Source organism: Glandiceps talaboti, chromosome 12, assembly GCF_964340395.1.
Source record: "Glandiceps talaboti chromosome 12, keGlaTala1.1, whole genome shotgun sequence".
Lineage (NCBI taxonomy): Eukaryota > Metazoa > Hemichordata > Enteropneusta > Spengelidae > Glandiceps > Glandiceps talaboti.
Genome location: NC_135560.1, coordinates 4,404,035 through 4,476,123, shown reverse-complemented (window position 1 = coordinate 4,476,123; position 72,089 = coordinate 4,404,035). Strand labels below are relative to the sequence as shown.

The following is a 72,089-nucleotide window of genomic DNA, read 5'->3' as shown; positions in this document are numbered from 1 at the left end:
TATAAGGTAAGACTATCTCATTATAGTCTATATAAGGTAAGACTCTCATTATAGTCTATATAAGGTAAGACTATCTCATTATAGTCTATATAAGGTAAGACTATCTCATTATAGTCTATATAAGGTAAGACTATATCTTATTATAATCTATATAAGGTAAGACTATCTCATTATAGTCTATATAAGGTAAGACTATGTTATTATAGTCTATATAAGGTAAGACTATATCATTATAGTCTATATAAGGTAAGACTATCTCATTATAGTCTATATAAGGTAAGACTCTCATTATAGTCTATATAAGGTAAGACTATCTCATTATAGTCTATATAAGGTAAGACTCTCATTATAGTCTATATAAGGTAAGACTATCTCATTATAGTCTATATAAGGTAAGACTATCTCATTATAGTCTATATAAGGTAAGACTATCTCATTATAGTCTATATAAGGTAAGACTATCTCATTATAGTCTATATAAGGTAAGACTATCTCATTATAGTCTATATAAGGTAAGACTATCTCATTATAGTCTATATAAGGTAAGACTATCTCATTATAGTCTATATAAGGTAAGACTATCTCATTATAGTCTATATAAGGTAAGACTATCTCATTATAATCTATATAAGGTAAGACTATCTCATTATAGTCTATATAAGGTAAGACTATCTCATTATAGTCTATACTATAAGGTAAGACTATCTCATTATAGTCTATATAAGGTAAGACTATCTCATTATAGTCTATATAAGGTAAGACTATCTCATTATAGTCTATATAAGGTAAGACTATCTCATTATAGTCTATATAAGGTAAGACTATCTTATTATAATCTATATAAGGTAAGACTATATCATTATAATCTATATAAGGTAAGACTATCTCATTATAGTCTATATAAGGTAAGACTATCTTATTATAATCTATATAAGGTAAGACTATCTCATTATAGTCTATATAAGGTAAGACTATCTCATTATAGTCTATATAAGGTAAGACTCTCATTATAGTCTATATAAGGTAAGACTATCTCATTATAGTCTATATAAGGTAAGTCTATATCATTATAGTCTATATAAGGTAAGACTATCTCATTATAATCTATATAAGGTAAGACTATCTCATTATAGTCTATATAAGGTAAGACTATCTCATTATAGTCTATATAAGGTAAGACTATCTCATTATAGTCTATATAAGGTAAGACTATCTCATTATAGTCTATATAAGGTAAGACTATCTCATTATAGTCTATATAAGGTAAGACTATCTCATTATAATCTATATAAGGTAAGACTATCTCATTATAGTCTATATAAGGTAAGACTATCTCATTATAGTCTATATAAGGTAAGACTCTCATTATAGTCTATATAAGGTAAGACTATCTCATTATAGTCTATATAAGGTAAGACTATCTCATTATAGTCTATATAAGGTAAGACTATCTCATTATAGTCTATATAAGGTAAGACTATCTCATTATAGTCTATATAAGGTAAGACTATCTCATTATAGTCTATATAAGGTAAGACTATCTTATTATAATCTATATAAGGTAAGACTATATCATTATAGTCTATATAAGGTAAGACTATCTCATTATAGTCTATATAAGGTAAGACTATCTCACTATATTCTATATAAGGTAAGACTATCGCATTATAGTCTATATAAGGTAAGACTATCTCATTATAGTCTATATAAGGTAAGACTCTCATTATAGTCTATATAAGGTAAGACTATCTCATTATAATCTATGTACCATTGATACTTGCACTGCAATGCAATTCAAAAAACATTTAGTAATATTGTAAATGAGTAAATGAAAGTTCCTTGTATTAGAAGTCTTATTTATCCAAAATTTGTTGTTTCAGATAATAAGAGAACATACCACATGACACATGAGTACCAGTATGGGTACTTGTACGTAGTATTTGCATGCATGCATGCATGCTTGCAATCTTTTCTGCTGCACTTTCGTTTGCTTTACTTGAGATTGTAAAATACATCACTGTATGTGTCCTTAGAGTGCCCAACAGGGCTGATAATTCAGTCCAGCTTTACTTATGATGGAACGGACACAGAGAACTCTGCAAACACTTGCAAATAGCTTCAGTATGCTGTGACATGTCATTGGGTTATCTTATAGCATTCATAGTGACAAGGAAATGATAATAACAGAACCTTATGATGTTCAAGTGTGTTGCATCAGTGCTTACGGTGTTCACTCTATGGTTGTACTTTCACCAGCTATGTTGGTGAAAGTGCAGCAGAAAACACCCTTGGCATAAGATCAAATACCCCTGAGTACCCTGACTAGAACTCAAACATCATGGGCTTCTGTTATTATTACATATGTTTATCTGAAACAGCAAATTTCCATAAAAATGATACCATGCAACCACAGGTTTTCATGTCGAACAATTGACCATGTCCTAATTTGCATATATCATTTGCATACAGAGATGTAAGAATGTTTTCAGTATTTCACTGCAGTGCAAATACCACTAGTATGTGTACATGGCACTGCTGCACTAATAAATGGTACATGGATGTAATAATATATAAATATCAAATGTTGGGTGTATTATTTTAGTCATTCATTATTGGGTTAAATCTGATCATCTTTATTGCATCATTTGTCATTACTCTGTATACATGTGTTTCATTTGCTGAAGATTAACAGTGTCAACTCATACATGTATGCTTTGTTACTTTATTAAAACTTACAGGAAGGACTTGAGAAGTGTCCAGATGATGAAACTTTAAAATTAGCACTTGAAAAAGTTTTAGAAAAGAAGAATGAAAAAGATAAAAGTAAGTAATGACAGTATTAAATTTAATGTCAGTGTACAAATCAAATCCTAATATTCATTTGGCATATAATGAAAACTACTATAACCCCCAATATGGATGTTTGCACTTTCTGATCAGAATGTTATTCAACCATCTCATTTTGGCCATTATTACTATTAATTCCTCAGATTCAAATGCCCATATTTGGGCAGTAATACGATAATATGGCTCCAATCTTCTTTTGTTTTGCTTATACCCCACATCCTGTTGTCATGACAACAACCACTAACTGATGTTTACACTGTTACATTACAGAAGAGAATTGGTACACAAATTTAGGAATGCGTCTCGGTTTACTCGTAGGTGTATTAATAGTTATCGGTGATGAAATGTTATCAACAACAGCCTTCATGTCTGTAAGTTATCAACACTTCTTCTTTATACATGTATATCATATATTTGGCAATACTTACTGGGATTTGTACATGTTTAAAATAGCCAATTGCTATGTGGAAATTCTATATATAAAAAAATGCCATATATTCCACAGTGTTGTACATGTATGTGTCACCATGCATATAATCACAGATGTGAGTTTAATTTGTTAATTTGTTACAGTATTGTAAATTACAAGATAAGTCCTATATGAAACTTTAACCCTATGCCCTAACCAGGTATAGTTATAGAGAATTTCTAGAAACCAAAGACTTACAGGACAATGAGACTTTTTGTGGTGTCTCTTACTCTATAAGTGACTCCAGTATAGTGACTCCCAGTTGACAACACAAGTCCACTACAGAGTTGAGATAAAGTCAACAGAACCAAGAAAATCTCAATTTTATATTTTTCCCCAAGTTAAAAGTAAATAAAACATGTAATGATTAATTCAGTTCTTGTTACCCTACCAAGGGTTCTAATTACATACTTATGAGTTATGCTTTGCCTATTCTGGTCAACAGGCTTTATCTGTTTGCTGAATTTACTGCTTGGCAGATAAGCACAACTTTTCTCATGAGTAATTAGAACACTTGGTTGTGCAACAAAAAACATTTGTTACTATGTTGTACCAACCACATGGACATATTTAAGGATGGATGAAACAAGCTTATAATATTATAGTGTAAGACTCATTTTATATGAAACTGTCTTTACTTTCCACAGTGTTCTTTATCTTTACTGTAACTGTCACAAGTTCCCATTGCCATTGATTTCTGTTGATTAATTGCCCTCTGCATATATCTGTTAATGTTGTTATAGGGTTACAAATGGAAGTTGTTATGTATAGCAATATTTGTTATATCTGGTGCTGGATGTGCAGAGATGTGGAGTCAGTTCTGGAAAATGACAAGTGATGCCATGCTGATGCCGGATGAAAACTGGTTTAAAGGTTTGTAAATATTCTGCAGAGTTAGGAAGGGCTGTAGACTAAATTAGTCAGTCATTCTGCAGAGTTAGGAAGGGCCATAGACTAAATTAGTCAGTCGTTCTGCAGAGTTAGGAAGGGCCATAGACTAAATTAGTCAGTCATTCTGCAGAGTTAGGAAGGGCCATAGACTAAATTAGTCAGTCATGGAATGGGATGGGAGAGGACAGGACAAGGGGTGAAAAAAGATAGTTTGAATGATAATCTCGGTTACACCATTCAAATACATTCTAATAGATGATCAACATTACTCCTTTTCAACAACTTGCTCAAAATACAAATTGAGAAAGTTGATGACAAAGACATTTAAGACCTTTACAGAGAAAAAATGTAATATATTTACTTGCAGCTGTCAGTTGTTTGAAGTGAGTTTATTCAGAATTCAATTAAAAAGACTTTATTGTCTGCATATAAAGCACAGAAAATTGTCTTCAGACTTGTCAACAACAAAAATGAAAATACACTCCATATAATATGTATACATGAACAAATACAGACAGCCTAATAGTAGGATGGTAACATAAACAAACATTAAAATTATTACATAGCTGCATTCACAATAGCTACTGCTGATGGCAGGAATGATTTTTTCAAACACATTCTTCTTTGCAAATGGAACCCTATAATGACATCCAGAGGGAAGCTGCTGTGGAAGTGAGTGTGTAATGGATGTGTCTGGTTGTTTACTATTCTTAATGTTTCTCTTTTTACTGCCGCAACTGTTATAAGTGACAAAGAGAAGGTTGCTTGCTGATGCTGAAATAATTCTTTTTGTTTCATTTGTCAGCTGCATCTGGAGGTTTTACAGATGAGTATAAGTTTGAAGGTGAAAGGTCACAGGCTATGCAGACTGCACCTGATATAGAACAACATGCAGCGAGGATGAATCTAGACAAAGAATTAAAGAAAGGTGTGGTAATAGAAGAAATCAGTGAAGATGAAGAAGGAGAAGCAACAGAAGATGTCCAGATGGAAGACATCGGGGAAGACCTAATGGAAGACTTAGAAACTAAAAAGGATAAATAGTATACTGAAAGTATGTACAGTTGGTCTTTTATTAAATGGTCTAGTCATACATTGGCTTTTTATACATAGATTTTGTACAGTGTGTAATTTTACAGTAAGTCTCTTGAAGTGTGACAGTGTTTTTGCTAAGGATTGTTAAGAACAGTATCAGACAGGGGGATGTGGGTAATACTGGACAATTTCCTATATAGTGTTACTGTATACCATAACTTTGTTTGGTTACTATGGTAAAATGACTGCGGAATCTGCATAGATTTTACTTCCTGACCATAACGAAAATAGTAGTGGTGAGGATCTTCAGATAAAATAACTAGGGAAGCACAGTAGATTTTAACTTCTTACTGCTCTTATATATACCACAAATATCAGTATTGAAACCTGGTAAAGTGACTGGGGAACTTGGATAGATCTTACCTACTTACCAGCCATAACAAAAGCAATGGTGAGGAACTATGGTAAACTAACAGGGGGGGTCAAAGTAGATCTACTTTTGGTACTTACTGCCCTTATCAAAAATACTGGTAGAGAACCTGGGTAAAATCACTGAAGACCATAACCACTCAACCCTTAACAAAAACACTGCGTAATTCATAAGCTGTTCTACAACCACTTTATAAAACCATTTCAGGCATATGAATAAACAAGATTTATTATAGCACAGGGTCCATGAGACTGAAGTATGTAAATACCAGTAAATTGAAATAGGAGACATTAAAGGGTGTATGCCTGAACCAATGATCAATATAGTGTGTAGACTGTAAGATTTGTTGTGTAATTCAGTCCTCATCGACTCTGTCTTCACATAGGTGTAGACTAAAGATTTGTTGTGTCATTCAGCCCTCATCAATTCTGTCTTCACATAGGTGTAGACTGTAAGATTGGTTGTGTCATTCAGTACTCATCAACTCTGTCTTCACATAGGTGTAGACTAAAGATTTGTTGTGTCATTCAGCCCTCATCAATTCTGTCTTCACATAGGTGTAGACTAAAGATTTGTTGTGTCATTCAGCCCTCATCAATTCTGTCTTCACATAGGTGTAGACTGTAAGATTTGTTGTGTCATTCAGTACTCATCAACTCTGTCTTCACATAGGTGTAGACTGTAAGATTTGTTGTGTAATTCAGTCCTCATCAATTCTGTCTTCACATAGGTGTAGACTGTAAGATTTGTTGTGTCATTCAGTACTCATCAACTCTGTCTTCACATAGGTGTAGACTATAAGATTTGTTGTGTCATTCAGTACTCATCAACTCTGTCTTCACATAGGTGTAGACTGTAAGATTTGTTGTGTAATTCAGTCCTCATCAATTCTGTCTTCACATAGGTGTAGACTATAAGATTTGTTGTGTAATTCAGTACTCATCAACCCTGTCTTCACATAGGTGTAGGATGTAAGATTTGTTGTGTAATTCAGTCCTCATCAACTCTGTCTTCACATAGGTGTAGACTATAAGATTTATTGTGTCATTCAGTACTCATCAACCCTGTCTTCACATAGGTGTAGGATGTAAGATTTGTTGTGTCATTCAGTCCTCATCAACTCTGTCTTCACATAGGTGTAGGATGTAAGATTGGTTGTCATTCAGTACTCATCAATTCTGTCTTCACATAGGTGTAGACTGTAAGATTTGTTGTGTCATTCAGTCCTCATCAACTCTGTCTTCACATAGGTGTAGACTGTAAGATTGGTTGTCATTCAGTCCTCATCAACTCTGTCTTCACATAGGTGTAGACTGTAAGATTTGTTGTGTCATTCAGTCATCATCAACTCTGTCTTCACATAGGTGTAGACTATAAGATTTGTTGTGTCATTCAGTCCTCATCAACCCTGTCTTCACATAGGTGTAGACTATAAGATTTGTTGTGTAATTCAGTACTCATCAACTCTGTCTTCACATAGGTGTAGACTGTAAAATTTGTTGTGTCATTCAGTCATCATCAACTCTGTCTTCACATAGGTGTAGACTGTAAGATTTGTTGTGTCATTCAGTCCTCATCAACTCTGTCTTCACATAGGTGTAGACTGTAAGATTTGTTGTGTCATTCAGTCCTCATCAACTCTGTCTTCACATAGGTGTAGACTATAAGATTTGTTGTGTCATTCAGTCCTCATCAACTCTGTCTTCACATAGGTGTAGACTGTAAGATTTGTTGTCATTCAGTACTCATCAACTCTGTCTTCACATAGGTGTAGACTGTAAGATTGGTTGTCATTCAGTCCTCATCAACTCTGTCTTCACATAGGTGTAGACTGTAAGATTTGTTGTCATTCAGTACTCATCAACTCTGTCTTCACATAGGTGTAGACTGTAAGATTGGTTGTCATTCAGTCCTCATCAACTCTGTCTTCACATAGGTGTAGACTGTAAGATTTGTTGTGTCATTCAGTCATCATCAACTCTGTCTTCACATAGGTGTAGACTGTAAGATTGGTTGTCATTCAGTCCTCATCAACTCTGTCTTCACATAGGTGTAGACTGTAAGATTTGTTGTGTCATTCAGTCCTCATCAACTCTGTCTTCACATAGGTGTAGGATGTAAGTTTTGTTGTGTAATTCAGCCCTCATCAACTCTGTCTTCACATAGGTGTAGACTAAAGATTTGTTGTGTAATTCAGTCATCATCAACTCTGTCTTCACATAGGTGTAGACTAAAGATTTGTTGTGTCATTCAGTCCTCATCAACTCTGTCTTCACATAGGTGTAGACTATAAGATTTGTTGTGTAATTCAGTACTCATCAACCCTGTCTTCACATAGGTGTAGGATGTAAGATTTGTTGTGTAATTCAGTCCTCATCAACTCTGTCTTCACATAGGTGTAGACTGTAAGATTTGTTGTGTCATTCAGTCCTCATCAACTCTGTCTTCACATAGGTGTAGACTATAAGATTTGTTGTGTCATTCAGTCATCATCAACTCTGTCTTCACATAGGTGTAGACTGTAAAATTTGTTGTGTCATTCAGTCCTCATCAACTCTGTCTTCACATAGGTGTAGACTGTAAAATTTGTTGTGTCATTCAGTCATCATCAACTCTGTCTTCACATAGGTGTAGACTGTAAGATTTGTTGTGTCATTCAGTCCTCATCAACTCTGTCTTCACATAGGTGTAGACTATAAGATTGGTTGTCATTCAGTACTCATCAACTCTGTCTTCACATAGGTGTAGACTAAAGATTTGTTGTGTCATTCAGTCCTCATCAACTCTGTCTTCACATAGGTGTAGACTGTAAGATTTGTTGTGTCATTCAGTCCTCATCAACTCTGTCTTCACATAGGTGTAGACTGTAAGATTTGTTGTGTCATTCAGTCCTCATCAACTCTGTCTTCACATAGGTGTAGACTGTAAGATTGGTTGTCATTCAGTACTCATCAACTCTGTCTTCACATAGGTGTAGACTATAAGATTTGTTGTGTCATTCAGTCCTCATCAACTCTGTCTTCACATAGGTGTAGACTGTAAGATTTGTTGTGTCATTCAGTCCTCATCAACTCTGTCTTCACATAGGTGTAGACTGTAAGATTTGTTGTGTCATTCAGTCCTCATCAACTCTGTCTTCACATAGGTGTAGACTGTAAGATTTGTTGTGTAATTCAGTACTCATCAACTCTGTCTTCACATAGGTGTAGACTGTAAGATTGGTTGTCATTCAGTACTCATCAACTCTGTCTTCACATAGGTGTAGACTGTAAGATTTGTTGTGTAATTCAGTACTCATCAACTCTGTCTTCACATAGGTGTAGACTGTAAGATTGGTTGTCATTCAGTCCTCATCAACTCTGTCTTCACATAGGTGTAGACTGTAAAATTTGTTGTGTCATTCAGTCCTCATCAACTCTGTCTTCACATAGGTGTAGACTGTAAGATTGGTTGTCATTCAGTCCTCATCAACTCTGTCTTCACATAGGTGTAGACTATAAGATTTGTTGTGTCATTCAGTCCTCATCAACTCTGTCTTCACATAGGTGTAGACTGTAAGATTGGTTGTCATTCAGTCCTCATCAACTCTGTCTTCACATAGGTGTAGACTATAAAATTTGTTGTGTCATTCAGTCCTCATCAACTCTGTCTTCACATAGGTGTATGCTGTAAGATTTGTTGTGTAATTCAGCCCTCATCAACTCTGTCTTCACATAGGTGTAGACTATAAGATTTGTTGTGTAATTCAGCCCTCATCAACTCTGTCTTCACATAGGTGTAGACTGTAAGATTTGTTGTGTCATTCAGTCCTCATCAACTCTGTCTTCACATAGGTGTAGACTGTAAGATTTGTTGTGTCATTCAGTCCTCATCAACTCTGTCTTCACATAGGTGTAGACTATAAGATTTGTTGTGTCATTCAGTCCTCATCAACTCTGTCTTCACATAGGTGTAGACTGTAAGATTTGTTGTGTCATTCAGTCATCATCAACTCTGTCTTCACATAGGTGTAGAGTATAAGATTGGTTGTCATTCAGTCCTCATCAACTCTGTCTTCACATAGGTGTAGACTGTAAGATTTGTTGTGTCATTCAGCCCTCATCAACTCTGTCTTCACATAGGTGTAGACTGTAAGATTGGTTGTCATTCAGTACTCATCAACTCTGTCTTCACATAGGTGTAGACTGTAAGATTTGTTGTGTCATTCAGTCCTCATCAACTCTGTCTTCACATAGGTGTAGACTGTAAGATTTGTTGTGTCATTCAGTCCTCATCAACTCTGTCTTCACATAGGTGTAGACTATAAGATTTGTTGTGTCATTCAGTCCTCATCAACTCTGTCTTCACATAGGTGTAGACTGTAAGATTGGTTGTCATTCAGTACTCATCAACTCTGTCTTCACATAGGTGTAGACTGTAAGATTTGTTGTGTCATTCAGTCCTCATCAACTCTGTCTTCACATAGGTGTAGACTGTAAGATTTGTTGTGTCATTCAGTACTCATCAACTCTGTCTTCACATAGGTGTAGACTGTAAGATTTGTTGTGTCATTCAGTCCTCATCAACTCTGTCTTCACATAGGTGTAGACTATAAGATTTGTTGTGTCATTCAGTACTCATCAACTCTGTCTTCACATAGGTGTAGACTATAAGATTTGTTGTGTCATTCAGTACTCATCAACTCTGTCTTCACATAGGTGTAGAGTATAAGATTGGTTGTGTCATTCAGTCCTCATCAACTCTGTCTTCACATAGGTGTAGACTGTAAGATTTGTTGTGTAATTCAGTACTCATCAACTCTGTCTTCACATAGGTGTAGACTATAAGATTTGTTGTGTCATTCAGTCCTCATCAACTCTGTCTTCACATAGGTGTAGACTGTAAGATTTGTTGTGTCATTCAGCCCTCATCAACTCTGTCTTCACATAGGTGTAGACTGTAAGATTTGTTGTGTCATTCAGTCCTCATCAACTCTGTCTTCACATAGGTGTAGACTGTAAGATTTGTTGTGTCATTCAGTCCTCATCAACTCTGTCTTCACATAGGTGTAGACTAAAGATTTGTTGTGTCATTCAGTCCTCATCAACTCTGTCTTCACATAGGTGTAGACTGTAAGATTGGTTGTCATTCAGTCCTCATCAACTCTGTCTTCACATAGGTGTAGACTGTAAAATTTGTTGTGTCATTCAGTCCTCATCAACTCTGTCTTCACATAGGTGTAGACTGTAAGATTTGTTGTGTCATTCAGTCCTCATCAACTCTGTCTTCACATAGGTGTAGACTATAAGATTTGTTGTGTCATTCAGCCCTCATCAACTCTGTCTTCACATAGGTGTAGACTATAAGATTTGTTGTGTAATTCAGCCCTCATCAACTCTGTCTTCACATAGGTGTAGACTGTAAGATTTGTTGTGTCATTCAGTCCTCATCAACTCTGTCTTCACATAGGTGTAGACTGTAAGATTTGTTGTGTCATTCAGTCCTCATCAACTCTGTCTTCACATAGGTGTAGACTATAAGATTTGTTGTGTCATTCAGTCCTCATCAACTCTGTCTTCACATAGGTGTAGACTGTAAGATTTGTTGTGTCATTCAGTCATCATCAACTCTGTCTTCACATAGGTGTAGAGTATAAGATTGGTTGTCATTCAGTCCTCATCAACTCTGTCTTCACATAGGTGTAGACTGTAAGATTTGTTGTGTCATTCAGTCATCATCAACTCTGTCTTCACATAGGTGTAGACTGTAAGATTGGTTGTCATTCAGTCCTCATCAACTCTGTCTTCACATAGGTGTAGACTGTAAGATTTGTTGTGTCATTCAGTCCTCATCAACTCTGTCTTCACATAGGTGTAGACTGTAAGATTTGTTGTGTCATTCAGTACTCATCAACTCTGTCTTCACATAGGTGTAGACTGTAAGATTTGTTGTGTCATTCAGTCCTCATCAACTCTGTCTTCACATAGGTGTAGACTATAAGATTTGTTGTGTCATTCAGTACTCATCAACTCTGTCTTCACATAGGTGTAGACTATAAGATTTGTTGTGTCATTCAGTACTCATCAACTCTGTCTTCACATAGGTGTAGAGTATAAGATTGGTTGTGTCATTCAGTCCTCATCAACTCTGTCTTCACATAGGTGTAGACTGTAAGATTTGTTGTGTAATTCAGTACTCATCAACTCTGTCTTCACATAGGTGTAGACTATAAGATTTGTTGTGTCATTCAGTCCTCATCAACTCTGTCTTCACATAGGTGTAGACTGTAAGATTTGTTGTGTCATTCAGCCCTCATCAACTCTGTCTTCACATAGGTGTAGACTGTAAGATTTGTTGTGTCATTCAGTCCTCATCAACTCTGTCTTCACATAGGTGTAGACTGTAAGATTTGTTGTGTCATTCAGTCCTCATCAACTCTGTCTTCACATAGGTGTAGACTAAAGATTTGTTGTGTCATTCAGTCCTCATCAACTCTGTCTTCACATAGGTGTAGACTGTAAGATTGGTTGTCATTCAGTCCTCATCAACTCTGTCTTCACATAGGTGTAGACTGTAAGATTGGTTGTCATTCAGTCCTCATCAACTCTGTCTTCACATAGGTGTAGACTGTAAAATTTGTTGTGTCATTCAGTCCTCATCAACTCTGTCTTCACATAGGTGTATGCTGTAAGATTTGTTGTGTAATTCAGCCCTCATCAACTCTGTCTTCACATAGGTGTAGACTGTAAGATTTGTTGTGTCATTCAGTCATCATCAACTCTGTCTTCACATAGGTGTAGACTGTAAGATTGGTTGTCATTCAGTCTTCATCAACTCTGTCTTCACATAGGTGTAGACTGTAAAATTTGTTGTGTCATTCAGTCCTCATCAACTCTGTCTTCACATAGGTGTAGACTGTAAGATTTGTTGTGTAATTCAGTACTCATCAACTCTGTCTTCACATAGGTGTAGACTGTAAGATTTGTTGTGTCATTCAGTCCTCATCAACTCTGTCTTCACATAGGTGTAGACTATAAGATTTGTTGTGTCATTCAGTACTCATCAACTCTGTCTTCACATAGGTGTAGACTATAAGATTTGTTGTGTCATTCAGTACTCATCAACTCTGTCTTCACATAGGTGTAGAGTATAAGATTGGTTGTGTCATTCAGTCCTCATCAACTCTGTCTTCACATAGGTGTAGACTGTAAGATTTGTTGTGTAATTCAGTACTCATCAACTCTGTCTTCACATAGGTGTAGACTATAAGATTTGTTGTGTCATTCAGTCCTCATCAACTCTGTCTTCACATAGGTGTAGACTGTAAGATTTGTTGTGTCATTCAGCCCTCATCAACTCTGTCTTCACATAGGTGTAGACTGTAAGATTTGTTGTGTCATTCAGTCCTCATCAACTCTGTCTTCACATAGGTGTAGACTGTAAGATTTGTTGTGTCATTCAGTCCTCATCAACTCTGTCTTCACATAGGTGTAGACTAAAGATTTGTTGTGTCATTCAGTCCTCATCAACTCTGTCTTCACATAGGTGTAGACTGTAAGATTGGTTGTCATTCAGTCCTCATCAACTCTGTCTTCACATAGGTGTAGACTGTAAAATTTGTTGTGTCATTCAGTCCTCATCAACTCTGTCTTCACATAGGTGTATGCTGTAAGATTTGTTGTGTAATTCAGCCCTCATCAACTCTGTCTTCACATAGGTGTAGACTGTAAGATTTGTTGTGTCATTCAGTCATCATCAACTCTGTCTTCACATAGGTGTAGACTGTAAGATTGGTTGTCATTCAGTCTTCATCAACTCTGTCTTCACATAGGTGTAGACTGTAAAATTTGTTGTGTCATTCAGTCCTCATCAACTCTGTCTTCACATAGGTGTAGACTATAAGATTTGTTGTGTAATTCAGCCCTCATCAACTCTGTCTTCACATAGGTGTAGACTGTAAGATTTGTTGTGTCATTCAGTCCTCATCAACTCTGTCTTCACATAGGTGTAGACTGTAAGATTTGTTGTGTCATTCAGTCCTCATCAACTCTGTCTTCACATAGGTGTAGACTATAAGATTTGTTGTGTCATTCAGTCCTCATCAACTCTGTCTTCACATAGGTGTAGACTGTAAGATTTGTTGTGTCATTCAGTCATCATCAACTCTGTCTTCACATAGGTGTAGAGTATAAGATTGGTTGTCATTCAGTCCTCATCAACTCTGTCTTCACATAGGTGTAGACTGTAAGATTTGTTGTGTCATTCAGTCATCATCAACTCTGTCTTCACATAGGTGTAGACTGTAAGATTGGTTGTCATTCAGTCCTCATCAACTCTGTCTTCACATAGGTGTAGACTGTAAGATTTGTTGTGTCATTCAGTCCTCATCAACTCTGTCTTCACATAGGTGTAGACTGTAAGATTTGTTGTGTCATTCAGTACTCATCAACTCTGTCTTCACATAGGTGTAGACTGTAAGATTTGTTGTGTCATTCAGTCCTCATCAACTCTGTCTTCACATAGGTGTAGACTATAAGATTTGTTGTGTCATTCAGTACTCATCAACTCTGTCTTCACATAGGTGTAGACTATAAGATTTGTTGTGTCATTCAGTACTCATCAACTCTGTCTTCACATAGGTGTAGAGTATAAGATTGGTTGTGTCATTCAGTCCTCATCAACTCTGTCTTCACATAGGTGTAGACTGTAAGATTTGTTGTGTAATTCAGTACTCATCAACTCTGTCTTCACATAGGTGTAGACTATAAGATTTGTTGTGTCATTCAGTCCTCATCAACTCTGTCTTCACATAGGTGTAGACTGTAAGATTTGTTGTGTCATTCAGCCCTCATCAACTCTGTCTTCACATAGGTGTAGACTGTAAGATTTGTTGTGTCATTCAGTCCTCATCAACTCTGTCTTCACATAGGTGTAGACTGTAAGATTTGTTGTGTCATTCAGTCCTCATCAACTCTGTCTTCACATAGGTGTAGACTAAAGATTTGTTGTGTCATTCAGTCCTCATCAACTCTGTCTTCACATAGGTGTAGACTGTAAGATTGGTTGTCATTCAGTCCTCATCAACTCTGTCTTCACATAGGTGTAGACTGTAAGATTGGTTGTCATTCAGTCCTCATCAACTCTGTCTTCACATAGGTGTAGACTGTAAAATTTGTTGTGTCATTCAGTCCTCATCAACTCTGTCTTCACATAGGTGTATGCTGTAAGATTTGTTGTGTAATTCAGCCCTCATCAACTCTGTCTTCACATAGGTGTAGACTGTAAGATTTGTTGTGTCATTCAGTCATCATCAACTCTGTCTTCACATAGGTGTAGACTGTAAGATTGGTTGTCATTCAGTCTTCATCAACTCTGTCTTCACATAGGTGTAGACTGTAAAATTTGTTGTGTCATTCAGTCCTCATCAACTCTGTCTTCACATAGGTGTAGACTGTAAGATTTGTTGTGTAATTCAGTACTCATCAACTCTGTCTTCACATAGGTGTAGACTGTAAGATTGGTTGTCATTCAGTCTTCATCAACTCTGTCTTCACATAGGTGTAGACTGTAAAATTTGTTGTGTCATTCAGTCCTCATCAACTCTGTCTTCACATAGGTGTAGACTGTAAGATTTGTTGTGTAATTCAGTACTCATCAACTCTGTCTTCACATAGGTGTAGACTGTAAGATTTGTTGTGTCATTCAGTCCTCATCAACTCTGTCTTCACATAGGTGTAGACTATAAGATTTGTTGTGTCATTCAGTCATCATCAACTCTGTCTTCACATACTGAATTTGGTATTGTTGCCATAGCTACAGTATAGTAGTTTAACTGATGGAGGTTTGCTATGGATATATCAACTTGTATTTAATATAGATGCCATGGAAACAAGATTCAGGATCTGACATTGTTGCCATAGTTCATTCAGGGTCTTCTATAGTTGCTATGACAACACAATCTGAAATGTTTTATCTTACCATATAATGAAAGATATCAAATGTATTTTTATTACAAATACTATTATAATATTGTTGTTGTTGTTTTTTTGTCAAATCAAACAGCAAAAATGATCATTGATGTCATGATATTTTACAATTTCTTGTATTGTCCTCTTGCATCATAGTAATATTTTCTGTGGATTAATATATGCAAAATTGGATTTCTACAACTTGTTGTATTGAAATGTACAACTGAGTGTATTGAAATGTACAACTGAGTGTATTGAAATGTACATACCGGGTGTATTGAAATGTACATACTGGGTGTATTGAAATGTACAACAGGGTGTATTGAAATGTACATATTGGGTATATTGAAATGTACATACTGGGTGTATTGAAATGTACAACTGGGTGTATTGAAATGTACAACTGAGTGTATTGAAATGTACATACTGGGTGTATTGAAATGTACATACTGGGTGTATTGAAATGTACATACTGGGTGTATTGAAATGTACAACAGGGTGTATTGAAATGTACATATTGGGTATATTGAAATGTACATACTGGGTGTATTGAAATGTACATACTGGGTGTATTGAAATGTACATACTGGGTGTATTGAAATGTACAATTTACTATATGTACACATAAAACTTATTAGGTATCACACATGGAAATATACAAATTGTATATTGCATATTCCAACATACATCTACATATTAAATTGTACATTAAATATGTAAACTGTACATTTAAAAAAGAAGAAAAATTTTCAGTGAAAAAATCTTCCTCAGTTGGTGAAGCTAGATGCACACTGAAATGACAATAGCGCCCTCAAGTGTCAGCCAATGATTGGCATGTTTGGTCTCCATCACCAGTAGACTCCATGTTAAATAACGTCAGTTTTATTTTTACCAAGTTTTGTATAATGATTTCTATGTTGAGACTTTTATGATTTAATGAGACAAATTTTTGACCAATAATTTTTTGAAATTGATAAAAAAAACAACTGGCATTTTGGCTGGTTTTATTTTTCAAAGTTTTTTTGATATTCATTTCTATGTGTTGAACGATTTTTATGGGTTAACTCATACAAATTTTATAGCCAATTTTTTGAATGTTTGAAACAATATTGCCATATTTTCTGAAAATTTTATATCAAAGTAAATAATGTGTATTGAGTAATAATTTGCAGAGATACCACTTTTATAGAAAAGGTTGTGTTTTATGATATTTGCCAAAGGTAATTTTATTTCATACACTTTAAGTTAATATGGGCTATTAATTGTGATATGTCTCTCATTTATGTTAATCTGTGATATCGACACCAATGCTGTCTTCCAGTTGATCATGTGATCAAAGTGAAAATATTTGTTGACTGCACCTCAACTCTGTGATAGCCTCATGATGATATTAAGCTACCTATTAAAATGTTGCTCACTGTGTTTCCCTTATGCAAGGTACAAGTATTTCAATTCTCCATTTTCAGTCAGAAGTTATTTTTTCCGATCCAATTGAAAGTCCTTTGTGTTTATCTGGACATTGTAGTATGACAGGCAAGATGCACAGGGATGGGGCTACAAAAGACCTGCAATGCAGCACCCTCCTGTGGTAGACTTAGCTATGGTGTAATCAGACCGTTATGGTACAAAAACACACAGATTATCTGATTTTCAACTTTGGTGGCTCAAGTGGTGCTAATAAATTCATTTACTATTAAATCAATTTATGTACATCCTTTCATTTTTGAAAGATCTTTTTAAGAATTCAATAAAGTGCAATTATTATATAATCAATAAAAATGTCCCCTGCAATTTTTGTTGAGTGTAAGGGGTATGCTAGTGTTTCAAACAAGGTCATTTTCATAAAAGAAAGTGAGCCTTACAGTTATTTACCCTACATATATTGTCATTTCCTTGTGAGCCAGAGTTCCCTACAATACTAGATGTCAGTTCCATTGTCTGACAGTTACCTACAATGCTAGATGTCAGTTCCATTGTCTGACAGTTACCTACAATGCTAGATGTCAGTTCCATTGTGAGCTAGAGCTACCTACAAAACTAGATGTTGGTTCCACTGTCTGGCAGAGTTCCCTACTGTCTTGGCTTGGGCCCACTGTCAGGCATAGTTCCATACTGTCTAGGCTAGGGCCCACTGTCAGGCATAGTTCCCTACTGTCTAGGCTAGGGCCCACTGTCAGGCATAGTTCCCTACTGTCTAGGCCAGGGCCCACTGTCAGGCATAGTTCCCTACTGTCTTGGCTAGGGCCCACTGTCAGGCATAGCTCCCTACTGTCTAGGCTAGGGCCCACTGTCAGGCATAGTTCCCTACTGTCTAGGCTAGGGACCACTGTCAGGCATAGTTCCCTACTGTCTTGGCTAGGGCCCACTGTCAGGCATAGTTCCCTACTGTCTTGGCTAGGGCCCACTGTCAGGCATAGTTCACTACTGTCTAGGCTAGGGCCCACTGTCAGGCATAGTTCCATACTGTCTAGGCTAGGGCCCACTGTCAGGCATAGTTCCCTACTGTCAAGGCTAGGGCCCACTGTCAGGCATAGTTCCCTACTGTCTAGGCTAGGGCCCACTGTCAGGCATAGTTCCCTACTGTCTAGGCTAGGGCCCACTGTCAGGCATAGTTCCCTACTGTCTTGGCTAGGGCCCACTGTCAGGCATAGTTCCCTACTGTCTAGGCTAGGGCCCACTCACCTGTTTAGATAAAGTCATCAATTTGACTTGTATCAGTGCTATGTTACATTAAGGTTGCCACAATGCGGTGAGATCAAAGATGAAAGTGCCCAGGACTCTAATAGACTGGTTCCAAAATGCACATCATCCCCATGCAACACCATGTACATACAAGGGATTCTCATGCACTACTCTGAGAGATGCATGGTTGTCACCTGACCATACCCTGAGTTTAAACTTTACCAGTAAAATCCTTCTCAGTCTGTCATTAATGGTGTTAAGTTTTTGTTGTACAAAATCACTCACAATTAAAGGTCAAATACCTTTCCATTATTTCATTATGAAATCGTTATTTCAAATGTAACAAAGACACAACAACCTAAACCAACATAAGTGATGTCATCTCATGCAATCCATCTTAGAATCAGAAAATCGACTTTGTGTTCAGGTATACAAATGTATATATGTTGTTATTTTACTCCTTACAAAGTTATATCACTCTAGATTGAAGAGTGTTAGTGTAAACCTTCCAACCATGGAGTCTTGTTTTTAAGCAATTTGTCAGGGTGACCCTCGAACCAATTTAGCTTAATTGTCTAGGCTTGTAACCATGGTAATTAAGCTTTGAAAGTCTTGTCTTTCAGCTATGTACTATGTCAACCACTTTTAGTAGAATTATATCTTGTGTTTATTACGGTTGGATACATTTGTACAAAGAATCTACTCCAGAGGCTTAGTTGTTTATTATAGAAGAACACTTTATTTACATAATTATACACTTTCATACAGCATAACAAAATTATATTTCTGTTAACAACCGTTAAACTAGGTAGGCTTGGTCATGATAACTAGTTCATTGGTACATTTTGAATTGTTCATTACCACCTAGAACATTGGACACAATTCAGCTCACTAACAATGAGAAAGTTTGGTATACAACCTATTCCTTATGATGCATAAATATAATCTTGGATGGGGTGAAGTGGGGGTGTGAAGATTGTCATGATGGTTGTGTAACGGCATTTATTTGGTCATTAAAGGTGAATGAGTTGACATATTTGGCATTGTCATGGCAACAGTTCCCAAGGATAACATCTATATATCCTTTGTTGTAGTGACAAATATGTGTGTTTTTGGAATATCAAACATTGTACTCTAGTAGCAAAATACTGAAAACATACCATGATGCTCTTTTTTTAATTGTACAAAAATGTTGATCATGTGCAACCACATATAGCAGACAGCCACCGTTGGCAGGTAGTTATTTAGCAGGTAGCTGGTAACAACTAGGCAGTGTTACATACAGTCTCTTGTCTACAGTCACCATCTCTATTTTTCTATGATCGTTTATTATGTCCTGATTTTGACGAGTGGAATTTGATGACTTCCCCTGATCCCTCCACTTCAATCTGTTCATATAACCATCGTCTATTACATCGGCACTCTGACCCACATTTGGTTGATTCACACTGTGGGCAGGGATAATGACAACCTGGACACAAATCATCTAAGCAGTCACACAGATCTCTACCATCTTCAATTAACCTTCCACTGTCATCATATATGGTACTCTTCTTTGGTTTTTGCCTGTCAAAGAAACAAAATAATAACATCATAGGAATTGATCACTGACATACTTGGTGTAGGCTATGGAGGTAAGGAGATAGTTAAAACTGCAGTTGCTGCACTGGAACAAAGGACATAGTTAAAATTGCAGTAGCTGCAACTGGAACAAAGGACATAGTTAAAACTGCAGTAGCTGCAACTGGAACAAAGGACATAGTTAAAACTGTAGTAGCTGCAACTGGAACAAAGGACATAGTTAAAATTGTAGTTGCTGCAACTGTAACAAAAGACATAGTTAAAACTGTAGTAGCTGTAACTGGAACAAAGGACATAGTTAAAACTGCAGTAGCTGCAACTGGAACAAAGGACATAGTTAAAAGTGTGCAGTAGCTGTAACTGTAACAAAAGACATGGTTATAAAACTGCAGTTGCTGCAACTGGAACAAAGGACATAGTTAAAACTGTAGTAGCTGTAACTGGAACAAAGGACATAGTTAAAACTGCAGTAGCTGCAAGTGGAACAAAGGACATAGTTAAAACTGCAGTTGCTGCAACTGGAACAAAGGACAGTTAAAACTGCAGTAGCTGCAACTGTAACAAAGGACATAGTTAAAACTGCAGTAGCTGTAACTGGAACAAAGGACATCGTTAAAACTGCAGTAGCTGTGACTGTAACAAAGGACATAGTTAAAACTGCAGTTGCTGCAACTGGAACAAAGGACATCGTTAAAACTGCAGTAGCTGTGACTGTAACAAAGGACATAGTTAAAACTGCAGTTGCTGCAACTGGAACAAAGGACATCGTTAAAACTGCAGTAGCTGTGACTGTAACAAAGGACATAGTTAAAACTGCAGTAGCTGCAACTGTAACAAAAGACATGGTTATAAAACTGCAGTTGCTGCAACTGTAACAAAGGACATAGTTAAAACTGCAGTAGCTGTAACTGAACAAAGGACATAGTTAAAACTGCAGTTGCTGCAACTGTAACAAAGGACATAGTTAAAACTGCAGTAGCTGCAACTGTAACAAAGGACATAGTTAAAACTGCAGTTGCTGCAACTGGAGCACCTTTTGAAACTGCTTTGATAGATAAACTGTAATATTGTACACCAGTATATTGAATCTCTTGAAGGTAAGTGTGTGTGTGTGTGTGTGTGTGTGTGTGTGTGTGTGTGTGCGTGTGTGTGTGTGTGTGTGTGTGTGTGTAACTGTCCACAGAACATGGTACAATAAATCCAAACCACATTTATTTTTGGGTTCGGACTCAAAAATCAGCACTTTAAATGCCAAGAACACAGCTAATGTGAAATGTGAATGGGTGAAAGGTCATAACTGAATTATTCTTGCATATCATCAATTCATTCATTGTTATCTCCTAGAGAATCACACTGAAGTTTACATATTGCCACTACACACAATTTTGGTCTTCATGACCACAAGATTAGCTTCTCTACCTGAAATCAACATGGTGTCTAATTCTTGGTACCTGCAGGCTGCAATAGCATTTCATCTCATGCTGGAGGGTCAAAATATCAATAGAACAAGAAGACTGACTTATTCTCATGCATGTCTATAGTAATGCATGTGTAGCACATGGAAGATGACTATGTGTTTGACCAAGAAATTGAGTGTTTGTTATTTTCACAACATGCCTAAGGGAAACAATTCTATTTCAGGTACCAAGAATTATCGATAAAGTATTTGCTTCTGACGATTCTTAAAATTGGAATTGATAAACAAAACGTAGATACATACCTCGATGCATTTTCAGGATGCATAACACGTCTTAGTTTCCTCATTTCTCTCTCACTGGTTTCAGGATTGAAACATGCAAAGGAATATGACAATGGTCCGGGATTTTTAAACTGTAAACTTCTAAGCAGCCTTTGTGTTGCCTGTAAAATGTCATCACAGTAGAAAACGTAGGTAGGATTAATATGCAAATACAACGTATATAGGGGATGATCACACAATGTTGCACTAGATCAATAAATGAACTTCATTTGTTTAGGGCAAAACCCCCTTCCCCTCCCACTAAATAAATGTTATGTTCATTCATTTAGGGCAAAACCCCCTCCCTCATAACAAATGTTATGTTCAAAAGAGCGACATCAACACATTTACATGTATATAAATATATGGTGTAAACCAGTGTGAAAATTGTAGCAGTCACACCACTATAATCAATATAATGTAAAAACATGATGGTAAAATCATTAAATTACTACCAGAAACCCAGTATTGTATATCACATTAGAAGTAAATTTAAATCAACTTATGATTCTATGAACATCTAAGTAGGAAATACAGAATCTCTTATCATTGAAGGTGTGAACAGTTTTGAAATTTGGTTAAAAGTGCAAAAATGAAGTTCAGCAATCCATTGACACTCGACCCTCTCCCACTAAATGAACGAAATTCACTGAATTATCTGATCAAATGATGATTGATTGATTGATTGATTGATTGATTGATTGATTGATTGATTGATTGATTGATTGATTGATTGACTGATTGACTGATATATTGAGAAGTGAGTGACTCAGTTCTCTTCAACCTTTAGACTTGTGGCTTCTGCCAAATGATCTTTTGAAATCAATGAGATAATAAATTTTCAATAACAAAGTTCATGTATTATTATTGTTATGTAAATATCCCAAACTTGATCAATATTTTCTGGGTACATTTCATATAAAAAAAACAACAACAACAACTGAATGGTAACAGTAGAATAACATTACCAAATGGAATTCGTATCTGACTAATTCGACTGATTTTTGCTAAAGTGGGCCTACAGGGTGGGTGATACAAAACGAACACACTACTACACTTTGTATCTCTATCATTAGGTACTATCATTACAGCTCATGTTGTCAACAAAGTAGTCAAACTTTCTCCGCGAACGATTCACACAGACGTGACTGGTACAGTACAGTGGTAGTCAGCTGGTTGTTTCTGAATTTAGAAGGACAGGTAACGATAGGTTGATGGCCACTGAATACCTCCGTTCATTTATACCAGCAGGAAGCCATGGTTTGGAATAACAACAAAGACTTGTAAAACTGACAATGATATATTTATCATATATACCTGGATATTAATATTATCCCACCTTCAACTGTGGTGATCCGGAGATCGGTAATGTTACAAATACACACCGATGACACTCTTGGGTCGATGAAAATATGTTAAAATACCGGGCATGCGATACCCCCAAAAAATCGTCGGACATGGATCGTATCAGAGAGAGAGAGGTCAATTTACTTGCGCAGAGAACAACACTCCCTATTGGCAGAGCTGATTGGTTATTCAGAATGTCAATGGCTGTGTTAGTGTTACACCCATGCAACTCTGATCACGTTGACTAATGATGTAACGTTTTCAATATAAAACAAGTCATGGAAGGTGACGACGGCATTGTTTATATAACACATGTGGATCTCCCATCTCAAAGTGAATAGAGTAAATGACTTTCTTACCTGTCTCGCCTCAGCAGGACTTTGATGTGGGTTTATTGCCAGTTTATCTCCATTTTCGTCAACTAACTGTATGTTCAATGGTAATTCTCCAAGTTTGCTACAATCAGTTGCAGTATTAATATCTGTACTTTCACTCCCTGCTAAGAGCTGCAACTGTTTTAGATTTGCTATTGTACTGTTGAATGCTTTCTGTTGGTCTTGCTTTCCTGGTAATGCATTATTTCTCGACTCCATGGATGACCTTCCTTTTTCAGCCATTTTGATAATTTACACAGCGTGCTCAGTTGAGGGCGCTCTCTCTAGTTACTTATGTGTATGACACGTCTTCTCTCTGTTCTCGATCGTGCTGTACCATATACATGCCATACCACCCATCGTTTGCGCACAGACGTCAGACTAGACAATTAAGGGACCGGTCAGTTTCTCCAGCCTGGGGGGGGGGGGCGGTGGATTCTTAAATCGGGCCGACAAAAAGTCACTGACCCCCCTATCTGTAAAACCCAAAACAGGCTGACCCCCCCCCCCTATCACTTAATTCTAAAACATGATGACCCCCCCCCCCCCATATATGATATTCGCATGAGTGACAGGTATTTTTTGATCGTGACCCAGTGTGGACTGCTTGACTGTCTTGCATCTACTTTATAAGATCCCGGGTTAGCACTATCATAATTATAATTATTGACTACACAGGGTAAATATATTTGAAAAGGAGTTTAATAGCATCTTGACAGTGAAATGTAGGGGGAAAGCTTGAGAAGGGAATATGTACAGCTGTCATGGGGGGGTCCTAGGGGGTCTCCCCCTAGAAGCCCAGGAGGTTTTTAACTCTGAAAAGTCAAGTTTGAGACTATTTAGACATTTTTAGAAAATCATTTCCAAGCTTTACAAGACAGCACCAACATGTAAAAAGCAACTACATAAGGTTGAAATATTTTTGAAATATAGTTTGATAGGATCTTGACAGTAAGAGGTAGGGGAGAGATCTTGAGACTGGGATGTGTACACCTCATGGGGGGGGGTCCTAGGGGGTCTCCCCCTAGAAGCCCTGGAGGTTTTTTCCCTGAAAAGTCAATTTTGAGACTATTCAGACCCTTTCAGACAATAATTTCCAAGCCTTACAAGACAACACCAACATGTAAAAAACAACTACATAGGGTTGAAATACTTTTGAAATATACTTTGATAGCATCTTGACAGTAAGAGGGGAAGAGCTTGAGACTGGGATATGTCCACCTCATGCGGGGGGTCTGAGGGGGTCTCCCTCTAGAAGCCCTGAAGCATTTTTACTCTTATAGCCAATATTTACGCTATTTAGACCCTTCAAGCAATAACTTAATCCATGCTTTACAAGACAGCAAGTGTCAGAAACTATTCTTTATAACTTACACTAAGGGTTGAAATATGTTCTTAAAAAGTTAAATGGCATCATTATATACATGTTGGTCAGCACATTTAATGGTAGTATCATTGGTAGGGGAGATTTGGAGATTAAGGCAATTTTAGACTATCTTGGCAAACATTTCACATCTTGAAAAGACAATATCATCTCAAATTAGAATAGGGTGAAAATATTTAAGAAAAGTTTAATACCATTATGACAGTAAAAAGGTTGTTGGTGCATCTGATTGTTGGTTGAATGCATGCGTGACCTCTGGGGGTGAGGAAGTCCTTGGGGTTTTCCCCCTGGCAGATATGGAGTTTTTTGCTTGAGCTACTAAGCCAATGTTTAGGTTATTCATAACCTTTGAGGTAATATTTCCAAGCTTCGAAAAACTAACCTAAATGTACATTTTAAATGAGTTTCCTATATCACATAAAATAGACATGTAACATTAGTATAGGGCATTAATATATGTATAATAAAGTCACCGGTATACTTTAGGTGGTCATACCTAGTGTATAATAGAAACTGGAATCTGATGAGATGTGGTGATTTGTAGTGTCAATAACATGACGAGTAGAACAATTTAGATTAACTTCATTTATAAACTATCTATGAAAATTGCCATTACGAAACCTTCGAGTCACAAGTTCACTTTTGCCCCAAACTGCAATATAAGTGAAGCATTGATTGTGAAACAGCCAAGCATTTACATGACATGTTCTGTAACTAGTGTGGTAGCTAGGTAATACATGTACATGTATATATATATATATATATATATATATATATATATATATATATATATATATATATATATATATATATATATATATATATATATATATATATATATATATATATTATATGCGAGTGCCTAGTACAGGTATGTGTGTTTTCCATTGTTTTCCATTTGGTCTCAGTGTTACTGGTTTCTTCTCATCAGGAAGAACAGTTTTATATTGTCTTTTTTAAGTCGCATCCAATATTTCTTGCGAGACTTCACAATTCTCGCGATTTTTTTTCTCACGAATAAATGTATAAAAATTTTTAGGGTCGGCGTCAAAAACTAGGTGGGGTCGGGTAACAGGAACCATATCCAACTCGTGATTATCGGCCCTTCCTTTTAATTCCACTCTAACTCCTCACCAGGTGTCAGCCAATGCAGCAGCCCAACAAATACTATCAACTAGTGATTTAATGTACCGAACTTCTGTTTAAAAGTAACGTTTTCATAACGTATTTCAATACTGTGGGTTCTTTACTACTGTTGGGCAACTTGTAATTGAATGGTGTAAACAGTGCTAACTTTAGGATCACCTGTGACAGCCTGTCACTACGTACCTGTGCCGTGTAGAAACTTTTGTGATATGATATAGAAGTGTGAATATTCCTCTAGGCATATATATCTGACTCGTTAGGAGTTCCTCATCAAAGTCCTCTAGTCGGAAAGCAACCATGGAGGCCATTTTGCCGAAATGTTTCCCTTCAAACTACGTAAACAATGCAGACGATATACAACGTTTCGTCTTTTTTGGCGCGTGTTTGACGAAACCAGCTTGCAATGGCAGCTTCCAAATCATAATACATATCTCAGTATTATTTCTAATTTGTATACTTTAATGAATTCTTTTGTTGCCATTGTAGTTGTCACTACGTCAATGTACGGAATTTTCGAACAGCTGCTGGTCGGGTTAAAACATGTTATGAATTGTAAATGAAAGTATTTATCATAATATATATCCCACTAATAAATCTAGAGAGTAGCGTGTAAAATATAAGGGTCAATGAACATATGTCACTACATAACATACATTTCGTAGGTTCACTTTTACTGATCCATTTTTGGGAAATATGCTATAGCTATGCAGCATTCCTCACTTCAAAATATTACAAATATATTCTCTTAGAAATGGATTTTTTGTTCTATGCATCTTTCAGTACGTACGTATATCGCCATGAAAATTATTCAAATTACTGTATCCATCGCTGTGTCGCAGTTAGTGGAATGTTGGTTGTAATACAAAGCTAAGGTTTCCAAGAGGTTGTTTGCTTTGTGTTGTTCACACAGACCATTAATCAGTATTTACATATAGATGAGTTGTTCGGTGTCTTAGTTGTTCTATCCCAAAGATCATTCTGTTTGTTTGTTTGTTTGTTTGTTTGTTTGTTTGTTTGTTTACTTGTTTATTTGTTTGTTTACTTGTTTATTTGTTTGTTTGTTTGTATGTATGTATGTATGTATGTATGTATGTATGTATGTATGTATGTATGTATGTATGTATGTATGTTTGTTTTTACTTGTTTGTTTATATTTGTAAACAAAACTAACTGAGCCTGTTGGCTATTTCCATATGTGACCATTTCGGGAGGGGGGGGCAGTGTTTGTTTGTTCGTTGGTTTGTTGTCGTTTACTCATGTATGTATCTACTCATTTGTCGCTTTATTTTGTTTGTCTGTTTACTTGTTTATTTACTTGTTTATTTGTTTGTTTACTTGTTTATTTGTTTGTGTTTTGTGTATTTGTTTGTTTACTTGTTTGTTTATATTTGTAAACAAAACTAACTGAGCCTGAGCTCCCTGTGGTCTCAGGAGAGATTTGTCGTTTTAAAAGTTGCAGTATTGCAACCACGCTACTTTATTAGTTCCGAATAACATGTTAGATAATGAGTCAGACATATATAAATGTATCAATATGACTGTGTAAATAAAGGTCAATGTTGACACTCCGACATACCCGAGTGACTAACCCCGTGACATTTCATAGGAGTATTTATAGGTCAACATTTGAATGCGATAAAGTATTATCATAAGACAGGAGAAAGAACAGTGTCACGTAAACGTGGCTCGTCGTCGCCGTGGTTATCCATCATGGGCCATAAGGCTGAGATCAGAATTAACAGCAAGGGAAGCCTGGGGAGAAATTGGGGGTCCTGAAAAAAAATTGAGGAGTCAAAGTGGGGCGCCGAAATATTTTGCTCATGATTTGAACCAAATTAAACCCCAGGAGTGGTCCTTCACCGAGTAAATTAAAAAGAATCTCGCGGCTTCGCCGCAATAACTTCTAAACCCTATATTCATTGATGAGTTGGGTGACAGCCATGTGAATGTATTAGTGTATGCATTTCTCTCCCTCTCTCCCTCCCTCCCTCCCTCTCCCTCCCTCATCCCCCCTCCCTCCCTCCCTCCCTCCCTCCCTCTCTCTCTCTCTCTCTCTCTCTCTCTCTCTCTCTCTCTCTCTCTCTCTCTCTCTCTCTCTCTCTCTCTCTCTCTCTCTCTCTCTCTCTCTCTCTCTCTCTCTCTCTCTCTCTCTCTCTCTCTCTCTCTCTCTCTCTCTCTCTCTCTCTCTCTCTCTCTCTCTGTTAGCTAAGTACCTCCAAGACTAAGTATACGTTACAGTCCAATGTGGGACCTTTTTCGCAAAACCCATGCACATATATCTGGAAATATATATTTCATTGTTGGAGTTGATTTCCACTGTTAGTGTAATGTAGTGTGCAATACTGTACATCTCTGAAGTAGAGCGGGGGATACTGTATAATTACACATTAAAATATGTGTGGCCGGGAGGGGGGGGGGGCTACGAAAATTCTTGGGTACATTTCGGGGAGGGGGGGGGGAAATGAACAATTTTGAGAGCGCGAAGGGGGCTTCGAAAATTCTTTTGACCAAAATAATTTCTCCCTAGGCCCCCTGCCGTAACATGCCATCAAAAACAAGAATAACAACACCACACTTCTAAACCACTAATAGTTACAAGCAAATATTAATAAAGGCTTTATAAAGGCACACATAACCAAATGTTAATGAATCTTTCTGAAACCCTACGACCCATATATAGATGATATGGTATCCAGCTTCATTTCAAACCCACGAGTATACTCTCAGACAACTGTTGGTACGTCCTAAAGATTCCATTCTACCTGGTGAAGTATGTGGTCATATTTATCATATAATGTATGAGGGTTCTGACAACTTGGCCTGTACAGATGACTACATTGGTGAAAAGGAAAGAACGTTGAAATCCAGATTTCAGGAGCACTGACGTCCCAGTTGTGCATCATCTGAAGTTTCAAACACATCCATAAAGACTGTCCTGAACATAGAATTGACAAGGAGAATGTTTCCATCCTGACTAGTTTTTTGGGAAATAAAAGAAGCCATGTATATATCAGAACATTACAGCCACCGCTAAACAGATACGAGGGCCGGTGCACGTACTTTACCACCTGTCTGGGACAATATTCTAAAGTCACACATGCGTCAACAACGCGTGACTTCACATCACTGAAGAAGGTCAGGGTAGTTGATTCTGACTTTACACGATCGCTACTTTTTTCATTATCTTTTTACTGGAAATATTTACAAGTTATTACCATATATTACCCGTGTACTTTAAACTGATGTGAACACGGACGAGGATGATAATAAGTACGGTATTCTCCATTTATAAAAAGTGACCCTCCCCTTTGTCCCATTTTGTAAAACATGACCCCCCCCCCCCCATGAATGCATATACTGAACGTTAATCAACATTCCCATTATATGTATACATACAAAATAAATGATTTTGACTGTATATTAGAAAGCAATATTTGTACATATAAAGTGACAAACAGTAAAAGACTAGCTATTGACCTTTCTCTTATAATCATACACAATCTAGTTAGTATCTAAAATGTGCTTTCAATGTTGTGTATACTCTGTCTGATCACTTGTAAAAGTTTCCTGATATCATTGTCATCATCATCACGTTCACCTTCAGTATTGCCATTATCAGTGTCACTCTAATCTGACTCACTGTTACTACTTGAGTCAGTACATGTATCACTGTCCGTGTTCTCTATGACATTCAAAACTAAATCACCGCCACCGCCACCACCACCACCACCACCACCATCACCACCACCACCACCACCACCACCACCACCATCATCATCATCATCATCATCATCATCATCATCATCATCATCATCATCATCACTGCTATCATCACCAACATATTTTAACAACAACATTCACGGACAGTGTGAGTGATAAGGTGAGATGTACACTCAACAAAATGCATCGTTTTATTAAACAGTTTTCTTACAATATATATTTTTTTATTTTTGTAGTTAGGCATGTAAAGTATTCGTAGAAATGAATGTTGAGTGCTCATCTCACTTTTACATCTCAAAACAAATTGACAATAATTGAATCTTCATTTGGTCACAAAACTTCGGATTGTAAAATGTGACCCTCCCCAAACATTGTAATGACCCTCCCCAAAGAACAGGTTTGTAAAATGTGACCCCCCCCCCGATTCCTCTGGCCCTCCCCTTTGTAAATACTGAATATCCCTTATCGTCTAGGGGATTTGAGGCTTTATAGTTGCAGTATTGCAGCCACACTAGTCAACCCTACGTTATTAGTTTCGTACACCATGTTGGATCAATGATATAAATGTATTAATATATGTGAAGAAGGTCAGTGATGACACTCCGACATATCTGAGTCATTCGGTCACTTTAGTCAACATAATGTCATGTCAACATACCCTTACTAACCCCATGATTTTTACAGGTAAACATTTGAATGAAACAAGTATTATTTTACATTAGAGGGGTGGTTGATTATCGGTTTACATGGCCTTTCTTTTTTAGTTGACATTTCAGGAAATGTGTCAAAACTATGATCATTTTGCCATGTACCATCAACTTAGGTTTTTGAAATTCAGGATGGTGATAACTCATATACTAATTTACGCTATCCTCACCCCCCCCGTCCCCCCCCCCCTTGTGAGGTTTGGTTAGTCGCATTTTTGACAGAATTATCCATGACGGATGAATAATGGTTGCACGTGTGGGGTGACATCACTCATGAACACACTTCTCTCCGCAAACCGCCAGAACTGATGTTGAATTAAAACGGAACACCGTGTATATATAGCATGGGAAAGATGACAATACAAATATTACATATAATCGTTTCTGTGAACCTGAAAACTCAAAACATACCTATATCTGGTGTGATTAGTAAATTTGATGTTGATGTAATTTAGTAATGACTTAACACAGACCGGGGTCGTGATAGTTTTGAGATCAGGCTTTCGCGATTTGATACACGGGGACGCCTTATATTAGAAGGTCTTTAAAATTCACTACCCCGATTATAACGCGAAAAGTAAAACATAATATTTGTTTAGTTGGGGATGCACTGATATATTGATTATCTAACGGTATTGAAGAGGCGATAATAAGGTTAATATGTGTTTAAATCACCACGTGTTACTGTGACCTTTTTACCATCAAAGTCTTGAACCAACAGTCTGAGAACAACTCGAACTTTTCACGAAGGAAACTAACCAATTACAGCTCCGTATTTGAAGAAGAGTAAACAATTCAGTAGGTTGATACACAAATGATTCTCTGAATAGACGCCACAATATATATCGCAGCGAGCAAGATTATTAAATTCATTCTTTGTCTGCTCACCATATCTTTAATTCCTCCATATTTTTTTTTGTCAAAGCTCATCATCTACAAAGATTACCGATGGGTAAGTTCTTTTCAAAGGAAAGTACAGAAGAAGGTGCGAACGACGTAGAAGATGAAAACGTTGACGGAGCAGAAAGTCATGACCATGAAGCATATCCCATGACTGGCATAGAATTAGAAGGAAATGCCCCTAAGGGTATTTCAGATAGTCCAGGAGCAGCCGAAAAGGGACGACAACAACAGAATGATGTCAAATCAAATTCTAGGCTATCACTACACGAGGTAAGTACATTGAAGGCTTACGTATCGTCCTGTTACCGTTTGAACGAAATTCGGTTAAATTGTAAAGTGATGAAAGTATTCTTGTGTCACAAATCCGATTTAGTATTTTTCATCATCATCGGCAAAGCAATATGAAGATGGTGTATTTTTCTCTCCATTTACTATTTCTTCAAGAAATGTTTTCTCTATTCAGTGGAATATTATTATCCAGGTGCATCGTGGAACACATACCGTACCCGAGCATACTAATACGTCCACTCATCTACAGTACATGTGGGTAAAATGCTCTAAATACGTATACCGTACTAGACGAGGGGTGTCAGCACCCCTCTATCCATAGAAAACGGCATATATAGACTACTCAGCAAAATATACAATAAACGCAAGTGTACATGCACATTTTAATACCTGCCTCACCTCCCCACTCATTTTCACAACCGCTCCAAACATATGTATATGCAAGCGAAGTGCAACTGTACCCGAAGACAAGACTACTCCCCCGTCTTAGGCAACACACTAGTATGTCACAGTGTATTGATATTGTAAGTTATACCTCAGGCTACTGTAGGCATTCAGGATAAGTGAACAAAATTGACATACTTGTTCAGAGCAATGCAAAACACTTGATACTAGCCTTTTTCGTTGAGTTTTATTGTAAAAGGGACATATTTTACCATATGATTATAAAAATAATCGGTTGGTAAGGAATGTCTTGCACATTTATATTATTTATCCCGTCAAAAATTGTCTCTCCACATCTATAAATTCTATTGATCATCGCATACTTGTAACGATGCTATCCCAAACTCTCAAACTATATTAATATTTAACAAGGTTAATGCTCACAGTTGTTTATGAAACCAAACAAATTGATTCAGAAGTGCGATGGCGGGAAAACTGTGAAAACACACACCTAAGTAGCTTCGCTGGGCAATATTCAATAGAACCTCGTCATGGTATGATAACCAGGTGTGGACGGCGGAATCCCTGACGACGATGTAATATAGATCAGTGTAATTTATCTAAAAGTCGCTGGTGAGGAATGGCGTTGAATGCTTTGCTGAAATCCATGAAACTCGGTCCATTTGGCTGCAATTTTGGAGGCATAGATCAAGGTCATTGACTACACTGCAAAGGTTAATTGTGATCTGTCTGCATGCTCTGAAACCATGTCGTTTATCTGTTAGAATTTTGTGAGTTTCAAGATGACTCATGACTTGAGTGAATATAATATGTTCTACGATTTTACATGGGTATCGGTGTCATTGAAACGGGACGATACTTGAAACCTGACTGTGGTCACCTTTGTTGTGTCAACATAGTTTGACTTCTGTATAAAATATCTCAGCCTGCCTGGGTTCCCAAAACCCGCTGGTGCTTTAGCGCCTTTCCTAGCTCTGTTGACCCAAAATCATAACTTTATCATATGAAGGGTTCCCGTAAACCCATCTTTGAAGGAATTTCCTTCTTAGTTCATCATAACGAGGACAGAGCGCATGCTAAGAATGATACTTGTTTTCTATAACGGAATCATTGTCTAAGCTACAGAAGTTACAATAACATAAGTTTTCTGGAATGGTTTGACGTCCTCCTCTCTAAATATTCAGATTATGAGAGGAACAATGAAATCTAGCCATTGCAATTCTAAATTTACATGGATAGACACAACTTAAATATTTCTCAGCTTGCAAAGTCGACATGAAAGATGAGTAAGTTCGTAGTTTTGGGGAGGACTTTATTTCATCAGGCCAAGTTTGCATTGCAAAAACCAGTGGTTGAGCCAACATTTGAACCACACGTGTCCAAAACCAAAACGAAATAACAAATTGTTCACATGGTAGGCCCAATTGACTGTTTTTATCGCCCTATTTTCTTCCAACCTTTTTAAGCTGACCTATCCTTTCAAGTTAGTCCCTAATAACTTGTCAACTTCCGTTTGCTTCAGTTACGCCAACCCTTGTCAATTGATGGCTTTCTTTCATACATTCTATCTGATATATTGACTCATCTGCACTTTGAAATTGATCGTCTTGTCCATTTCAATATTGGAATTTTTTGTGCCACTGACGGCAGTTTTTGCAATGAAATGTATTCAATTTTAAAGGCGGTCCAGCTGTATTAGCATCTGTGAGGATATCGAGTATTCGGATTTCAAGTATTCTTAACCAATACGTAATTCATCTCTTGTAATAAAATACATATAGTGTATAACGACCAAATTCGCCAATGGAAGCTTGATCACTAACATTAATTACCACCACCACTAAGAAGAAATTTACGAAACTGGAATTGGACGCTTTCTATCTGTGAAAAATAGTCGCCAAACCCCAGATCTCACTGCCATACAGAAGAATTGGAGCAACTATGGCATCAAAAAGCTTATCTACATTTGGCAGTCCCCAAGCTTACGAATCAGCACTTGGAGTTGAAACATAGTTTTTTTGCCTTGTACAGGATTGGTTTCAAGTTGTTTAGTGAGAATTCCAGCACAATCTAGAGGAGAGTATTAAACCACGGACAAGTATAAGATTAGCAACAGGTCCTTTCCCATTGTCCGAACGGTAGTCTCGAGTAAACATTACTCTATTGTCATGGAAATAACTTTCAAAAGTGTGAATCTGCATATTATCGCATAACCGTGAAACCATCATAACCATATACGTATGGGTCGTTCTCACTAGAGCCTTTTCGACGGTGTCGACAACGTTGTTTATGTAATAAATGGATAAGTATACAATAGACACCGGTGGAAAGATAAACAAGGCGGAGCCACGTTGTTTATCTTTCCACCCGTGTCTATTGTACTTATGCCCGACAAGTTCACTGGATAGCAGGATTAGTCCATCTCACCCTTGCTAGACTAGATTAAGATAAAGTACACACTGTCTCACCCCTTGCCAGGCTAGGTGATGATAATACTGAGATAAAACTGTACACATTCGGATGGACACACACATGTAGCATGCACTGTTCACAGCGAAACAAATAAGCCATACAACATTCTCCCCTTATACCTCCATGCTCATATGAAGACCTGTGGAAAATTCTTCTTTTTTGTTTTTAAATGTTTACCGTTTCTTTTGAACGGTAATTCATATTCATATTCATATTCAAATTCAAGCAGAACTAGTCTAGTCTATGGCCGTGATACTATAAAAATAATGAAATATGTTTATGCGTAACTGTACAAAGAAGAAAACAAAACAAAAACTCACATGGTGTATATATAAGTAAACTAATTACATGAAGTTAATGAAAATCGCAGTCATAGTCAAAAACATATACAAGTTCTGTAGAAGTTACTGAAAGGAATTAATTTTTAGCAAGAAGGTGTTCTTTTAAAGTGTTTTTGAAGGTGCGTCTGTGGGTAATATTTTTTATATAGCTAGGGAGAGAATTCCAATGAGAAGTGGCTGCATATTTAAAATTATGTTTGCTTCGTGTTAAGTTTATTTTGGGTATGTAAAAGTTGTCATTTGTAGCGAACCGGGTAGGGTACACATGAGGAACAACACCGAAATAGTGGTGTATGTCATGGGCAAACTGATTGTTGTGCATGTCAATGATAAGAAGGCAGGTTTGAAGTTTACATAATTTATGGACATCTAAAATACCAAGGTCTTTAAATAAGGGGCTAGTGTGGGCACGGATGTCAGAGAAGGTCATCAGACGCGTGATTTTCTTTTGTAGGAGTAGAATTGGTTCCAAGAAGGTTGAGAAGGTGTTGCCCCATATTTCGATGCAGTAGTTCAAGTGGGGAAGGATTAATGAGTTATACAATATTAACAGAATTGATTTTGGTACATATATAGTGTCGAAGTCGTGAAATAAGGCCAACCTTTGGGGCAATTGAATTAACAACTTTCTGAATATGTGATTTCCAGTTCATTTGAGAGTCAAGAGAAACTCCAAGATATGTTGTAGATGAAACGTTATCTATTTGGTTACCATCAATATCTAGAACTCCGTCGATGTTAATTTCTTTACGGACGTTTTTTAAGATCATATAATGTGTTTTTTCAATATTGATGGTAAGTTTGTTCGCCCCGCACGATTCACAAACCTCTTGGAAATCAGAATTTGCTTGTGAAAGATTTACATACCTATCTTTGATAAACTGAAATAAATTGGTGTCATCTGCAAAAAGTCTAAACTGAAACGAGTTGGAAGAATTTGCAATATCATTTATGTAAATTAGGAATAAGATCGGGCCAAGAATCGATCCTTGCGGGACACCACATTCAATTGTTTTGTATTGAGATGATACGTTATTGATTGTAACGGATTGTTGACGATTTGATAAATAATGTTTAAACCATTGTAGAGTAATGCCTCTGATGCCATAATGTTCTAATTTACAGATTAAAATATCGTGATCAATGGTGTCAAATGCCTTTCTAAAGTCAATAAAGATTCCAAAAGTAAGAAGCCCATTATCTAAATACTCGATTATGTCAGAGACCAGGTCTATAAGAGCCAATTTTGTGCTATAGTTTTTCCGAAATCCAAATTGTGAAGGTAAAAGAATGTTTTTAGTTTCAAGGTAATTTATAAGCTGTTTATTTACAATTGATTCGAGAATTTTGCTAAAGATTGGGAGGATTGAAATTGGTCTGTAGTTGCTGACTTCTTCGGTGGCACCTTTTTTACAGATTGGAGTAATTTTAGCTTTCTTTAATGCATCTGGAAATATCCCTTGGCTCAATGAACAGTTGACAATATGGGTAAAAGGATGAGAAATGATGTGTGCAGCTTCCTTGACTATTTTAGAGTGAATAGAGTCGTGACCCACAGCTTTACGTGGATCCATGGATGTATTAGTGCATGGATGTCCATGATTAGTGAGACTAATACATCCATGGTGGATCTAAGAGATTGATTTCGTTTAAGTTTTACTTGAACTACAAAGGTCAACCCAATTCACACCTTCTAAATCCCCCCTTGTCTTACACTATCCATTAGGGCGGCCCTTTTTATTTTTCTGTTTCTCATCTCCCGACCGACCCTAATTTGCAGCTCCGACATCAGAAAAAAAAAAAGTTTTTTTATTTCCGACCGACCCCTGAGCACAGCAAAATTGTAAGGTTCCTCATGGCGTCTTAGACCAGTTCTGCCGAGGCCACGACCTTGCGACATTGGCCCCCTAAAATTACAAATGACGCAATAATTTTCCCACCTTGCGTCGCTTTGGCACATTCATTTTACGGCAGACATCAAAATTATCTAAGTCCACGGCCGGACCAGGCCAGGCTCTGACTCGACGTCAATCCCAGAAGTATACTGACTGCGTAAGGGAAAGTTTTGTTGACATCATATAAGGCCAAAAAAAAAAATATGTCTGGTTCTGGTCAGCGCGCGCGTGCCCTGAATACCCCCGCGTCGATCCTTTTTTTTCCGATAATTTTTGCTTTCCCGTTCCTTATTTACAATTCCCCGTCGATCAACACTGTATGCAAGGCTAGCGGAAAAAAATTTAACTCGTGTGATGGCGCACTTCTATTTGGTAACGGGTACCCTTTTCTTCTAGTACTGTTGCATACCCATAATCCCCCGTACGATATGTGTACGTAATATGTACGATGAGCGTGGTTGATGGGAATCACGGGAAATAGTGTGTTCACTGTGCTAGGTGGTAAACCGCTCACATGTTTCGAAAATGTCAGAAGTTTGAGTACGTCGTGAGCAATCGAAATGTTGATATCAATTCAGCTGACTTTCGAGGTGTTCTTAGTTCTGGTGATCGTTTCGTTCTGCCTTCTGAATACAAAGATTTTCCTGTAGCGTAAGCAGTTAGCTCTGGATGTATGCGCTACGATGTTCGACACGTCTTTCCATCTGCGATGAGTTGGAAAGACGTGTCAAACATCGTACCGTATACAGACTGCGTATCAGACTGATGATGGACGGTGCTCGAAAGAAAACACTGCCTCCTCTACGTCCGTTGGACAGACCTATTTCTCGTTATTTAACGTTGCAAGTTGCACAATGACATTATACAGTGGTTGCAAGGCAAGACTCATTATCTTGGATGGGATTATAACTGCAAATCGGGATTATAACTGCAAATCACTGGGCGATAAGATAAATTTGTAAATGTGACTAGTGATGCCCTGATGGATGATTGATCCGCATCGTATAAAACTTGCCATACAACAGTGCCAACTTCCAGAGTTGTATGACATCTTCCGAGAGCATGTAAAGTGTCAAAAATGTGTATTTACTAATTTGCCAAAAAAAAAAAACGCGCGTCGTCGCACCACTTTAGAAAGTTTACCCTGACCAGAACCAGATTTTTATTTTTTTTTGGCCTAAGATACAGTGACAACGCGCAGTTCTATTGTTAACATAAAAATGCCACAAAAAGATCAACTTTGATAAACTTAATCTACAAATTGAAACATTAGAGGGAGCCGGGAGTAGAGGAGACGTCGAAATGGACGTCTCTCGTCACATGTTTTGTCTACCGTCACTGTCGTGACCTCTGACCTACTCACTGACGTGTGCGAAACACTGAACTTGCTACCGGAACGCGGAACATCTATCTGCCACAGCTCAGAAGCCTGAGTAAACCAAATTTATGGGAGAGGTTGTGATTTTCATTTGTTGATGGGTTAAATTAAATGAGTACATGTGTATTTTGATTCCGAAAAAGCTGTGTTAGGGGATCTTGTTGCATGATGTTGACAGTGACACATGTGAATGTTGGGCACTGAATCAATGCGTAATCACTGGCATGGCTGGCCACTATAGACGGCCGATGCATGTGCGCCCGGTCAGACATGAAGAACGAACTTGTTGTGCAAATCAGAAAAAAATAATGTGGTATTTACAGAGCATCCCAATTTTGACATTGTTGATAGTTTTAGTTAAAGATTCAAGTTCTGAGTTTCAAGGACACCTCATGTCAGCTTTCCGTATCAAGTTAAGTTTACGGTATGTAACTATGCTGTCATTTGATATAGCAGGACCAAATCATGATACACAGCCAGTAACGGTTAATTAATAAAAAATAAATTATTTTAAAGTTTGTTTAACTATTATTTGTAAGTTTTTCGTTCACATTTGGTACTTTTTAAAGGGATTTTTTTTTCTTCAAAATGTCATGAATTTGAAGAGGGAATGATAAACACAGCAGTGTACTAACAATTTTAAAAATGAAACAAGTGGTTACAAGTTTAGGATTTCTCAAAGTTTTTATTCAATCATATGTTCACTGTGACTTATTTTGAAGTTGTTCTTTGTCCTTGTCTGAAAAAAGGGAATTATGAATTTGAGCACTGCTATTCATTGATATTCAGATTAAAAATTGTGACTACCTGGCTGTCCAATCTTTCTAAACAATATATAATATACTCTGTAGAAATGACTTAAAATTACATAATCTTAATTGCCTTCTTTTTATAAGGTGTAATGTGTAGTACACAATTTTCAAAAATAGCTTACTGGGAACTGTTATTATGAATGGCATTTTTTTATGTAGTTAGGTAATGGTCTATACGTAATGGAATATCTCAGACCACAGTATCTCTATAGTGGTCTGAGATAATTTATATGAATATTTCATAGACAATAATAATTGACCCCACTCCCTGTCAAATGTCACGACTTTTTGCAACCAAGGGGCCTTTGTCCCCACTTGTTGGAAACCTTGGCAGAACACTGCCGTCTACCCCCCCCCCCACCCACCAACCCCCTTTGTTACATCAGAGCAGCATGTGTCTTTCATCATGGCTGAAGCCGTTGAGGTTTGATGAGGGACAGGGCTCAAAATTAATACTATCGCGCAGTACATTTAGCTGCAATGTAATAATAGCTCAGAATATTTCCATCATTTTCAAACTTATGCTTAAAATTGGTAAAAGTCATACTGCATTCCTAATTTCTTGACCAGTTTTTAGCTTTAAATCAGTTGTATCATTGGGGAAATGATCGACTCCATAGCGTTTCATGACCCATGACATGCATGATTCCGATGTTTACATTATTACTTTTAATTACTTTTAAACAGTAAATCCCAAAGGGGTTCTGCGTTCTAGAAATGTTTACATGTTATCTGGTGGATTATTTTGACAAGTTCACACTGAAGAAAAATGTTTCATAGAAGTAATGATAAATGAAAATTCATCTCGCACACTGATGACAATCACGTAAGTGTTTCAAAAAGTTACACACTGAAGTTCAAATTGGATAACTTGAAAAAATTGTTAGCGATGTCAATGCCACTTTGATTAATAGGACGAATGTATTAGTACTCCTGATAAAATCATACAATAGTTCATGGCTACAGATATACACCCATCAGGATGATAAGTATTCAATCATCTTCTTACAAAGTTGTTCTACGGACTTGTCAACCTTGCTAAAATGAAGGAAAGAGACTTGTAACAAGGAATTCAATAAAGAGAAGAGAAAAGAAGTTGTAGAGATACTGACAGGACAGAAAGGACAGAGAGTAGAACTGAAAAAATACAGATTTTTTTTTCTTGCCCCCCTTTTTTTTTATTTCGCCCGCCCGCCCCACCTGACTTTTCCATTGGAGATGAGAAACAAAAAAAAAAAAAACCTCACCCTTACTGATAAGACTTCAGCAGCAACTCAGACAAGGAGTTGGTTATAACCCGCTACACTAGAGGACTGCTAATCCTGTACATGTCAAATACTGAGTCAACATTTTGACAGCTAAAGGGTATAAGTTGTTTATTACCATTTTAACTGGATATTGTATTGGCATATACGGAATAAATATCACCCGTACTTAAAACGGCGAACGTGTTGTTTCTACTCCCAGGTTCCCACTTGTTTCCACATTGTTGTAAATAAAAAACGACTATAATTCCCTTATCAACAAAATCGTTATGATTTCAATGGACAAAAAATACATGCATTGGATGCCTGACGAATGTCGTGCGAAATTTGAACATACCAACAGTTTATGCATGACATGGGTTTGTGTTGACTATTTCTAACTCACGTTTGCTTTACATACTCCCTTCCTAAATTGAATACATGTACAAAAGTCACAGCAATAGGCAATAGACATACATTCATCACCCATGTCAAAGTACGCACACAAGCTGTATAAACCCTCATGTAAACGTCGGAAATGTTACGAATACGGAATGAAGTATCTACCTTTCTGACAAAAATCCTAGAGCATGACTTACTACAGAGCCATAGAACACAACTTGACCTATCGTCAGATTGTGTTGTACAGTGCGTATAACTTTTCCATATTTCTGCATTTTTCACTCAAATGCTCATTTAATAAATTTGACTGTTCCTAACAAATAAGTTTTAACACACACATACACACGGAGACAGACAGACAGACAGACAGACAGACAGACAGACAGACAGACAGACAGACACAGACACACACACACACACACACACACACACACACACACACACACACACAGACACCCCCCTTTGACCTTTACTGATGACGTATTGTTGCTACAGAAAACAAACCGATGGTTCCCGAAGAGCAACTCACGTGTCACTCGGTAACTTTCGGCGTATGCTTGAAACAAAAGAGACCCTTATAGCTTACTGTTATCGACTTGTCTGTGTACTGAGGAACAACTTAGACGAATTGACCATTATAAACCCACTGTTCACAATACCTAATTAGAGATCGTCCTCTACCAAATACTATGATCTGTGTTTTGCACTCATAACCCAATGGGCGCAAAAACACTCAAGTCGATGGATTTGTCTTTGAATATGAATGGCTAAATCTCGCCAATAAAAATGCCCTCACAACCACTGTCATTGGTGTAATTTACAAGGTCATTGATATACATATTTAAATGTGTAAAGCCCATAAAATGACGTGCGTTTACGTCATTTGCCACAATGTTTGAATATGGTATAATTTATTAACAAAAAATTATCGAGCCTCACATTATTTGACTGTTGCTAATTTTCTTTGACAGGCTGCTAGAAATGGTGATACGAGTACTTTGAATAAAATATTGTCCAAAGACAATAGACAAAAGACAAAAGAAGATAAACTATGGGTAAAGAAGATAAACTATTTTGATAAGGACAAAATGAGTCCTCTACACCACGCTATAAGACATAACCATTTAGAAGCTGTAAGGATATTGGTTGATGATTATGGTGCAGGTATGTGAAATTCTGTGGTTATGATTTCTAAATGTCAGTAATGTCAAGTGTGTCTCTAAGTATGTAATGAATGTGAAACTTTGAATAGTCACGCTGATTTGATAAAGTAATTACTTGCAGAAGTCACAATCTGAGAGAGGGGTATATTCGTCAAGTATTCCAACTATATATGAAATAAAATGTTCTCGCGTAAATGGTTCATTCAATTGATTTCTTCAATCAATCAATCAATCAATCAATTGATCGATCGATCGATCGATCGATCGATCGATCGACCGACCGACCGACCGACCGACCGACCGACCGACCGACCGACCGACCGACCGACCGACCGACCGACCGACCGACCGACCGACCGACCGACCGACCGACCGGTCGGTCGGTCGGTCGGTCGGTCGGTCGGTCGGTCGGTCGGTCAGTCAGTCAGTCAGTCAGTCAGTCAGTCAGTCAGTCAGTCAGTCAGTCAGTCAGTCAGTCAGTCAGTCAGTCAGTCAGTCAGTCAGTCAGTCAGTCAGTCAGTCAGTCAGTCAGTCAGTCAGTCAGTCAGTCAGTCAGTCAGTCAGTCAGTCAGTCAGTCAGTCAGTCAGTCAGTCAGTCAGTCAAATCAGTCAGTCAGTCAAATCAATCAATCAGTCAATCAATCAATCAATCAATCAATCAATCAATCAATCAATCAATCAATCAATCAATCACTCACTCACTCACTCACTCACTCACTCACTCACTCAATCAATCAATCAACCAATCAATCAATCAATCAGTGGTCAACTTGGAATATGCAGGTTGCTGGTTCGTGTCTCAACGCTGCTGTGCTTCTGACTTACAATCCATGAGCAATCCTTGACCTAGTCTTGCTGCTAGACGTTCGGGCTTTCTTTCGATGCTAAAACTATAAGCGAACGAAGTTCGCATGTGAGGGCCTGCCCGAACACTCGGATGTTCCATCCTCGATAGCGTTGTTCGGCTGTGTGTCGTATTTTATCGGAAGAACATCCGAGGGCTAGCTGATAGACTATCCTTGACCCACGAATGCGCTTCTTTCAAGCTATAGAACAATAGACTCTGAGGTTGTATGTGCTTTCAGAGGTAATCTCGCTGCCAGACTCGTGACTATCGTCCCCAATCTTTTTATGTATGCCGAGCAGCTTAGCCGCGAGAAGACCCTCACTTCTCGTGGCTTCGCCGCTCAGGGCGCACTTCGTGCGTCTGACAAAGCTAAGGGACGATAGTCTCGAGTCTGCCAGCGAGACTATTTCATCAGAGGCTGCAATGGATTTTGACTTCCCGGGGAGTTGAAGACGAGGGATTAATAATTGTACATCACAGGAAACGCTTTATAAGTGTGTTCAGTTACTATTCTTCTGTTTTTCACAGACGTTAACCTTAAAACTGAAGATGATGTGACACCCCGACATATAGCAGCTAGATACATTGGGGAAAATAATAATCAACAAAATGCTGGAAATGTAAAAGTCATTTCATATCTTAGGACTAAGAAAGCAATGATTAACGCTAAGGATGTGTATGGTTCTACGCCATTACATTTCGCTGCGATGAGGAAAGATGGCGATGTTGAAGAATTAGTACGGGAGCTCAACGAGTGTAAACAGAAAGCTGATGTCGAGGTACCCTTTTCATCATAATTATTAGTGCAATATATAAAGAAAAAAGAATGGAGCAGTAATATGAGTTGAAATACAAAATATTAATATGCTGTGATACATTATAGAGCTAATCCAAAACATTACATGTACCTACATAACATAAAAAAAGTTGTCTTGATTGAAAACAAATGAATCTCTCATATTGATAAATATGTAAGGTCGTTGACTTGTTATCCATAATCTATGTGGATTTGTACGCCTTTTTGTGGATTACATGTTCAAGTTTATGTGTTCCTCTTTATTTATTTCCAAGGCAAAAGACAACCAGGGAATGACACCTTTGCATGTAGCTTGTATGCATAGGAATTATGAAGTTGTTCAGAGATTACTTTCTGAAAAGGCCGACGTGTTAGCCGAGGACAAGGAGAAAAGAACGCCTTTTCATCTTGCGTGTTTAGCTGGGTCTGTTGAAATATGCGAGTTCCTTCTCAACAAGTTTGTACCTACAGATAATTCAAATTCTAAAAGGAACATTGAAAAGGTAATTGTTTCATTTCAAGGCTAGCTAGAAAACAAAGTTTAACTTAACAAGGAAAGGTGTTGAGATAGTGATGATGTCTGTCTGTCTGTCTGTCTGTCTGTCTGTCTGTCTGTCTGTCTGTCTGTCTGTCTGTCTGTCTGTCTGTCTGTCTGTCTGTCTGTCTGTCTGTCTGTCTGTCTGTCTGTCTGTCTGTCTGTCTGTCTGTACAGTCTGTCTAATTGTTCGCCTATCTTCCCGACTGATGAGTGACCATTATCTCCATCTTTACTGACTCAAATTATTTGAGATCAGCATACATACACAAGGTATAGGGCACCAAGACAAAAAATAAATGGCTCCACATTTCAAATCGTTGTGCAATTTTCACCTTTCAAATTTGATAAAGATACTTCAGAAATTTACTGATTGCGACACGGATCAATTCTATTGTAGATGCTATTTGGAGAAGATCAGAGTGGAAGTACAGCAATTCACCATGCAGTGCAAAGTGGAAGTGAAGAATGTGTAAAGCTATGTCTAAAAGAGAGTAAGTATTCGTTATTTCTTTTCACACCTCTATTTTCTAATTTCACAGCTATTACATGACTCCCTCTCGCTCTCGCTCTCCCTCTCTCATTAACAGACAAAACACCTCAAACTATCCTTGCTGATTCATTGGGCATGGCAACAAAGCAAACAGACGGGGCAATTTTTAAAATCTTACTAGAAAAATTGGTTTACACCGACAATAATGTAATGCAGCGTGCTATTCACTTGGCAGCAACACACAACAACAAGGATATCATCGAACTTTTAGTAAAAAGGTACGTCTTTTTAGTAGAATAAGTAAAGTTCTTTAATACGCACACACACATACATACACATACATACATACATACATACATACATACATACATACATACATACATACATACATACATACATACATACATACATACATACATACATACATACATACGTACACATACATACATACATACATACACATACATACATACATACATACATACATACATACACACACACATACATACATACATACATACATACATACATACATACATACATACATACATACATACGTACACATACATACACATACATATACACATACATACATACATACATACATACATACATACATACATACATACATACATACATACATACATACATACATGCATACATACATACATACATACACACACATACACACACATACACACACATACATACATACACACACAAACATACATACATACATACACACATACATACATACATACATACATACATACATACATACATACATACATACATACATACATACATACATACATACATACATAAACACACACATACATACATACATACATACATACATACATACATACATACACATACATACATACATACATACATACACACACATACCTACATACATACATACATACATACATACATACATACATACATACATACATACATACATACATACATACATACATACATACACATGTTGTGTGTATATAGTGTGCATATATTATGTATGTATGTATGTGTACGTGCGTATACATGTCTCAACATATTTCAATTGTCACAAAGAATACAATTCATAAATAAAATTACTTTCAAATTCACCTTTCTCAAATCAAGACAACATCTACTATTAAACAGACTTGTTGCCATCGAGTCGGTAGATGACGACAAACGAACTGCGCTGCTAATTGCTTCTAGACATGGGTGTTCTGCAGTGGTAGAATATCTACTCAATGTTGCCAATGCGGATCTAACAAAGACTGACATAAATGGCAAATCGGCGGTTTTTCTCGCAGCTGAGAATGGCTCAACAGGTGGATTGGAAACAATGAAGGTATGTCTTTACGAAAATCTACATACATACATACATACATACATACATACATACATACATACATACATACATACATACATACATACATACAGGCGTTCAAAGTATAATATTAAATCATGGTTCCATATGGTCTTTAGTCAATTTTGGTTGTTTGAATGAATCCGTTCTGAACACATCATTTGTACAAGTTTCAGTTGCTCGAGGTAGATGCATGCGTACTATTTTGAAAAAGTTGGAGAATGACAAAATCTTTGCACGTGTCACTGTGATGAATTAACATATCAAAAGGTTAATCTAAAGAAAACACGTCAACAACGTATGTATACTCTAATTAATATTCATGTTAATTAATGGAACAATCGCTCCCCCCTTCTGCCATCTTAAAAATAGCTTACTCTCTCTTAGATAGCCGAACTCCAATTATTTGTTCTGTTTCTCATAAGAAAGTATGCACTTTTGAAAATACAGTCGCATATAAGATGTGTATAAGAATAATGTCATTTCTATTCTTGTAGATTTTGATTCAACATTACGAAAAGAAAATTAAGGAGAAGCAACAAAATGATGTTTCCATTACACATGACTTAAGAAAAGCGAAAGACAAAAAAATTGAAGAGCCCCACCAAAACGAGGCTTCCATTACACGTGACTCAACAACAAACACACATAGTAAGGAAATTGAAGAACCTCACCAAATTGAGGCTACCTTTACATGTGACTCAACATCAAACACACAAAATAAGAAAATGGGCAAAGAGAAGAAGAAGAAGAAAATTAAAGATCGAAAGCGTAATGAAAAAGTAAAAGACACAACAGATGATAAAGACAACAATCCTCATCCCTTCGACATTATCAACCGAGGAGATAATTATGCTAATACACCTCTTCATATTGCGTCAGAGAGAGGGCACCTTGAAGTTGTTGAGGTATGTTATTAATTGTTTTATCAAAGTCGACAATGAATCAGTTGTCATGTTCGTTCTCACTTAAGAAGACCAGTCTAGTAAAGTGATACAAAGTTACAGACATAAATGTTGTATATTATATTCGTCTTCTAGTGTGCAAAGATTATTTACAAATGGGTGTATTCGGGGGAGAGGGGGATAATTTATAAATTATGCTCGTGGTGATGTAATCAGATCTGGGTATACTGCCATGTTGAGTATACATTTACGGATGTTAGGAAAATGGAGATGTCGATTCAGTCTAAAATGAGGTCATCTAGATTTTTAGTACTTTTAGGGCTTAGATTCCGCTGGTAAAATCCCATGAGACAGAGCATACTATATATAACAAGTTGTTGTTGTTGTTGTTGTTGTTGTTGTTGTTGTTGTTGTTGTTGGGGGTTATGTTGTGATTTTGTCACTGTCTGTCTGTGTATCTGTCTGTCTTTTTGACTGTCTGTTTCGCGATATTTAAAAACACTACCGCATCAGTTATGAAATTTACAACACATTTGTCACATATGGTAATGGAAAGAACGGGTTAGATTTTTGGTAAACATCAAATATGAATATATATATATATATACATCATTCGCATAATTAATTATGTTCAGTAATTAGGCTGTATCAAGAATACATACTTTAAATTCAATATAATTTGGTAAATACATCAATGATAACAGGGCGCATGTATCCAATACAGCTTATTTATGCAACTCTTAATTGTAATGAATCCTTATGGAAGGTATTCAGTTTTACATCTAATGACCCTAGTGTTGGTTTTACCCATTTGTAATCTTTGCATACTAGAAGATCCAAACGAATATAATATACAATATTTACGTCTGTAACTTTGGTAACCAACAGTACACACTTACATAATGTGATTGTTGGTGGTGGTGGTCTGATAAAAAGATTGCCGGCAACGACTACCGATATAGTATTCTATATGATAATGTGTTATCTTTTTACTCTGTAGGAACTGTTAGCTTGTGGAGCAATAATTAATGCAAAAAACTTTGAAGAAAACACACCTATTCACCTGGCTGCGAAGTATGATAGAGACGAGTGAGTTTAACATTGATGATAAACTTCCTAAATACGTTATTGCCCTTTAATATATCAAAAATACATCTTACCACTTCATCTACCTTTGTGAAAATCACACTATAGCTATGGTGTTTATGAAAGCTCGTACGTGCCATCTACAAAAAGCAAAAAAAAAATATCTCGTGCGCTTGAGATAATAAGTCGTACCCTTGAGATAATAAGTCATGCTCTTGAGATAATAAGTCGTGCGCTCGAGATAATAAGTCAAGTGCTTGAGATAATAAGTCGTGCGCTCGATTATCTCGAGTGCACGAGATAATAAGTCGTGTGCTCGAGTTAATAAGTCGTGCGCTCGAGATAATATCTCGATAATATCTCGATCGATGTCGAGCGCACGAAATATTTTTTTTTTGCTTTTTTGTAGATGGCATGTACGGGCTTGCATAGATGTGTGGAGGCCGTACATGTCGTAGCTAAGTAGGATACATTAATTATAATGAGAAGTGACAACGCAATGTTGGGAAAAGGCTTTATCATATTGGCACATGCAGCAACTCCAACAAAATGATCGTATTATTGTATACGAGAGTATTTTTCAAGATGTCATGATGACATCCCAACAAGCAAAACTGACGTGTTGTGACGAATAATACTTTTTTCCTAATTTATATTTCCAGAATTGTGAAGAAATTAATAGAAAAGGGAACAGAAATATTAAGTAAAGCTGATGAGGAAAATGAGGAAAATAGTGTCTCTGGAACAACAGGTGCTGTTCAACAGGGGCAAGTATAGAAGTTCTAATACCATAACGTCTTTATCACTTGTTCTGCGTTCAAGTTCTGCCCTGGACGGTGACATGAAGGTGGGCTTTCTAGACCGGTATGTGGAACGTACGTGTTCCTTTGGTTTGAGTGATACTCTGGACGCCGATGTGCACGTACATATACACTTTGCAATTGCTCCTATCATGGAAAGAAATATTGCACGACAATGATGGATTGAGAATAAAAGAAGATCATTTCTAAAACTTTCGATTTATTTCCTTAGTACACATTAGTATCAAGTGCATGTATTTGGTAACTCTAGAGTAATTTTATTCTTTTCCGTTTATTACTAGAGATGGAAAGAATCAAACAGAGAAGGGAGCGGAAATGTTGATTCGGAAAACTGACGAGAAAGCGCAATAGTAAGTACTGTTCAGTACTATAGTATCCAGGGAATACGTTAAAGATAGAATCAAGATTTGTAAATAATTTTGAATTTTACAAAGGTTTTCCCAAAGCAGTGGGCTTTCGATTATCTTGCCTTCACCCTGTCAACTAATTCACATTAGAAACAATTGTTAGCAACTGTATTATCTATTACTTTTGGACTCCTAAGACAGAATTAAAGACGCTGCTGCTGGTACGGCGGTGGTGGTGGCGGTTAACTTTACGTTACATTTGGATTGGTGATTTCTAATTAGCAACTTCTTCTACAAACAACCTGGACCATGCTGGCTGGCCAAGGCTTTATCATTCCAGGTTGATTGATAAAGCTAAGGAACAATGGTATAAAATATCAAACAATCGGGCAGTACACGTTTCATCATAAGTAAATAAAAATGCAACGATAGTGTGCCCAGTTAGTTATGTTCAATGTTTACAATGACTTTTGTTATGTTTAATATTGTAATAAAATTTCAATTTGTATATTTCCAAAATTGATAACTATTAAGATTCTTTATAATTTGGTATACTGTTACATTGATGATCGACTGAACTTGATTTTACCATTCTATAAATACGATAATTGTAATTATAGAAAGATCTATGTTGCTCGGACGAGAAATGTATGACAGTATTGTTGTTTTCACAATGGAATAATTTTTGAGACAAAATGATGTTTACCTCTGTGAGCTATGCTTCAAGTTTCGGACTTTCCCTTTTTTCGAATAGTATGTAATAAGATTATGAAAGCTGAGTAGATGAATCCCTTATGAAACACATCATTAGTTAAAATGTCTGCATTTTGAAAACTTTTAAACAGTAATCCTAAATCATCTTATTATATATCTTCACTTTACCAGTAGTGGAAAGAGTAAACTAAACAAGGATAAGAAAGGAGTCAGCAAGAAATCGGTACATGATGGGAAAATTCAAAAAATGGAAGACAAAATTAGCACGGAGAAGACTGTGGAATCACACAGGTAAATAGTCGCTGCTGTCATGTCTCAGGAAAAATGATACATTCATTTACCCCATCCTCCTCTAAACTAAACGTCTCTATCCGTTATCTTCTATTCGACCTCCTATTCAACCAATACTCATAAATTCGAACCACGAGGAGAACATTATGATTTCGCAAGTGATTTGTAACGGAGTAAATGAATGGTCTTGCTAGAGGCAGTTTACCCCTCATACCACAACCATAAAAGTAAACATAATAGCGGTATACCAGGGGTATAAGATATTGATTATAAGATTTTTATATCACATAATACTGTACTTTATATCTTAGGCTAATTAATGCTCATTAATATCCTTTGTTTCATCTTTAGGGTTGAAGTGAATAAATACAATGATGAAGATTATAATATAAGTCCTAACCCAACAGAAAGTGGTGTTTCACCAAATGAAAGTGGTGACAAATCATATAAACACAAAAAGGCAATCGTTATGGCTCAGAATGACGTCATGAATACGCCACTCCATCTTGCTGCTCTAGGAGGCCACCTAAAGACGGTGGAGTTGTTGATCGAAAAGGGTGCAGACGTCATGGCAAGGTATACGTAACACCTCTTTTCCATCGTTTCAATAACGAAATGGTCATTTGCTTTCGTTTATCATAGAATTTTCAATGAAAGTAGTCCTATAGTCAGTAAGGTTATTAACCTAATTTCATTTTGCTTCAAGTAATTGTGTTGACGTTTTAAAAATATGCTTTATCGACCTGTGTAAATCTACAATTCAGTCAAAAGCAACAGTAACAAATAATCAACAATAAAGTAAGAAAAAAAGAAGTAACCCTAACATGTCTGATTATATCGATCTGTTATTGTTTGCCTTAATATAATTCGTCTGTAGAAATGCCATTTTGTGGACACCATTAGATTGCGCCGCATCGAATGGACGGCCTAATTGTGTAAAAACACTGATTAATGCGATGCATAAGATTGCATTTTCAATTGACCCGGAAGACAAATCAAAGGTAAGGTTCATAGATTTAGTATAATTCTAATTAGAATTTAAATGGTTATGTTTTTATTCTTTCTCAAGTAGTTTTTTTCGTGACAGGTACATATCTCAAAAATAAAAGTTGTATTAGTCGTCGTCTTCAAAATTACAGCGCGCTAGCGAGGTTCACATCGTCATAATATATGTACCTCTAATTTCAACTTGGGGTTCTCGGTGGTCGGATGGTTAAACAGCTTGCGGTTCGAGCCCTGATCACAATTTAATTTAAATTTCCATGCTTTAAGTAAGAAAGGTCTTGGTCACTATGATTCTATCGAACTATGTAAGTTCCCACGGTTTTATCTAATTTATTTATTTATTGAGGGAGCCCACACATGTGACGAACACCTATAAACGTGGACCCCAGCATTAAAACTGAATCCATGATGATCGGTCCCCACTGCACTTCCTGAGAGGCAAGTTCATAAAACTTTAAGAACTGACCAGTATAAATAACGATTATTACTAGTACGTATGGTAATGAAATAATTTAAATTAGTTCTTATCTGTACAATCAATAAATCCCCAGTAACCTTACAAATAATGTTCGTTAAAGAACGAATTATCCAATGTCTGTATTGATATCAGCATGGTATATATTCATAAATATATGTTGTAGTATACAAAAAAGAAGGAAAAAAGACAGCAAGGATTGTATGGACAATTTTAATTGCGATTAAAATTACTATACATAATGTTTATCGTGTTTTTCTTCGAATACAGAACACTCCTCTTCATTTAGCGGCAAGAAACGGACACAAAGAAGTAGTTCATATTCTTCTGGATAAAAACGCAAATATCAGAAAGAAAAACCTCAAAGGAAAGAATTGTCTTGACCTAGCAATTGAATACAATCACCAGTAGGTTAATATTTTTTCTTACCAATCTCAGAAGTCGGGTTATAATTTATGTAGTACACTGCCATGGTGGTTATTTTCAGTCCATTTTAAAGCCTAATTGAATGTTGTGTTGTCTCACATTTACGTTAAAAGTTGAATTACTATTTATAATGTATATCTCGCTTCATCGGAATTGCAGGGAGGTTGCAATGGTGATCGTGGAACACCCAAAATGGAAAGATGTTATGCGTAATGTAAACATTGACGAGGAAACGAACAACTATGATACACCAATGAGAAAAATGATCCGCAAAATGCCAGGTATACCTATATATCATAATATATTTGTCATAGATCATATGTCAAACAAAACTGTCAGCAAGTGATTTATATTTTACAATCATTGTTTGCGTTTTATTTTGATTTATTAAAAAAATATTTTATATCATGATAATCAATTTCGCTGTCATTTTCGTTTGACTTTTGCTTTCAGCGAGGGAGCGGGTATGCACATGTAGGAGAATAGGATGAGAAATAGAAGGGGGTGTCTGGTGGATTGCATTTTTTTGACGGGTTGACAAAGATGGCTGAGCGAGTGGGGTATGCATGTATGTTAGTTTGTTTATCTATTTGCATGCTTGTATTTGTTTATGGGGAACATTTAGAAGGATATTCAAACCTGGGATGTCGATTTTTACCATCAAGCATACATACCCAACTTTTTTTCTTTTTCTTTTTTTAAACACGAGGACGTGCTGAGTTTGAGTTTTCATTTACTGTAACAAGAATGATATGTTTGTTTCGTTAAAATACAGAAGTTGCAAAGAAGGTACTAGACAAGGGGATATGTGGAAACAAGAAAGACCCGTCGGATGTTCAATACGCCATTACATTTGATTTTTCATTCATTGATGATACTTTTGTCAACTTTGGTAAAGCCCTGAAAGGTAAGTGGTGTACATATTCCTTAATAGCATGCAAAAACAACTTATGGAGCTCCATATACCCAATACGTTACAAAAACAACGCTTTAGTCCACTATATAGAGATATGTTGTAGGCTCAAAAGATGTCAACGATGATGCATTTACGGTACTTTGCACACGTTGCAACGTTTGCACCCATAATTAATACATGTAGGGAGCAATATAAGTTACCAAAAATGACTTGTTTTGAAACAATCATCGGCTGTGTGTCATCGTGGTTTCTATAGTCTATTGATCGGTCATTATGTATAAAAATCCATAATATTGTCAAAGTAAATGTCTTTTTCAGTTGATTTCATTTTTAACACTTGACAGATTCAGCTAGATTCGATGACATTTCTCCCTATGAAGAAAATGGAGACTTGAAAAACGACGTAAAACTAAATGCGAAAAATGCACATCTGAAACTAAATCACCCATTAACCCTGATGGTATGTATTTTAACATTTTAAGGCATGCATGTATGGTGTACAACAAAGATGTCCAGGAAAATAATTTCAAACTTATCTTATTATCAATCAGTATAATTGAAAAATGAAATGTAAATTGTTGATTTAGACACATGTTCATGGTTTCCATACATGTTTATGTGGTGCAGTATCCATCCTCGTAACACCCACAGCCGTGAACGTGTCACTGTCTTACATGAACTTGATCATTGTTCTTGATTTTACTAGAAGATTTTTTCATGATGTGTCTTTTTCCACGAATGACTCTCACACTAGGTTTTATTCTAATTGTCTTGGTTGATGTGAGTCACGTGATAAAACTTTGTTGTATGTATGGTGTTATATCTCTGTAGGTAAAACATAAGCGAAGTAATTTAATCGCACACCCTCTTGTGACGTCATTGATACGTCATAAGTGGAATGCATACAGTGGGTACTTCTACTATACCGGGTTGTTCATCTATGTCCTATTCGTGGCATTTCTGACTGGTTATGTGTTAACGACCCCACCACCGTACTACTTCAACCGAGACAATGGCACACTGGTATGGAAGGCAAATGGTGAAGAGAAGTACGGCCAGGAAGCAAACAGTTATGTACAACCAACGTTTACAGTGGTTTGTAAATGGGCTGTAATAGGTCTAACCGGTTTCAACATGTTAAAAGAGGTATGCCACAAAATGTCCTTGACAAGTCACGTATGTATGTATGTATGTATGTATGTATGTATGTATGTATGTATGTATGTATGTATGTATGTATGTATGTATGTATGTATGTATGTATGTATGTATGTATGTATGTATGTGTGTATGTATGTGTGTATGTATGTGTGTATGTATGTATGTATGTATGTATGTATGTATGTATGTATGTATGTATGTATCGATCATAAATTTAACTTCCATAAGCTTGGATAATTGTAGTACACAATTCAAACTGTCACATGTAAAACTAGTCTTGTTAGATCCCTCTTATATAATCTCATTTGTATATTTTATTATTCATATTCATATTCGTATTCTTTTGTTGACATTTCTAGCTCATACAGATGATGATTCGCTCACTGGAGTACGTCACCCCTGAAAATATTATTGAATGGTTGATATTCATTCTTACTCTTCTTTTCCTTGCCAACTTTGTTGAAGAACAACACACATCGGGACTGAGATACGTATGTATTAAATTGCGTGACCCCCGCCAATCGGAGTTAGATGGATGTTTTAAACCCTATTTAGTTTAATTTGTCAATTTGATGTTTAGCAACTAGCAGGTTTTTCAAAACGTGAATTGGGAATAGATTCAGTGACAGTTTGCGGAAAACTGCCTATGAAGCGCAGACAAAACAGATAGAGTTTAATAGAAATCCTTAATTTCCATGGCAACCCATAGGATGCAGCGAGCATGTAATTGATTGCTTGATCGATTTATTGATTGGTTAATTATTTGGTTGGTTGATTGATTGATTGATTGATTGATTGATTGATTGATTGATTGATTGATTGATTGATTGATTGATTGAATGATTAATTTTTGTGGTGAAATAAAACTTAATTTTTAGAAGCAGCATCAGTAGTCTCGCTGCCAGACTCGTGGCTATCGTCCCTAATCTGTTTATGTATGCCGAACGGCGCAGCCGCGAGAAGAGAGGGACTAGTCGTGTCTTTGTTATGATCACACTACGTTGAGATGTCATTTGCATACTTTGGCAAACCCACATAATGACGACATCACATTCCTTTCCAAACGCTACAAGCCAGACTCGGGACAAGTCCCTCTCTTCTCGCGGCTGCGCCGCTCGGCATACATAAACAGATTAGGGACGATAGTCACGAGTCTGGCAGCGATACTACAGCATCAGTTGCCACGAAAATTTGTTTTATCTACTTGGTGATTATGTTACCGGACAAATACTCAAACATGCACTAACAAGGAATGCATCCCAGAAGATAAGATGTAAAACAAAGTGTCAATGTAACTGATCTCTTGACAATTATAAGATTAGGGATGTTTTAATTTAGATAAGAGAAGAATGGACAAGATGTCTTTATTTAGTAGAGAATTATATACAGCTGAAAGAAAGAAAAGTAGCCAGGGAAAGAAAAAAAAAACGTTTTATATTACCACAAAAATCAATGTCAATTGATCAATATCACATACAAAATAAAATTTATTTTACCACAAAAGAATCACTCAATCAATCAATCATTCAACCAAATAATAAATCAATCAATAAATCGATCGATCGATCAATCAATCAATTACATGCTCGTTGCACCCTGTGGGCAACCTTAACAAGGGAAAAAAATATTTGTCATGTTGGTCATCTTAAAAGGGGAGTATTGAGATCCATAGTTACCAAGTTTCCATGGCAACCCTAACAAGGGAATTTGAACTTCTCACATGGAGTGTAAAATGATAAATGATCAGGCAACTGAAGCACTGTGGAAAACACGACCATCATCTGATTTAAGTATTCTCCCCAATATGTACTATTAATTAAAAGAAAATTATAAAAGGTCTATTTCAGGACACCCAGTAGGTCATCATAGATGCACAAGCAGTTTATTTGTGCACACATTTCAAGATCACGTTAATTGGATGTACCCTAAAGATATTTATAAAAGTTAAAAGTCTTACAGTCAGGGCAATGTCGCTTGAATTAATTGACACTTCCTGTATTTGATGTCATTGATTCATATATAAGTGTATGTATGTGTGCACCCCTTTTATGTCTGTGCATGTGAAATTCAAAATTGGAATTATTATAACCGTTACACGTATAAATATAAACACTGCCTTTGAATGAACTGATGGCATAAGCAATTAGTAACGCTTCGTCATGACCGGCGTCCTATTTCTTTTTGTAGGAATGGCAATGGTATTGTGGTGTCTTCGCTATGTTCTTTGCTTGGCTGGACTTGATTATTTTCATACGAAAACTTGCATATGTCGGTATATACGTTGTCATGTTCATAGGTATGGTACAAATGTAATCATTGAAGTATATATATATATATATATATATATATATATATATATATATATATATATATATATATATATATATATATATATATATATACATATACATATATATATATACATACATATATATATATATATATATATATATATATATATATATATATATATATATATATATATATATATATATATATATATATATATATATCAGAGTTAGTCGCCAAGTGCAACCACGAAAAATATTTCCTCGACAACTATAGAAGTAAACCTCCGTAAGGTATAGTTTAGTCCGACCACCTTGTATGCAATTAATACACAAACATGTTACGTGTACATATCGACCTTTTGAAAATCTCAAACCTTGACGATCCCAATTCAGTCGTCTGAAGATCGCTCGAAGCGTTAAACTCTGAGTAACAACTTATTACATCCTTATATATCTATATATATATATATATATATATATATATATATATATATATATATATATATATATATATATATATATATATATATATATATATATATATATATATATATATATATATACGGTGAGTATCAATCTGCTAAGACAGTGCTCTATACCGCAGTGGCAGAGCGTAATAGTTTTGTTACTATCGGTCATACAAAACTATATATATATATATATATATATATATATATATATATATATATATATATATATATATATATGTATATATATATATATATATATATATATATATATATATATATATATATATATATATATATATATATATATATATATATATATATATATATATATATATATATATATATATATATATATATATGCTTTATTCAAAGTACCGTGGCCACCGGCCTAACGTACAGAAATCAGTATATACAAAAAACTGCTAGTGTAGAGGTTTGTTGTGACAATCAACAATGGTACATACCAATCCACATAATAATAATAGCAAATACAACCAAAATTAGGCCATCATACTTTGGCTTAAACGGAAAGCAAAAAATACAATATATATATATATATATATATATATATATATATATATATATATATATATATATATATATATATATATATATATATATATATATATATATATATATAATATGAAGGGTAATTTTACAATTTAGTGCCTGCACAAGGATTGGCACCCTCTGCCGACATTTTGATAATGCCCAAGCTGAAGGCTCGGATGAATGTCAACTTTGCTGTGGTGTGGATTTAACTTTTATGTTATTGTCTTCACTAATCAGATCTATGTATTTACACAGCCAAAAAAGTAGAGTAAATAACTGCAAAACAGGTATCGAAATCGACCGACATAGCAAAGAGCTTTCAGTTTTTCATTCATATCATTTCGTAAACCTTTCAGATGTCTTCAAGACGTTCTGTCGGTTCTCTATCATTCTTACCCTGTTCCTGATGGCATTTGCATTGAGTTTTTATGCCCTTCTCATGAATCAGGTAAATATTGCTGGTGCTTACACAGTGCTCATGGATTTTGTAAATACATTTGAACTTTAACACGGGCGCCTCATAATGACTTATATCAACATTGAAACAAGTCTGTTATATTGTATTCAGTATATGGATGATTGATATTAATCTGGTCAAAATGTAACTGAATGTCTCATATAGCCTGTTTGAAAATAAGTCAATTTGACTTACTTTGAAATGAAATAAAACTGAAAAGCGGAAACAAGAACGATGAAATCAAAGCCCAATAAAACAAAGATGATGAATAATATGAAGGAAATTTTGAGTTGAGAAAAAACCTAAATTGTTTAGAGGAAACTCCTTACTTTGTGATTTGTTGCAATAACCTTTTTGTCAATTTCTAGCCAACATTCAGTTCTCCCGGCTATGCTCTGATGAAAACGTTTGTTATGATGACTGGGGAGTTTGGCTACGATGAGATATTCCATGCAACTACCTACCTTGATGAAATTGAAAGGAATGAAGATGTGTTTGCAGAAATGATTTGGTACGAGGCCTTGACGTACATCATGTTTACCATCTTCCTTGTCATAGCAGCTATACTGATTATGAACCTACTGGTACGTATATATACACTTATACATACATACACTTATACATACATACGTACGTACGTATGTACGTACGTACGTACGTACGTGTACGTACATACATACATACATACATTATTAACTGCTAAATGTATGAGTCCTTTGTATTTTAGGTGGGTCTTGCTGTAGATGATATTAAAGGTGTACAAGAACTGGCAGTTTTGAAGAAGCACGCTCTTCAGGTATAGTCCATTCTTTTAATTGTTCATTCTTTAACTGACGAATTATTCTATCATTGTATGCATTTGTTATCTTTGGTTACTATGCAGTTGAAACATTTGCAATTTGATATTTGATCTCAAGACAAATTGTCAATTGCTTGTTTTATTCTGTCTGTCTGTCTGTCTGTCTGTCTGTCTGTCTGTCTGTCTGTCTGTCTGTCTGTCTGTCTGTCTGCTTTTTTTCATTTACTTTATTTCTCTTTGTCGTCTTTTAGGTTGAACTAGCACTTGATGTTGAACAGATGTTGCCACCTTACATTCGAAAGAAAGTGTTCAGGAAGTCAACAGAGATCTATCCAAATAAAATACACACGACAGGTGTTAGACGATTGTTTGTTACTGCATCAACAATCTCTGCACCAGCCATCGTTAAGTCGGTACACCCAGAAAAAGTAAGTTATTTACAGTAACTACTGCATAGCCAAAGTCTAGATGTGAGTATTATAAGTTATTTACCTATGTTTCAATGCAATAGTTACTAGGTCATTAGAGAATTGGTGTCCGTCATCAATTTCTTAAAAAACCATTGTGGTTCCATCATTGACAAAACGTATTTCCTATATTACGATAAAGGTAAAGCAGTGAAAGTCTGATGTGTAACCTTTGATGTTTGATAAACTACTTAAGAATATTTTCTCCAAGAAATTGAGTCTTACATTTTTAAGCTTACCTATACATGTAACGCATTCTTTATTTTCAGACGACCAATGAGAAACTTCTATCAAACCAGGATGACATTGTGCAAATTATCAAGGTAATTATGTACATATCATTCAGTGAATTAACATTTGTTTGAAACTCATTTTAAAGCTGGGAGATAGTCGTTGTTTGCACTCTGACTCCCAACTTGGGTGTTCCTGGATGATTTAAGTCGATTAGGTTGTATCCTTCATGGAGTCACGTGCTCACATGCAGAGCTTGAACGGGTTCAGCACGGGCTCGGGAGATGCACAACTCATGATCAGTTAATGGTGTGTTCACATTGACGTTGGTATCACAGCGTGTAATCGGTGCGCACTGTACCTGAAGAAGGCTGGTGTTAAAGGTTTTTAGACCTTATGCCGGTTCTCCCATAATGCATAGCGAAACTGTATTGTAAGATTCTTAGATGCGAGTATACATCCACATAAAATTCAGTTCATGTCTGACGATATATTGTGTGTATAATATGATCATTCATTACATTCAATGTGTGTTTATTTCAGACAGCAAATGAAAACCTACAAACAAAACAGGGCAAATTGGAAACAGATGTTGGCGAGTTAACATCCAAATTCGAGGTGAGTTCTAACTTATAAACGCAGGTGATTATTGACTTAGTGATCACTGATCGTTATCACTGACCGTCAATCACTGTCGGTTACATGGATGTTCAGGGATCAGGAAGATTCGCAATATGCTTTTCAAGTTTGCTATTCAAGTATTAAGTTTGCCAGCCTATTGAAAATGTTAGAAAAATGATGTTGTCATTGCACACACACACACACACACATACTAGTATATAATTAAAAATAATGAAAATGAAAATGTCCCATTTTTTTTATTTTTCAGGTTCTTAAAAACGTCGATGAAAGGTTAGACAGATTAGAAGAAGATTTGAAGACAAAATTGGAACGTCTTGAACGACAAAACAACAGTATAGAGAAAAAGTTAGAGATGATCATGCAAAACGTCCACGGAGATATCTCAGTTGCCTAGTTTCCAACATACATATTTTGCTGACTTCATTTTTCTGTTCACAAAAGTTTTTATTCCCCTTTGAAGTGTGTTTGTTAACTGAAGCGAATTATATACGAAACAAGTGACCTGTCAGTGGAATAGCTCCGCCGTTTGTGTGCGCGCGCGTGTGTTTTTTGTTTTTTTTTGTTTTTTTTGTTGTTGTTGTTGTTGTTGTTGTTGTTGTGTTTGTTTTGTTTTGTTTTTTTTGGGGGGGGGGCTCTAAACATGTGTAGAAGTAGTTCTGTTGTTCAGCTCTTCCACTATGAAGTTTTGTTTTAGCAAAGTAATAAAGTGGTTAGTGGTTTCATATGATGACTCACACACACTATAGAACAAAGAAAGTTGGTAAAATATTGTACGTTAATATTATAGTTAACTTTTACCAAAAGAATCTATTTTAATCCCTAATTTTGCGTCTTAATAACCCAAGCAACTTATCTTTAACAAACTTATATCTGCTCATCCCAAGACACCTACACACTCAAGAAATTTCAACTCAATTGACCCTGTAGTTTTGGAGAAGAAGATTTAAACGCCACTGTTCTACATACAGATAATATTGACCTCTAATTAACAGATAATGTATTTTTTAATAAATAATTGACACATTTTTAGTGAATAAATCTTTTCTTATTTGATGAAAAAAATATTCCAGTTGCAGCTAGTGCAGGTTTTACACAGGGACACGAATTCTGTATCAAATTTGATTATATTTTTACTCAAGTATATACAATTATTTTTTAATTGGAATTCGTCATATGCCTGTTTAAGTTTGTTTGTCCTCGCTTCCAGATTAGCCAGTCGTTAATTTACTTTTAGTCCATGTTACTAAAAAAATGTGAATAAAACCACATATATAGACAAAATAGACATTTTACATATACTGAGTTTATAAATATATATATATATATATATATATATATATATATATATATATATATATATATATATATATATATATATATATTGTGTGTGTGTGTGTGTGTGTGTGTGTGTGTGTGTGTGCATGCATGCATGTTGTGTTTCATGCACTTTGTCTTCTTTCGGTTTATTTTCTGTTCTCATGTATTTCTGTCGGGTCAGTTTATGCCTTCTCTTAATTGTTTTCTATAAATTTCATTTGCTGAACTATGTATTAGTGTTTCATTTTATTGTGTTTTATTTGGTACATTTTATTTTGTATAGAGTTTGGTGCTCCACCACATCCCTATGGTGTAATTGTCATCACACCTGTCACATGTGACAGAAGATCTAGGTTCGAATCCTAATGGGGATCACACTGAGTCCCCAGTACTTGATTAGATTGTCCGTTTGTATTGTTTGGATTCTGTTCGTTTGTAAATGCGTGTTTGTGTCCTACCGTCCATTAGTTCGTCCATCTGTCCATGACTGGACCAATTTCTTGCAAACTTGCTCTAAGGACAACACACTGTGGCATACATATGCACATCAATTTATTTTCTGATGCGAGCGAATATGGCCACCAGGTGGCCATTTTGCTACGATTTTTTTCATGTCCAGAACAATTATGCAGACATGCATGAACAGATCTAATTCAAAGTTGATATTATGGCAGTGTTATAATACATACATATGCAAGTCAATCTGTGTCCTGATACGACCCAATATAGCCGACGAGTGGCCATTTCGTTACAATTATTTCATATCCAGAGCAATTACATGAACATGACTTGACCGTTGTCTCATAGATATTGTTAAGGGACAACACACTATGGCATACATATGAATGTCAATATATTTTCTGATACAATCCAATATGGCTGTCAGTCAGCCATTTTGTTATGACTTTTTTTTCATATTCAGAGCCATTATGCAGACATGCCTGGACAAATTTGATATAAGGTCTGTCCAAGTGTTCTAGTACATACATATGCATGTTGATATGTATGGCCATCGGGAGGCCATTTTGTCACAGTTTATTTATGTCCTTAGCCATACTTGATCCGATCTGACCCAACAAGACTACGCCCATAGCATCAGCCAAACGGTCGTGTATTTCACAAAGATAAAAACAGAGATTAATAGACTCAAATGAATAAACATTCAAAAAATATATGTAAATTTGCAGAGCAACAAAACCACGCCCATAGCAACAGCCAAATGGTCACATATATTGCGAAGATAACAAGTATTACGAGACAATTGAATAAACATTCAAAAATGTATGCAAATTTCCCTAGCAACCATGACCACGCCCATAACAACAACCAAACGGTCGTGAATTTTACAAAGATAACAACAGGGATTAAGACAATTGAATAAACATTCAAAAATGTATTCAAATTTGCCTAGCAACAAGACAACCATAACAACCGCCAAACATACATTGCAAAGTTAATATCAGGAATTCATACATAAGAACAAAATATTTTTAAAATTTATGCAAATATATCTAGCAACATGACCATGCCCATAGCAACAGCAAAATGATCGCGTATATCGCAACTAGCAACATGGTTGGAATCTGGCAACTGGATAGTCATTCAGGAAATGAACACTTATTGTTAGCATGGACTAGCAAGTGGATTAACAATTTTAAAAGCTGCACAGTTGTGCTACAACACCATTGGCGGTATTATGTTCATTTCACAGCCATGCCCAAACACAGTTCTCACTCAATTGGTATAAGGATAATGTTCTATTACAAAGATACATTGTATATATGTGAATCGGTGTCACTATATGATCCAATATGTATTCATTCATTCATAACTCAATGTATCCTGTTGTTACATACTTTTTTTGACACCTTTCATAAGTGCTATTTTCAAGTATATTGGTATATGTAATATAATCACCAAAATATAAACATTCCCTATCTGGGTTGTTCACGTGCAAATGTCGCATATGTGGATAATCCTGAGTGACACACAGTCTAAACAGATGTTTCCAGGAGAATTTATCTCATTTTGAAAGGTTTTTACATTCTATGATACAAACTGATTGATTTTCAACTCATTAGACAGTGTATCAAGTTATCATCCTACGACATTCAAAAACAATGTGTACATGATTCATAACCTGTGTTTTTCTCGGAGTATAGAAAAAAATGCTGAAAACAAGACCCAGAAGCTAGTGCTCTGTCCAGCAGTTTGAATTTCCCGCATTTGCATAGATTAGCAATAATCCTCTTTATATAGGGCAGTTCTGTGTTTAAAGACTTCCCTACTCTCCTCGCTCACGCCATACTAAATTTTGGACTAGCATAGAAGCCGTGGCTTTTAGTTTTTAAGGACCGGAGGGGAGCTCTTTCGATCGAAAGATCGCTTGTAATGATATCAAACTTTAATTAAATATCTTCACCCTATATATTTGAGATTATATTGGCTAGAGATGTGAAATGTTTGTCAAGATATGATCTAAAATTTGCCTTATAATAATAATACCGATGATACTGCCATTGGATGTGCTTACTATAATCATGCCATTTAACTTTTTAAGAACATATTTAAACCACACACAAGTTATTAAAATAACTTCTGATACCTGATGTCGCTGTCTTGTATAGCTTTGAGTTTATTGTTTGAAATGGTCTGAATAGCCTAAAGACAGGCTTTAAGAGTAAAAAAACAAGAATTTTCATGGTCATATCCCTAGGACCCCCACAAGAGGTGGATATATCCCGGTGTCAGGCTCTTCAAGATGCTATTATAAGTACTTTATTTTAAGAATATTTCAGGGGTTTGTTACAAAATATTTCAACCATATGTAGCTGGTGTTGGTGCTGTCTTATATAGTTTGGGAATTATTACCTGAATTGTCTAAAAACTGGCTTTTAAGCGTAAAAATACAAAAGGCTTTTAGAGGGACTACCTAGAACCCCCAGTGAGAAGTGTAAATAGGTTTCTAAAGCTTTTCCTCTACCTTTCATAGCCAAGTTGCTCTTAAACTCTATTTTAAATACATTTACCCGGTGTAGTCAATAATCACATGATAGTGCTACCCCAGGATCTTATAAAGTATTTGCAATTAAGACAGTCAAGCAAGTCAAGCACTGCAGTCCACACCGAGTCGTGACAAAAAAAATACACATGTGAATGTCATATATAGGGAGGGTGTCATCATGGTTTAGGATTAAGTGTTAGAGACCGGGGTTCCGTCTGATTTCTGTTTTACGGATGAGGAGGGGTCAGTGACTTTTGCATTCCGATGGGAGTATCTATAGACAGACCCTACCCCATTAAAATGCAACTTTCTTTAAACATGAAATTGGTATCACAGTTTTGGTTTCGAAGTTTGTGCGGCCGGAACCTCCCCATAATGTTACACATGGAGTTGCCCAATCCCCCCCCCCTGGATAAATGACAAGCTAAGTTGCCTACAAGTCGTTAACACGTCGACACGTCTAAGGCTGTCAGATTTAGTGAACTCTTTAAATGTATCTATCGGGTGACAATACTCTTTATGGAAGACCTGAAATATGTCAGTTGATTTTGTGTTGGTTTGTGTCAAGTATCCTTCCTTTGTTGTATCTCCGATCTTTGTAAACTTGTCCATCCAAGCACGTTATTTCCTGTTGCGAACTTTAAAACGAAAATGTTAAAGTTCGGTGTAAATCCTTATTAATTTTGAACCAAACTTTAAGGTTATCTTTTGTTTCGTCCAATAGCATAACAATATCATCTCTGAAATGGTCCCCGAATATAATATTCTTATTGTGTAGTTCGAGTATTCTTTGCTCCTATTCATCGAATGTAATGCGAGCTCAGATGATACCGCTGAACCCATACTATAACCATAGATATACTTGTAGAATTCTCCACTGAATTCAAATGTATTTTTGTAGGACAAGTTTTAATATCTTTACCACATATCTTGGTGGAGGCTTTTTGATTCTGTGTTGGTGTACTTTCGGTGAGCAAAACAATAATTTGCTACCTTCCGTTACCTACCGCTACCTTCGCTACCACATTTCAGTGCTTTTGCTGAATAAAAAATTCGCTACCCTCCGTTACCTTCGTTACCACATTTTAGTGCCTTCGTTGGAAAAAATCGCTACCCTCCGTTACCTACCGACCGCTACCTTCGCTACCACATTTCGGTGCTTTTGCTGTGGAAAAAAATCGCCACCCTTCGTTACCTGCCGCTACCTTCGCTACCTCATTTCATTGGTTTTGCTGGAAAAAAACCCGCTACCCTTCGTTAGGGTGACCTTTTTTCTTCCGTAAGGAAGAGATATATTTATGGGTGGAAACGGTCTGTGTGTGTGTGTGTGTGTGTGTGTGTGTGTGTGTGTCTGTCTGTCTGTCTGTCTGTCTGTCTGTCTGTCTGTCTGTCTGTCTGTGTCATCGTTTTCTCCATAACAGCTTGCTCAATTCAAACGAAATTTTGAAGACGTATTCGTAGGGTAATGGCAAGACTTGATTAGGTTTTGGTAAAAATCCCGTGAATATTAATGAGCATTTTACGTAATTAATGAGTTTCGGTAATTAGGCTATATCTCAAGAATGCACGCTTCAAATTCATTATAACTTGGTACACACATTTGCGATACCACAGCGCACTTGCCCTGCAAATATTATTGATGTTGCTTTTAGTTTTAATAAATTATTGGCATATTTTTGTCGGCCACTAAAAAGGAAAAAAATAGTTTCTCATCAGGAAATGTTGTCTAAAGTGGTGCGATGATGCGCTTATTTTTTTTTTTACATTCTCAACAAATGTCACAGTACATGTTGTGGTTGGCCAGGAGATCACTAACAGCAATGAGCAAATAGCAATCAATGAGAAAAAATAACTTATTACATATGTTCTGTTGTATTCCAACAATTGTCTGTAGGAACGACAATCTCAAAACTTTGCCCTTACAGAGGACATTCAGTTTACATCTGGTTTTTTTGTTTCTCATCTCCAGTGGAATAGTCAGGCAGCAAAATAAAAAAAAGGGGGCGAGAAATTTTTTTTTTCAGTTCTATTCTCTGTCCTTTCTGTCCTGTCAGTCTCTCTACAACTTCCTTTCTCTTTATTGAATCCTTGTTACAGGTCTCTTTCCTTCATTTTAGCAGGGTTGACAAGTCCGTAGAACAACTTTGTAAGAAGATGAATACTTATCATCCTGATGGGTGTATATCTGTAGCCACGAACGATTGTGTGATTTTATCAGGAGTACTAATATATTCGTCCTATTAATCAAAGTGGCATTGACATCGCTAACAACTTTTTCAAGTTATCCAATTCTCCTTTATCTTTTCAACCGGGAGGGCGCTGTTCTTCCGTCTGTGCGTCCCCTGAGGGTATAGCGTCTTTACACATGTTACACTAATAATGTGTAGCTATAAAGCACTGCTGTGTTCCACGCTGCTATAATAGTTCCAAAAATACCAAAAATGTACACTTTTACCGCATACCCAAGGAGAAAACATTGAAGAAGCGTTATTTCCAGCTAGTGAGAAATGACAATGCGAAGTTGGAATCACAAAACACACGAATATGCAGTGCTCATTTTGCCGAAGGCAAGAAGACAGCTAATGCGTCTAGTCATGGATGTATTACATCCATGGTCTAATTTAACCATGGATGTATCCTAATACATCCATGGTCTAACATCCCGAATTTGCTTCAATGGTCCAGGCAACCTAAGCCGAGAAAGCCACCAAAGATCAGGACAATAATTACACCAGAGACATTTACGCCAGATCTAGAATCACCCGTACCCACTGCACCTAGCAGCGTTCGAAATTAAAGCCGGTCCTTCGGTCCGAGACCAACAGATTTCTGCTCAGACCGACAGTTTACAACATCTTATCGGTCCTTATGACCAATTCGATTTTGGAGTAAATAATAACATTTATTCAAAGATATATCCAATTTCACCAACATGAATATGATCTTGTGTTATCTATTTTACTCTCGACATCTCGTTCAAGTCAAGCGACTGAGCTCGCTCGCTACATGTGTGTTATTGTCAATGTTGATATCATGTCTACATATGACGTAGCATACCGCATTTACTTTATAAAATTATGTTAGCAAACACATGACTGGTTGAATTTCTCTAACTATTTGTGTCTTGACAAATCAGAACATCTTAGACATTCAGACTCATTTTACGCATTCAGCGCATGCGTCTTTTTCCGCCATATAATAATCACTGTTGTAAACTTTAACTTACTGTTCGAAGTGTACGAAACTTTAAATCACACACACACACACACACACACACACACACACACACACACACACACACACACACACACACACACACACACACAGAGGTATTGGTAACAAAGGGAACTTTAATCCTTAACTAACTTTACTACAAGGTAAGTCCCCAAACATCCAATACTTGAGTTAGTGAGAGTTAGTTGTAGGATGTAGGCAAAGAGGAAGTGCACTGTAAGGCCGACTTAACTTTAAACAGTAGGGGTAAGGTTAAATACTTCATGTGGGCATCACTCTGCCAATCCCCCATAGTCATTTCTAGAGAGTATATTATATATTGTTTAGAAAGATTGGACACCCAGGTAGTCACAATTTTTAATCTGAATATCAATGAATAGCAGTGCTCAATTTATAATTCCCTTTTTTCAGACAAGGACAAAGAACAACTTCAAAATAAGTCACAGTGAACATATGATTGAATAAAAAAAATCCTAAACTTGTAACCACTTGTTTCATTTTTAAAACTGTTAGTACACTGATGTGTTTATCATTCCCTCTTCATATTCAAGAAAAAAAATCCCTGACTTTAAAAAGTACCAAATGTGAACGAAAAACTTACAATTAATACAGTCAAACAAACTTTAAAATAATTTATTTTTTATTAATTACCTTTACTGGCTGTGTATCATGATTTGGTCCTGCTATATCAAATGACAGCATTAGTTTATATACATACCGTAAACTGGATACGGAAAGCTGACATTAGGTGTCCTTGAAACTCAGAACTTGAATCTTTAACTAAAACTATCAACAACGTCAAAGTTGGGATGCTTTGTATACCACTGTAATCATTTGCTGATTTGCACAACAAGTTCATTCTTCATGTCTGACCGGGCGCTCATGCATCGGCCGTCTTTGGTGATCATGCATTGATTCATCAGTGCCCAACATTCACATGTGTCACTGTCAACATCATGCAACACTCGGTACGATCCCCTAACACAGCTTTTTCGGAATCAAAATACACATGTACTCATTTTGTTTCCATTAATCTAACCCATCAACAAATGAAAATCACAACGTGTCCCATAAAATTTGGTTTACTATTAGGCTTCTGAGCTGTGGCAGATAGATGTTCCGGTAGCAAGTTCAGTGTTTCCCACACGTCAGTGAGTAGGTCAGAGGTCATGACAGTGACAGTAGACAAAACATGTGACGAGAGAAGTCCATTTCGACGTCTCATCTACTCCCTCTAATGTTTGAATTTATAGATTAAGTTTATCAAAGTTGATCTTTTTGTGGCATTTTTTATGTTAACAATAGAACTGCGGTTGTCACTGTATCTTATATGATGTTAACACTGAAAACTTTCCCTTACGGAGTCAGTTTACTTCTTGTGGGATTGATGTCATGGCCTGGCCTGGCCTGGCCCGGGACTTAGATAATTTTGTCTGCCATAAAATGAATGCGCCAAAGCGACGCAAGGTGGGAAAATTATTGCGTCATTTGTAATTTTAGGGGCCGATGTCACAAGGACGCGCCCTTGGCAGAACACTGGTCTAAGACGCCATAAGGAACATTACAATTTTTTACCGCTACCTTTGCTATCACATTTCAGTGCTTTTGCTCGAAAAAACCCCACTACCCTCCGTTACCGTCAGTACCACATTTCAGTGCTTTTGCTGAAAATAAGATTCGCTACCCTGCGTTACACACCACTACTTTCGCTACCACATTTCAGTGCTTTTGCTGAAATAACATTCACCAGCCTAGGTTACCTACCGCTACCTTCGCTACCACATCTCAATGCTTTTGCTGAAAAATCTCTACCCCTTCGTTACCTACCGCTACCTTCACTACTACATTTCAGTGCCTTCGCTGGAAAAATAATTCGCTACCTTCCGTTACCTACCGACCGCTACCTTCGCTACCACATTTCAGTGCTATTGCTGGGGAAACAAATCGCTACCCTTCGTTACCTACGACTACCTTCGCTACCACATTTCAGTACATTCGCTCGAGAAAAAAAATCGGTACCCTCCGTTACTTACATACCGCTACCTTCGCTATCAATTTTCAGTGCTTTTGCTGGAAAAAAACCAGCTACCCTCCGTTACCTTCAGTACCACATTTCAGTACTTTGGTTTTGCTTTTGTACTTTCCCACACCAACTGTACGCACGTACGTATTGAAGTTGTCATTGCTGAACAGTCAGAGTAGCACTTTTAGTGATAAATACCAAAGGTTATTCAAAATCTTGTCTACGGCCATACTATAGTGGAAAAAGCCGGTTCTCGTCCGATCACCGAAGCAAAGCTGCGTTGGGCATGGTTAGTACTTGAATGGGAGACCGTCTGGGAATACCATGTGCTGTAGACTTTTTGATTTTTTGACCTTTTCATTCAATTTACCCATCATTCATCTCGTCTTTAATCACACACATTCTTAATTCGACACCACACTCATTCGTTTGGGGTAGTCTCATAGACAGAGCCTCCAGCGGCAAAAAGGCTGGGTAACAGGAACCATATCCAACTCGTGAATATCGGCCCTTCCTTTGAATTCCGCTCTAATTCCTCACCAGGTGTCAGCCAATGCAGCAGCCCAACAAACACTATCAACTAGCGATTTAATGTACCGAACTTCTGTTTAAAAGTAACGTTTTCATAAGGTATTTAAATACTATGGGTTCTTTACTACTGTTGGGCAACTTGCAATTGAATGGTGTAAACAGTGCTGACTTTAGGATCACCTGTGACAGCCTGTCACTAAGTACCTGTGCCGTGTAGAAACTTTTGATATGATATAGAAGTGTGAAATCTGTAAAGTATCGGATCTGGATTGTATTTTCGCACACCAACTGTATGTACATATTGAAGTTGTCATTGCTGAACAGTCAGAGTAGCACTTTTTAGTGATAAATACCAAAGGTTCTGTTCAAAACTTTGTCTACGGCCATACTACGTGGAAAAATCCGGTTCTCGTCCGATCACCAAATTTAAAGCAAAGCTTTTGATTTTTTTACCTTTTCATTCAATTTACTCATCATTCATCTCGTCTTTAATCACATTAATTCGACGCCACACTCATTCGATTGGGCATGGAAGTATAACCCACTATACTTCCATGGTTTGGGGTAGTCTCAAAGGCAGCGCCTCCAACGGCAAAAGGCTGGGTAACCGAGACTATCCAACTCGTGATTATCGGCCCTTCCTTTTAATTCTGCTCTAACTCCTTACCAGGTGTCAGCCAATGCATCAGCCCAACAAACACTATCAACTAGTGGTTTAATGTACCGAACTTCTGTTTAAAAGTAACGTTTTCATAACGTATTTTAATACGGCGGTGTCATCAGAAACACATGTACCAGGGAATTTGACATTTATAGCATTTCTGCACTTGCAGCACATTTTTTCTGTCTCTAAAATCCTCCAGTCACCCCCCCCCCCGTTTCAATGACTCAGTCCCAAGATGACGTTAATCATAAAAGGACACATGTAATGTCCTTATTATTTTAGGCCAAATAAAAAAAAATAGTGTGTTTCTGATAATCGGACCAACCCTAGTTTAAGCCCCATTCCTATATATATATATATATATATATATATATATATATATATATATATATATATATATATATATATATATATATATATATATATATATAGATATATAGATATATAGATATATATATATATATATATCTTTCTGTGTGTCTGTGTCTGTGTGTGTCTGTGTTTTTGTGAAAGATTTTCCTATTCCACGGGACTTTGCGTTGAATAGTCCAAATTGGTCATCTGAATTAATTATGTAAAATTTTTGAACTCTTTACAGATATTGGTTTCATGAAACGTCATTGACGTCATTATGAGAATGGCAGCAAAATGTTAGTACGAAGTCAAAGTTATGCACTTATCTACAGTTCAAAACTGAATTATAAAGCCGAAAAGTATGTTGTTAAATCTCTCTAGGAGTCAACGTTTGCTTACGACTGTACTTCGTTCTGGTGTGTTGCCTCTCCCTATCTAAAACGGTAGATTTCGGCATGAACTTGTCGAAAGAAGAGTATGTGAGTTCTGTCATGCGCACCCGCCAATAATATTTCGTGGCTTCAGCAGGAAATATGTGCCCTGGCTTGCGAGAATGCGTGTAAGCAAGTTAAAAGTAAATACACTGTATTTGTGGTTATATTTTCTAAGATTCGGAAATCAAGAGGAAAATGAAAAGTGCACAATCAAAAAATATAAAGAAGAAACATGCTATGTACAGAAAACTTATCAAAAATAATTTCCAAGAACCAACTCTGAGTCATTTCAAAAGGTACAGAAATATTTTAACGAGTGTTCTAAGGAAAGCTAAAAAGTATTACTATACAAACACTTTTGTATCTTTGCAGAACAATATGAAAGAAACATGGGGAGTTATCTCTGAACTAATAGGGAAACAGCAATGTAATCAAATCAAAATTCCAAATCAATTGAAGCGTGTGTCTGGGAATGATACTGTAACTCATACTCATTTGCTAGATATGGTGGAAGATTTTAATGGTTTCTTTGTTAGTATTGGACCAAATCTTGCTGAGAAAATTAACACTTCACTTTCAACGATACCTGATCATATGTCATATCTCGGTTGTAATGCTTCGAATACCTTTTTCCTACAACCTGTAACTGAAGAGGATGTCAAAACGATGCTCTTATCTCTAGATATTGCCAAGGCAACCGGTTACAACAATATTAGTGTAAAACTCATAAGGGATTCGGCTGATCATATATCGAAACCATTGTGCCACGTTTTGAATTTGTCATTCATAAAAGGTAAATTCCCAAATGCTCTAAAAATAGCACGGGTTGTCCCT

General features: G+C 36.5%; 2 protein-coding genes and 1 pseudogene across 3 annotated transcripts; 2 read left to right on the top strand and 1 right to left on the bottom strand.

Moving 5' to 3' along the window:
* Positions 1-19,042: 19,042 nt before the first annotated feature.
* Positions 19,043-23,581, bottom strand: LOC144443745 (ARL14 effector protein-like). Of its 2 annotated transcripts, none has more exons than XM_078133287.1 (3): positions 23,327-23,581; positions 21,603-21,742; positions 19,043-19,867 (listed from the first exon to the last, which is right to left on the bottom strand). In XM_078133287.1, exons 1-3 carry the CDS (start codon positions 23,558-23,560, stop codon positions 19,618-19,620), a joined length of 624 nt encoding a protein of 207 aa, XP_077989413.1. In that variant the 5' UTR covers positions 23,561-23,581; the 3' UTR covers positions 19,043-19,617. The 2 variants fall into 2 exon arrangements, with proteins under 2 accessions (XP_077989413.1, XP_077989414.1); XM_078133288.1 differs by lacking the exon at positions 23,327-23,581 and adding an exon at positions 22,960-23,094.
* A 7,665-nt stretch (positions 23,582-31,246) lies between these two features.
* LOC144443621 (transient receptor potential cation channel subfamily A member 1-like) lies at positions 31,247-60,088 on the top strand. The gene is made up of 27 exons (XM_078133164.1): positions 31,247-31,471; positions 41,410-41,602; positions 42,977-43,227; positions 43,520-43,747; positions 44,180-44,273; positions 44,370-44,550; positions 45,425-45,620; positions 47,544-47,632; positions 48,292-48,396; positions 48,732-48,800; positions 49,683-49,802; positions 50,154-50,378; positions 50,680-50,803; positions 51,553-51,689; positions 51,868-51,989; positions 52,484-52,615; positions 52,969-53,084; positions 53,456-53,770; positions 54,145-54,276; positions 55,973-56,081; positions 57,455-57,546; positions 57,924-58,139; positions 58,283-58,351; positions 58,606-58,782; positions 59,091-59,144; positions 59,596-59,670; positions 59,942-60,088. Exons 1-27 carry the CDS (start codon positions 31,247-31,249, stop codon positions 60,086-60,088), a joined length of 3,993 nt encoding a protein of 1,330 aa, XP_077989290.1.
* Positions 60,089-69,490: 9,402 nt separating this feature from the next.
* Positions 69,491-69,610, top strand: LOC144444034 (5S ribosomal RNA; annotated as a pseudogene).
* The last annotated feature ends 2,479 nt before the right edge of the window (positions 69,611-72,089 follow it).

Excerpts from the sequence above, each read along its gene's own strand:
- LOC144443745 (XM_078133287.1), bottom strand. The coding sequence starts at position 23,560 with ATGGAGTCGAGAAATAATGCATTACCAGGAAAGCAAGACCAACAGAAA. Across the intron at positions 21,743-23,326 it reads GTCCTGCTGAGGCGAGACAG|GCAACACAAAGGCTGCTTAG; the intron begins GTAAGAAAGTCA and ends GACATTTTACAG. Across the intron at positions 19,868-21,602 it reads CATCCTGAAAATGCATCGAG|GCAAAAACCAAAGAAGAGTA; the intron begins GTATGTATCTAC and ends TTTCTTTGACAG.
- LOC144443621 (XM_078133164.1), top strand. The coding sequence starts at position 31,247 with ATGGGTAAGTTCTTTTCAAAGGAAAGTACAGAAGAAGGTGCGAACGAC. Across the intron at positions 52,616-52,968 it reads CTTTGGTAAAGCCCTGAAAG|ATTCAGCTAGATTCGATGAC; the intron begins GTAAGTGGTGTA and ends AACACTTGACAG. Across the intron at positions 58,783-59,090 it reads AGTCGGTACACCCAGAAAAA|ACGACCAATGAGAAACTTCT; the intron begins GTAAGTTATTTA and ends CTTTATTTTCAG.